Source organism: Paroedura picta, chromosome 1 (assembly GCF_049243985.1).
Source record: "Paroedura picta isolate Pp20150507F chromosome 1, Ppicta_v3.0, whole genome shotgun sequence".
Taxonomy (NCBI): Eukaryota; Metazoa; Chordata; class Lepidosauria; order Squamata; family Gekkonidae; genus Paroedura; species Paroedura picta.
Window position 1 is genome coordinate 86,488,208 of NC_135369.1, and position 72,089 is coordinate 86,560,296.

General features: G+C 42.7%; 1 pseudogene; it reads right to left on the reverse strand.

Moving 5' to 3' along the window:
* Positions 1-24,816: 24,816 nt before the first annotated feature.
* Positions 24,817-25,257, reverse strand: LOC143824069 (uncharacterized protein C8orf88 pseudogene; annotated as a pseudogene).
* Between the last annotated feature and the right edge of the window lie 46,832 nt (positions 25,258-72,089).

Genomic DNA, 72,089 nt, shown 5'->3' on the forward strand with positions numbered 1-72,089 from the left:
ATTATTTCAGAAATCATTTTCATCAAAATGTATAGTGGACCCATGCAAACCAGCTTCCCTTTTTTTACCTAACCAAAACACAACTAGTAGGTGATGGCCATACCATTAATGTGGTTAATCTCAGGCAGCGTATTTGGGGATAACATTTAATGACAGTTATTACGTTCGTAATACTTTTATGAAGAAGAATTTATTTATTATTTATCATTGTATTTATAACCTGCCACTCCCATAACTGATGGCTCGTGGCAGTTGACAAACAACAACCCACAATAAAACCCCATTAAAATCTCCATTAAAAACCCTCCAAGCAGCAGAAGCCAACCCTTCCACCTCCAAGTCTGAACAATTCCCACCTTGTCTTGGGGGGGAGGGGTGACAACATGGGGCACTGCCAATCTACTCTAATATAATTGCCCTGGCTTCACCAATAGACCTCCATTTTACAGGCACTGAAGAACTGTGAAAGTTCTGTCAGGACTTCAGCCCTCCGGGGAGTTCATTCCACCAGATCAGGACCAGAACCAAAAAGGCCTTGGCTTGAGTCAAGGCCAGGTGAACCTCCCTTGGGCCAGTGACCTCCAGCAGATTTGTACCTACTGAGCTAAATGCCCTGCAGGAGGGGGGCATAAGAGGGTATGCAGTCCTTTAGGTATGTGGGGCCCAGACTGTGGATGACCTTAAAGGAAAGTACTAAAACCTTGAACTTGATCTGGGCAACAACTGGTAACCAATGCAGCTGCCCCAGCACAGACTGGATGTGGGCAAGGTGTTCCTGTGAGGACCCTGGCAGTTGCATTTTGCACCAGCTGTAATTTCTGGGTCAAAGACAAGTAAAGGTCAGCATAGAGTGAGTTACAGAAGTCCAGCCTGGGGGTGACCTTTGCATGGATCACTGTGGCCAAGTGGTCCAAAGAAAGGTAGGGCCCTAGTAGCCTTGCTTAGCGCAGATGGAAAATGCCATACGGGCTATTCCCGTGACCTGAGCCTCCATTGACAAGTTTATTCTTATACTCTGCTTGTCACTGAGCAAAGGAATCTCAAGGCAGCTTACAATCACCTTCCCTTCCTTTCCTCAAAACAGACACCCTCTGAGGTAGGTGAGGCTGAGAGAGATCTGACAGAACTATTTGTCCAGAACAACACTATCAGTGTTGTGACAAGCCCAAGATCACCCAGCTGGCTACATGTGGAGGAGCAGGGGAACAAACCTTAGATTAGAAGTTGCCACTCTTAACCATTACACCACACTGGTTCTCTAACCATTGAAGGTTGACATTTGGGTTTTCGGCCAATATTAAACCTGCTGGTCATTTTGTATGGATCCTGGAGGTAGACCCAGCTTTGAGTTAATTCATAACAAGCCAATCCTATGTCCCATGGCTTCCAGCTACAGATTCTGATGGGGAAGAAATTGAAAGTTTTAATGCAAATGAGGAGGTAAAAATCAAAATTTAAGTTATGTTAAGGCATGCTGAAAGATCAACATGGAAATACATGGGAATACATTAACTGAAGAGGACAAAATAAAGAATAGATGAGAACAGTACTAAAGAATTATGCATAAAAGATGAAAGGATGATAGATTCTTTCCAAGAAGAATCTTTTGAAGAATCTACAGATTTAGAAAGTTAAGTGAAAGCTGCACTTAAAGCAGTTGGCAGAAACAAATCACCAGGAGTAGATGGGATATCAATAGAGTGATTTCAAGCAGAAACTGAGTCCATGAAAGAATATGCCAACAAATACGTAAAACAGAACAATGGCCCACAGACTGGAAATGCTCAATTTACATTCCAATTCAGAAAGAGAGAGAGATCAAAGACTACAGCAACTATTATACCGTTGCATTAATTTCTCACACAAGTAAAATGATGCTCAAAATCCTACAACAAAGACTGTTACCATATATAGAACAAGAAATGTGAGATGTTCTAGCTGGATTCAGAAAAGGATGAGGCACTAGAGATCATATTGCAAATGTATGTATATTGGTTACTGGAGCATATTATAGTATTCCCTGTTACTTGGCATGAGTGTGAAAGTTGTACAATGAAGAAAGTTGATTCTTTTGAAATGTGGTGTTGGGGGAGAATTTACTGATACCTTGGACTGTCCAAAAAAAAAAAAAAAGGCTGTGAGTTCTGGATCAAGCCAAGTCCAAACTCTCCCTAAAAACTAAAATGGCTAAATGGAGGCTATCATACTTTGGACACATTACAGGAAGACCAGGGTCACTGGAAAAGAGAATAAGAGACGCAACATGAGATGGATTGAATCAATCTTGGATACCGCAGTCCGCAGTTTGCAAGATCTGAGTAAGGCTGCTAATGATGAGACAGTTTGGAAGTCATTAATTCCTAGGGTTGCAATAATTCTGAAGTGACTTGATGGCACTTTACACACACACACACACACACACACACACACCATTTATTGTTTATTATTTAGTTAAATCAATCATAGAATCATAGAATCATAGAGTTGGAAGGGGCCATACAGGCCATCTAGTCCAACCCCCTGCTCAACGCAGGATCAGGCCAATGACTTAATTGATTTCCTATATAAGATACAAAGTGCAACTTAGAATAAAAAGGAAGAATATGACAAAGCAAAAATGTACAATCCTTAATAATAATAAAACAAGTGAAGTTACAAAAGACCATTAGAACATAATTCAAAAAGATACTGATAAAATCAAAATCAAGGCAGCAGAAAACATTCAGTAAGACTAAAACAGACCTGGATTGTTTTTTTGGGTTTTTTGTCCCATTTCTGATTTAAATAATTCAGCAGGGGGCATCAAGACTAATTAAATCTGTCAGGATTCTTGAGTTCAACACAAAAACGTAGCATAAATTCCTTGTTAGGAAATTTCCCTGCATGGAGGCAATGTTCCCGCAGCAGGAGTCAATCCCCTTTCCCAAGAAGCCTCTGGGTTTACTTTAGTGCCTGGGCAGCTTACACACAGAGAAACATACCAGGGGCTCTGCTGGAGATCTTATCTCCTTCTGGTTGTATATTGAGTAGGAAAGGGTTTGTATATTGAGGTTGTATATTGAGTAGGAAAGGGTTTTTTTACCGGGTTAGATGATCTCCTGGGATGATTTGTCCTAACTTCTACAGATGAATAACATGGAAGTATTAATGGGGCAGAGTATGATAAAGGGCAGCATCAAATTGTTAGGAATGTTGAGGGAATGTTGATGAGCATTGCAATGTTGTCTTTTCTTTCTACAGCTGTTGCTGTGGTAGTGACTCTACTCAGTATGTGATTATGTTTATCATTATAGTTAGATATATACTTTCTTAATTCATAAATTCAAGGTAATTTATATGGGATTTCCAGTATTTATTTATTAATTAAATTATTATATTTATATACTGCCCTCCCCTGAGGCTCAGGGCAGTTTACATAAAACTTAGTGGAATAGGGAACAGTACTGTTAACTCAGTAGTTGTAAACAGTAACAATACAGTGATTACAAATAGAACAATATGATAGGACAGTAGAACAATGGTGAGAACAGTAATTCTAACTATAACATACTGTCCTCATGGCTTGAACAATATGGCTATGATTTTCATAGGAGGGAGGCTCGGGGACCAATGGAAGGTGGTTCAGGTCAACCTCCCTTTTGTAGGCCCTGCAGAATTGTTCTAGTTCTGCAAGAGCTTTGATCTTCTCTGGGAGCTTGTTCCACCAGGTGGGGACCAGGATGGAGAAAGCTCTGTCCCCTATTTGAGGTCAAGCAAGGTTCCTTGGGGCCCAGGGATCACCAGGCAGTTGGAGGTAGGTGAGCATAAAGTTCTTTGAGGGGTGTAGGCAGAAAGGCGGTCTCTCAGGTACACTGGACCCAGATCATATAAGGCCTTAAGGGTGATTATCAGAACCTTAAGCCTGATCCAGAATTCGACTAAAAGCCAGCGCAGTTGCTGAAGAATGGGTCAAATATGGAACCTCTATGGTATTGTTGTGAGGATTCTGGCCACCACATTCTAGACCAGCTGTAATTTCCAGATCAAGGTTAAGGGTAGGCCTGCCTAGAGCGAGTTGCATAAGTCCAGTCTAAAGATGACCGTTGAGGGATCACTGTGGCTAGGTGTTCCAGGGCCAAGTAGGGCACTAGTAGTTTGGCTTGGCAAAAGTGATAGAATGGCAGCCACACTACTTTCATGACCTGAGCCTCCATTGAGAGAGCAGCATCGAGAATCACCCCCAGGTTCTTTGTGGAGTGGGTCACTGATTGCTGTACTCCATCCAAGTTGTGTAGGCACACTTCCTCACTTAGACCCTTCCTGCCCAGCCACAGGACCGCCATCTTTGAAGAAGAAGAAGAGTTGGTTCTTATATGCCGCTTTTCCCTACCCGAAGGAGGCTCAAAGCGGCTTACAGTCGCCTTCCCATTCCTCTCCCCACAACAGACAGACTGTGGGGTGGGTGAGGCTGAGAGAGCCCTGATATCACTGCTCGGTCAGAGCAGTTTTATCAGTGCCGTGGCGAGCCCAAGGTCACCCAGCTGGTTGCATGTGGGGGAGCGCAGAACCGAACCCGGAATGCCAGATTAGAAGTCCGCACTCCTAACCACTACACCAAACTGGCTCCACTTTGAAGGGTTCAGGATGACTCTGCTTGAGCCACCCGGTCACTGCTTCTAGGCAGCTGGCTAATGTTTCTGGAGGAGAATCAGGGCAGCAATCCATCAGGAGAAAGAGCTGGGTGTCATCAGTATATTGGTGACAACCCTGCCCAAACTTCCACACCAGTTGAGCAGGAGGGTGCATAAAGATGTTGAATAGGACTTGAGAAAGGGACTTCACATGCAAACTGGTGGTGGTTTAATGAACTTTCTCCTATTGTTACCCTCTGTCGGTGATTCTGGAGAAAGGAGATCAGCTGCTGAAGGGCAGTCCATCTCATTCCGGCATCAGCAAGGCAGCGAAGCTCATGGTTGACTGTGTCAAACACTGCTGAGAGGTCTAATAACACAAGCAGCACTGACATGCCCTGGTCCAATTGGCAATGGAGGTCATCTGTCAGGGCAACAACAAATTGTGAAAGCCCTAATATCACCATGGCTAACACTAGGTCCATCCAATTTCTAGAGGGTGGTAGCTTGACATGTACATTAAAGTCCCCCAGAATTAAGAATCTAGGGAACTCCCACCTCCTCTAGTAAGGCTGGCAGGGCATCTGTAGGTGCATTGGGTGCGTGGTACACCAAGCAGATGGCCACACTCTCGGTTGAGTCCCACTCAAAACGTACACGTTCAATTCCTGGGACAGACAGTGCAGGGAGAGCCCTGAAGGAGGAGTCCTCTTGGATTATGATTGCCACTCCTCCCTGTCTCAAGTTCAAGACTGATGGAGGACAAAGCAACCGGCAGAGGCTAACTCTTTAAGGACAACTCTCTTACCCTCCCTGACCCAGGTCTCCGTCACACATGCCAGATCCACATTATTTGCAAAGCAGTTTAGCAAGGTCTGTGTATTATTATTAATTGACTTGGTATTGCACAGCATCAGTGTTGGAAGCAGATTGTTCACCTTTGCCTCAACTCTAGTATCTCAAGGGATGGGATGGAGGTTGGAAGGGGTCTGATCATGCCTGTATCTTAGATCCCTTATCTTGTCCCACCTCCTCCCACTGCTGTCTTCTGGCGCTTTCGTCCAAGCACTGGCTAAACTCTGCTTAGTGTCAGCAAGATGGCTGCATCCATAGCATGGGGCCCAGGGTACAAATATGCTATATCAGCATTAGCCCAGGGGTAACACCTGCCACAGTGGGAGGGTTACCTTAAATAGTAGATATATTTGCATGCACTGTTTTGTTTTTCTACCCTCTTTCTACAATCCCAGCCCAACTGCATTATTTTGTTTTACTAGGGATTTTTGCTGTTAGAATCAAACAGTATCATAGCTTGTAATCCATTTGATAAATGAAAAGCCTTTTATTGTACTTGTAGTCTATTTGGTCCCAGAGGCAGACATGGATAAATAACAGCAACGGTAATAACAATTCCTGACCAGTGTCACAGTTGCATGGGAAAAAATGTCTGAATCTCAAGGAAGTTGCAAAACATAGTGGGGGGGGGATGTAAGCTTTGGGCTAGCGACATCAGACTAGCTCAGCACTAGTTTCTTTAAGGATAGAATAGAAGTAATCAGAAATTAATATAATGAAAAAGAAAAACAGAAGATTCTACCAGAATTTCAAAAGGATCACTACAGATCTTATATTTAAGACACAAACCAAAACCCAAATAATATTACTAAAATCCAGTTTTGTTGCATTGATTGTTGTATATATTATACTAGCCTCTTTGACATGAATATTCACCATTCTCAATGTAGCCAAATCTGTGGTTACTTAAATCTACAGACTTGAGCCATAAACAGACAAGACAGACCTGAGACCAATTGTGTACAGGAAGAAAAGGCAAGGGCCGGCGTGTGCATGGCAGTGGGGCTAATCCCCATCTACGCATGATGTTGCCACCAGCCTGGCATCCTCCAGGCCCTGGCCTGCTTCAGGGCCTCAGATGGCCCACACCAAAGGAATACTGCTTTTTCCACATTCCCTTTTTTGCCTCAGCCAGCATCATCAGCCATGCCGGGCCAGGTCCTTGCATAGAGGCTCCTCCCCTCCTAGAAAACATACTGTTCAGCTTTGCGGCACTGTGGAGCCAAATGGGGAGTTTTTAAAAACCTTCTATGAAGGTGGGCATGCAATCCCCCCCCCCCATGGAAGTAACTGCCTGCCTCCCCAAACACTGATGCATCGAAGTGCATCAAACCTTTCAGCTCAGGAGTTGTGTGTGCACAGCCACAACTCTGGGATAGACTTACTGTGCCAGTGAAAATATTCCCCCATTGGCACACAAGAAGTGTTGGGCATGCTGCCCCACTGCAAGAAACTGGTAGCAGCCCAGTGTGGCCGCCACCATACATAACAGCTCTGAGGATGTCCAAAAGGCTCCCATGCCTCTACTATTCTGTAAAATGGGCAGGAATGTTCATGGAGCATTTTTATAAAGGAAATCAGGCCGTATCATAATGGAATGGTTCAGGAGGGTGCTTTTATAAAGGGAGAAAGGTTGTAGTCCATCACAGTGTTGGTTGTGTTATTTATTATCTTGGGTTTGCTGCCTTGTCTTCTACATTTATAATCCATTACTTGCATTGTTTATAGTATGTCACAATCTAGACATTTTTTTTTGTTTGCATTTTGTTTCCTAATATTGTAATAATTCCATTGCACTGTTAATTAGATGCCTTATACTGGCTTATTTCTTTGTTTTCATCTTTTGTAATACATTTTGAGGCTCAGAGAGAATGGTGGGCTATAAATAATGAAAACAAATAATTTGTCTTGAATCTGAATAAGAATGGCAAACTATAAATTAAGTAAACAAATAAAAGGGCAGTTTTTGAAAAGAGACTTTGGGATGTAATGATTTCGGACTATATTGTACTCATGTCAAAATGAAAAATGATTTTCTTGTATATCTTAGTGTGAGCAATAAGTAATGCCATGAATTACAATCTTTCTGTTGTTTGCTTGTATATACATTCATGCCAATTTGAAAGATTTGTTTGTAGTATTTTTTACTCTACAAATTTGTCATTCAAAATAGGGTTGCTAGGCAGTGCCTGCAGGAGTTTTGTGAGGGGTGCAATATCCCAGGAGAAAAAAGAAAAAGAAGAAAAGGCCTTGTTTACTTACAGGAAGTTCTGACTATAGAGTTCTGGTGATTCCTAGAGCTACATGGAAGTTACAAAGGGTCGTTCTAAGACTCACAAGGAACTCTGTAGTCAGAAATTCCTATAAGTATATGACTTTTTAATTTTTCTTCCAGGATGCTGCCCCCGTTTAGCCCCAGTATCTGCCCACCAACCAGCTGAGCATTGGCAGGCAAGGGCCACAATTTTCTGGAGGTCTCCCACCATAAGATGGCAAATGAGAACCATAGTTTTGCATTATTTTAAAGTATTGCATTATTTTAAAGTATTAACAAGCACATATCTCTATCGAAGGGCCAGAACTTATAGAAGAGTATACATTATTGTCCATTGTATTCAATTAATTTAAAAGGATGCTATTAGTGTCACACACCTAGAGCTATGTTTTTAATATCTTTTGTTTCTGGCACTTGAGAAGGAAATCAGTAGGTCCTATTTTATCCACTTTATACTCCAAACACCTGTACTCCATTCCACTGGTTTCAACGTGGCTTACGCTCCCAAGTCATTGTTAAGGCTCACTGTTCTGTCTCATAAAGGAGAAACGCCTTAACCCCAAAGTTTTTTGAACCAAGAACCTAAAGGGTTAAAAAATACAAATATACTGCTTAATACAACAGTGACAACATGTAAAAAGCTCAAAATGCTCAAATATATGAAAATACATGCATTTATTAAAGGTAGTTAAAAATAATTTCTGGCTCAAGTGTTAGCCTCACATACTGATTAAAATAATTGACCACATGCACTTCAGCCTGATGCCCTTCATTGGTGTTCAAACATATATAACATATCATAAACAATAGCTCCAGACATAAAACAATTAAATAGTTTACAAATAAAAAGGACCCAAAAGTGGTTGTAATTTTTTTTACTGTAATATAGGATAGGAATAAAAAAGCAGAGGCCTCTTTATAAGTAACCGTTGCCCTTGTTAAATATGCATATGGTCACTCTTCAATATACTTTCTTTTCAAGTTCCAAAAATATTAATTCTCAAATATAGTAGGGAGTCCCTGCAAACACCTGCACTCCATTCTACTGGTTTCAAGTTGGCTTTTAAAATTTATCCTTGTAGCTCAACCCCTGGGCTTGTAGCTCAACCTTGTCTAGTTGGGTTTTGGTCCCCTTTTTGGTTTTGTTGTTTTGTAACTCCATTCTCCCCCTTCAAGGATCGCTGCCTTGTTGTGGCAAGGGGGCTTGCGTAGTTCAGTGAAGCTATGAGCTATGCCGTGCAGGGCCACCCAAGACGGACAGGTCATAGCTGAGAGCTCTGACAAAAGGTGATCCACTGGAGAAGGAAATGGCAAACCACTCCAGTATCTTTGCCATGAAAACTCTATGGACAGTTCCAATAGGCATAACGATATGACGCTGGAAGATGAGCCCCTCAGGTCGGAAGGTGTCCAATATGCTACTGGGGATGAGCAGACGGCTAGTACGAGTAGCACCAGAATGAATGAAGCGGCTGGGCCAAAGCCGAAAGGACGCTCAGTTGTGGAAGTAACTGGTGGCGAAAAGACAGTCCGATGCTGTAAAGATTTTTATTCCATAGGAACCTGGAACGTCAGATCCATGAATCAAGGCAAGCTGGATGTGGTTAAACAAGAAATGAGAAGACTGAACATCGACATTTTAGGAATCAGTGAACTAAAATGGACAGGAATGGGTGAATTTAATTCAGATGACCATCAGGTATACTACTGTGGACAAGAATCTCGCAGAAGAAATGGAGTAGCCTTCATAATCAATAAGAGAGTAGGAAAAGCAGTCTTGGGATACAATCCCCAAAATGACAGAATGATCTCAGTTCGAATCCAAGGCAAACCATTCAACATCACAGTGATCCAGGTCTACGCCCCAACCACTGCTGCTGAAGAGGATGAAGTTGATCAGTTCTATGAAGCCCTACAACACCTTCTAGAAGCAACGCCCAAAAATGATGTGCTTATCATCATGGGGGATTGGAATGCTAAAGTAGGAAGCCAAAAGATAACCGGGATAACAGGCAAGTTTGGCCTTGGAGTACAAAATGAAGCAGGGCACAGGCTGGTAGAATTTTGTCAAGAGAATACAATGGTCATAGCAAACACTCTTTTCCAGCAACCCAAGAGACGACTCTACACATGGACATCACCAGACGGTCAACACAGAAATCAGATTGACTATGTGCTCTGCAGCCAAAGATGGAAAAGTTCTATCCAGTCAATAAAAACAAGACCAGGAGCTGATTGTGGTTCAGATCATGAGCTTCTTGTTGCAAAATTTAGGCTTAAATTGAAGAAAGTAGGGAAAAGCACTAGGCCACTCAGGTATGAACTAAATCATATCCCCGACGAATACACAGTAGAGGTGACAAATAGATTTAAGGAATTAGATCTGATAGACAGAGTGCCTGAAGAACTATGGACGGAGGTTCGCAACATTGTACAAGAGGTAGCAACTAAAACCATCCCAAAGAAAAAGAAATGCAAGAAATCAAAATGGCTGTCTGAGGAAGCTTTACAAATAGCTAAGGAGAGAAGGGAAGTGAAAGGCAAGGGAGAAAGAGAAAGATACACCCAATTGAATGCAGAATTCCAGAGAAAAGCTAGAAGAGATAAGAATGCCTTCTTAAATGAACAGTGCAAACAAATAGAAGAAAACAATAGAATGGGGAGGACCAGAGATCTTTTCAAGAAAATTGGAGATATGAAGAGAACGTTTCATGCAAAGATGGGTATGATAAGGGACCAAAATGGTAGGGACCTCACAGAAGCAGAAGAGATCAAACAAAGGTGGCAAAATTATACAGAAGAACTATACAAGAGTGAGCTTAACATCCCTGATGACCACAATGGGGTAGTTACTGACCTGGAGCCAGACATCCTGGAATGTGAAGTCAAATGGGCCTTAGGAAGTCTGAGCAACAATAAAGCTAGTGGTAGTGACAGCATTCCAGTTGAACTATTCAAAATCTTAAAGGACGATGCAGTAAAAGTGCTACACTCGATATGCCAGCAAATTTGGAAAACTCAACAATGGCCACAGGATTGGAAAAGGTCAGTTTATATTCCAATCCCAAAGAAGGGCAATGCCAAAGAATGTTCAAACTACCGCACCATTGCACTAATTTCTCATGCTAGCAAAGTTATGCTCAAAATCCTACAAGCTAGGCTCCAGCAATATGTGGACCGAGAACTTCCAGAAGTACAGGCAGGATTTCGAAGAGGCAGAGGAACTAGAGATCAAATTGCAACATACGCTGGATCATGGAGAAAGCTAGGGAGTACCAGAAGAACGTCTACTTCTGCTTCATTGACTATGCTAAAGCCTTTGATTGTGTGGAGCACAACAAATTGTGGCAAGTTCTTAAAGAGATGGGAATACCAGAGCATCTTATTTGTCTCTTGAGAAATTTATATGCAGGTCAAGAAGCAACAGTGAGAACTGAACATGGAATCACTGACTGGTTCAAAATTGAGAAAGGAGTTCGGCAAGGCTGTATACTGTCGCCTTGCCTATTTAACTTGTATGCAGAGCACATCATGAGAAATGCGGGATTAGAGGAGTCACAAATTGGGATCAAGATTGCAGGGAGAAATATCAACAACCTCAGATATGCAGATGATACCACTCTAATGGCAGAAAGTGAAGAGGAACTAAAGAGCCTGTTGATGCGGGTGAAGGAGGAGAGTGCAAAAGTTGGCTTGAAACTCAACATCAAGAAAACAAAGATCATGGCATCCGGCCCTCTCAATTCCTTCCAAATAGATGGGGAAGAAATGGAGATAGTGACAGATTTTATTTTCCTGGGCTCCAAGATCACTGCAGATGGGGACTGCAGCAAAGAAATTAAAAGACGCTTGCTCCTGGGGAGGAAAGCTATGGCAAATCTAGACAGCATCCTAAAAAGCAGAGACATCACCCTGCCAACAAAAGTGCGTTTAGTCAAGGCTATGGTCTTCCCAGTTGCAATGTATGGCTGCGAAAGTTGGACCATAAGGAAGGCCGAGCGTCAAAGAATTGAGGCTTTTGAACTCTGGTGCTGGAGAAGACTCTTGCGAGTCCCTTGGACTGCAAGGCGAACAAACCGGTCAGTCCTCGAGGAGATCAGCCCTGACTGCTCTTTAGAAGGCCAGATCCTGAAGATGAAACTCAAATATTTTGGCCACCTCATGAGAAGGAAGGACTCCCTGGAGAAGAGCCTAATGCTGGGAGAGATCGAGGGCAAAAGAAGAAGGGGACGACAGAGAATGAGGTGGATGGATGGAGTCACTGAAGCAGTAGGTGCAAACTTAAATGGACTCCGGGGAATGGTAGAGGACAGGAAGGCCTGGAGGATCATTGTCCATGGGGTCGCGATGGGTCGGACACGACTTCGCACATAACAACAACAACAAACTCCATTCTGCCAACATTTCCTTCTAAGATATTGTAGGCTACAATAATTATAAAGGGGGGGGGGTATTTGACTGAAACTGGATGTTTAATTTCAACTTGCTTCATTAGGGCATATGTTTAAATGTACAGGTTAATAGTAATGATGACTAAAAGGCCCAAGGTACATTTGGCCAGGCCAAAGGAACATTGGGTACACATGATATTATTTCTGTTTAAACAAGGAGGAAGTGAAGGATCTGTTTGCATAATAACCCATTAACACAGGAAAACTATCAGACTTCATACAATGCCCTTGTCTTCAGGAAAGCCAACACCTTGATTGCATTTCCATGGGAACAAAGAAAACTATTTTCCATGGTGACCTGGATTCTAATAAGCACACCTGTGTGGGAGAAGAGGGTTACTGTGTTTTTCTAGCCACATATCTTTTAATGCAGCCTTAAAACTGGGAAGTCTGGAAATGTCTAAGAGCAATACTTGGAGAGTTTAGGCATGCCCATCCCCTGGTCCTATTTTCCTTTAGTAAATATTTTTGTATTGTGACCCAAAAAGCTTGCTGCAGTGCCAAGTTAATGTGTTATGTTGATACTGAGATGAAAAAAAGCCTGTAGAAGTTTGTGCTTTCGATCATTATTGTCTCACATTCCCTTTTTACTAGTTGGAGAAAATGAAGCTGACAGGCAGTGATTTAGCTCTGCTCAGAGACTACCACCATGCATTCTCGGCCAAGGTGGAGTTTGACCCTAGAACCAAGAATATCGGCTGAATGACACTAGCTTTCTTTTCCCCCCAAATGGTGGCTTTTTCATATTGACCAAGCAAAATCACATGAGTGGGGTCAGCTACAAGGAAGATGAGAATCAAGTGAAATGCAGAGACTTGCACGGCTGTTGAGAAAGCCCAGGGTTTCATGAAACCCCTGTTGAGAAAGCCTGACTTAGACAGTATCACATGCTCTGTCAGCTGAGAGAAGACCTTTATAAAGAGGCCTAATCCCAAATGTCTGAGAGATTAGCAACTGCATTAGACATAGTTTTAGAGGGTTGTTGTGTTGGTCTTCAGTACAACAGCTAGGTTCAAGTCCAGTAGCACTTTAGAGACTAACAAAGTTTTCAGGTTATGAGTTTTTGAGAGTCAAGGCTCCTTTCATCAGATCTGACAAAGGCAGCTTTCACTCTTGAAATCTTTTATCTCGCCCCAATCTTGTTGGTCTGTAAGGAGCTACCGGACCCAAGTCTAGCTGTTGCACTGGAGACAGAAACTGGAAGAGGGCTAATGTTGCAACATTGTGCTGGTGTGTTGATATCACTTCATACCACTGAAACTAAGCACAACATCAGAACAAATAAGTTAACACATGTGCATGGTCAGACTTGTCCCCTGATTTCCCTCCCTGGAAAGATAGACACTGGGGCTTGGATGAGGTAGAGTAATACATCATGTAAATATACAGAAATATAAAGAAACACATTTAAAGTGTTATAACTTACATTTCAGAAATTTTAAAACTAAAACTAATTTGCCTGTATCACCTCCTAATCAGGGGATAGAGAAAGAGAGGGGGTGTCTTCCAGTTTGGATGTGTTTTGGTAGAAAGGCCAGTGAAATTCCTGATGTTATTTTTAGGGCCTCAACCGTAGGCCCAGTAGAACAGTTCTGTTTTACAAGCCCTGTGGAACTGTCCAAGGTCCCTCAGGGCTCTGATGTCATCGGGTGGAGCATTCTACCAGGCTCTGGTTGAGGCCAATTTGATCTCTTCATTTATCCTTATGAAGTTAGGCAAATCTTAGTAAGTGACCACATGAGAGAGGAAGTACTTTTATTTATTTAATTTTATTTAAAACACTTAACTGCATTTCTACCTTGTGGAACTCAAGGCAGCCTTCAATGTAATTTTTTTATTATTATTATAAATCGTATCCATGGTTCCTCTATATATTTGTGAAACGGCTCTGTGGGAGGAGCATGTCCTGGGCTTCTGCAAGTGAATATGGGCCAATCAGTGAATACGGGCCAATCACTGAATACGGGCCAGTAGGGCCGGCCCCTACACCCACCTCTCTCACAGTGTGCCTATTATGGGGAGAAGAAGGGAAGGCAATTTTAAACTGCTGAGAGATACCTGAGGTGCCTGTGGACCATTCCCAGGTCTAATGAAGCTGTCAGCCCCACTTCCCTGATAGGATGACTGTTATGGGGAGAGGAAAGGAAGGTGATTTTAAAATGCTCAAAGAAAACTGAGGCCTGCTGGGTGACTGTGGTCCATTCCCAGTTCCCACAAACTCTCAGCTCCACTTGCCTGACATGGTGTCTGTTATAGGGAGAGGAAGGGAGAAGCAGGCAAGACAATTTTAAACTGCTTAGAGACACCTGAGGCCTGCTGGGTGACTGTGAACCATTCTCAGTTCTCACAGAGCTCTCAGCCCACTTCCCTCACTGGATAACTGTTATGGGGAGAGGAAGGGAAGGCGATTTTAAATTGCTTAGAAACAACTGAGGCCTGTTGGGTAACGGTGAGCCATTCCCAGTTCTTTCACAGCTCTCAGCCCCACTTTCCTCACAGGGTGTCTGCTACGGGGAGAGGAATGGAAGGTGATTTTAACTTGCTTAGAGACACCTGAGGCCTGCTGGGTGACTGTGGTACATTCCCAGTTCTCTCAGACCTCTCAAGCCCCACATCCCTCACAGGTTTTGTGGGGAGATGAATGGAAAAGGTGTTTGTAAACTGCTTTGTGACTCCTTTTAGCTGAAAACAGCAGGGTACAAAAATCCAGCTCTTCTTTTCTAAGGGGTAACCATGGAAGAAGCATGTGGGCACATAACATTATATCAACAGTAAAAAAAAATGGAGACAGAAGGAGCAGGGCTACAGAACTGGGAGGAATTGGTTGCCATGTAATTTTCCCCTAAGTATAGTCTCCAGTCTGATTTTCCCTTCACATATCTGAAAACATGGCTCTTGAAAACTCATCTGTTATCACTATGCCACAATTCCCAAAGGTCAGTCCTCTCCCACATTCAGCCAACATTCCAAACCACAGGTTCTTGATGCCCACGCCCTCATTTGTCACCATGCCACCACAACCCCCCCCCCCGCCCCATTCAACACACATATTCAACCTCATGCCCTTACAGACTGGACAACTCCTCCCCTTACTCTTCGCAGTGCCAAGATCTCTCTCTTAATCACTCTCTTCCTTTTTACCTACCTCTCTTTTTGCTATTTCACCCCCCTCCCTCTGCCAGTGCCCGTTGTATCTGCTACAACGGGCTTTATTCTCAGTTTATATATAAATGACAAAACTTTTTCTGGCACACATGGGAATGCACTCTTGATATAGAGCTAGGCAAAAGCTCAGAGTGGTGGCCACATCTAGTACATATTTTAGAAGGTGGGCTCCAAATCAGATACTTTTGAAAGACTAGAGCAACACCTAATAGATTTTTCTTTGCCACCCTGCAAACCTTTAGATTTTGATCTTGTACAAAAGAGCACTCCACACAATAATTTGACCACTGAGGAAGACCCCTCCAGTTCAAAGTGCATTTGATTTATTCTGTCATGTGCAGTTAGATATGTGTTGTTTTTATTATGTTTTTAATATATTGAATCAGTGCACTTTGTTTAATAAATATTTGTTAAGATTTTTTAATATTGTTGCAGCTCAACCTTTGGGTTCCTGACTTTCTGTTCATGTTGGCTTTCGGTTTCCTTTTTTAGTTTTGCACCAATTTAAAATAACAGTTGGGACTGCCAACAAATAAAATTTAAATTAGTCAAATGCAGTCCTCAATCAAAACTTTTGTGAGAAAGTTCTGTTGCATTCTTTACAAACTAAATGTACCTGCGATTATTCTTTGGAGCTTGTTGACACATACAAATGGAGGGGATTCATGGAGCTTGGCTGTCTTTGTTCAGTTGACCAGCAGAAACATCGCAGAGAGGATGTGTTAAGGAAGAAAAGCCCAACAAAGTAATTAGGCAATTGTTGGTCTCCATATCACATGCTTTGTGCCCAGAAACACAGTTGTGTCTTTGGAAGGAACTGCTGGATTTGTTAGATGTGAGCAGTGCTTCTTTGCTTCTGCAAAACAAGAACAAATAAAAATCAGCTAATAAATAAAGAACTGTCTGCATCATGCTACAGCTATGTAAAGTTGGCTGGGCTGTATTTGTGAGCTATGCTTTACCAGAGTCAGATGTGATTGTATTCTGGGAAATCCACAGTGTTCATCATGTTGCCTTCTCTAACACAAGCTTTGACCAGATCCATTGCAGACTCACTGAGGCCAGCAGGAGTTTTGTTGTTGACTTCAGTGTGATTCAGAAACAAGCCAGTGCCATCCCACAGATTTTTTACTCTGATCCTGCTTTGGTGTAAAATCTTATTACAGTGATACATTCAAGCAAAAGGACTGGGAATCATCATAGCAGTGGTAAAAAGGTCAACCTCTCCCTTTGGAAGCAGCAGGGCTAGAGAAAAAAAACTGATACATGAAATGGCTTTGACTTTACAGGCTCAAGTCCTCAGATCAGCTATGAATTTACGGTGTAGGGTGAGGGGATGTATAAAGTGCCTTCAAATCACTGCTGACTTATGGTGACCCCAGCCAGGTTCTTTCAAGGCAAGGGAGAAATAAAGGAGGTTTGCTATTGCCTTCCACTGCAGGCTTCCAACTCTTCTGAGATCTGACAAGATTGGGTTATACTATGACGCCTTCCCTACCAATGAATTGACTATGGGGTTTCTATTTCTTAGTTACCCCATGCTAAATGAAACCATATTGCAATGTATTGTCTAGTCTATGGGAAGAATACAAATGCTATATTACAAGAAACTTGTGGGGGTGCTATCACCTTCCCCCAACTTTGTTCCCTTCCTTCTCCCTCCTACCTCTCTCACAGTCTTTCTCCCCTCTGCTATCCCTTGCCTTACTCTATATCTTCCTGCCCCTCATCACTCTTTATTTTTTTTTGCCTCCCCACCTCATCACTCTTTCTCGCTCTTTCTGTCTCCCACCCCATCACCCTTGGTGTAGTGGTTAGGAGTGCAGATTTCTAATCTGGCAATCTGGGTTTAATTCCATGCTCACCCACATGCATCCAGCTGGGTGACCTTGGGGTCGCCACGGCACTGATAAAACTGTTCTGACCGAGCAGTGATATCAGGGCTCTCTCAGCCTCACCCACCCCACAGGGTGTCTGTTGTGGGGAGAGGAATGGGAAGGCGAATGTAAGCCACTCTGAGCCTCCTTTGGGTAGAGAAAAGCGGCATATAAGAACCAACTCTTCTTCTTCTTCTTCTTCGTCTTCTTCTTGTTCTTGTTGTTCTTCTTCTTCTTCCTGCCTTATCACTCTCCTAGGCTATATGATTGCCAGCTCCAGACAGGGAAATTCCTGGAGATCTGAAGGTGGAGCTGTGGGATAGTGACATTTAGGGAGGAATGCAACCTCAGCAGAGTATAATGTTATAGACTCTGTCCTCCAAAGCAGTCATTCTAGGTGATCTCTAGCCCTCATCTGAAGGATGGCAATGATAGAACCCGTGGAGGACATTTTTGGTATGGCATTATACCATACCAGTCTGATGTCTTTCTCCTGTTTCTTGATAAATGCAAGAAGTCTTTCCTTCTTTTGTGTACCCTGAAATATGGTCTGGGTCATGCCTGCAGGAGAATGAGGTGCCAATATTTTTTGTATATATATATATATATATAAAAATTATGAAGAAAGGTGCACCTCTTTTGCAGGGTATTTTTAACATGCAATTCACTGTCTGCAGTCTAAAGTGGCAGGGGTGGATTGCATGGGTGGGACAAACACATACAAGCTCCTCCTCACATAAGGGGCACTCTGCATGATGGAAGCACACAGAGATATAGATCTACTGCCACCCCTTAATACCCGTTCACACTGTGGATTTGAATGAACTTGCAGTTCATATTTTAACAAATTTTTGCTCCCAGTTCTTCATGGACCTCCTCTTATTAATTCTTGCCAACAAATGTATAGGGCAGACAAATGGCCAGAGCCCATGTCTTAGTGTGCATTAACCATACATACAAGATTATTTGCATCATATGAGAATAGTTAAGTGATCTAGCAAGTGTTATTTCTGCACCATCCAAGCCTTTTCCCTTTCAGTGGGCTTTAAACTGAAAACTTTATTAGCTAATTTGGAAACAATTAAAGATTAACATGTGATGAGACAATTGACAGATCAGAAAATTCAGCCCAGGCATCTTGTTTTGCTGAGCAGATTTACAGTTCAACTGAAGATGGGTTAGTATGTGTGTTCCAGACTCTTTCCAGTGATTCTACAAAGAGCCATCTGAACTTCACATAGTTTGGGAGAAAGGAGAACGAAATATCACCAGCTCCATATCTTACTCCTTCCTGTGTGCAGCATTCTATATGTCCCATACTGTTTTGGTGTCTTGACTTTTGCTTCATGGAATATATTTGAAAGCAATCTGTGCCCTCTCATGTTTCTATGATTACTTCTGATAAGTCTGATTCAGGAGAATGATATTGTGAGAGAGCATTCAGGCAAAATCACCTGGAAATGAGTGATAATTATGCATTGCAGAGTTTTCCTGTAAATCTAAGGGAGATAATGATGGCCTTTGGGAGAAAATTAGCCTTTTCATTCCCCTTCAAACAGTGAATTACAGTCTAATAGACCTCCTGTCTGACAATGAAGGTAGTTAGAGCATGAACAAAGAAGCTACAACATAACTTTTGGGTGTCTGATATTCAATCGGCTTCAATCTCCACATCTGACAAGCATGAAACATGTCAGAAGACACAAACATTAGCCTCTGTGATGTCATCTGAGTTGTCTGACGCTCAACCCTTCAAATATGGAGGTCCTGTGGAAGGGACCCAGGAAGCGCGCCTACCCAATCTGGATGGTAGCTCACTCCACCAGAAACAAAGGAATGATCCTTGATGCCTCCATCTCCATGGAGGCACAAGTCATGAGAGCAACATGGCAGGCCTTTTACCAGCTATGCCATACCAAGCTATTAGTGCCCTACTTGGCCCCAGAACACCTAGCCACAGTGATTCATGTGATGGTCACCTCTGGACTAGACTTCTACAACTTGTTCTATGCAGGCCTGAATCTTGATTTGGAAACTGTAACTGGTCCAGAATCATAGAATCATAGAGTTGGAAGGGGCCATACAGGCCATCTAGTCCAACCCCCAGCTCAACGCAGGATCAGCCCAAAGCATCCTAAAGCATCCAAGAAAAGTGTGTATCCAAACTTTGCTTGAAGACTGCCAGTGAGAGGGAGCTCACCACCTCCTTAGGCAGCCTATTCCACTGCTGAACTACGCTGACTGTGAATATTTTTTTTCCTGATATCTAGCCTATATCTTTGTAAAGGTAAAGGTAAAGGTATCCCCTGTGCAAGCACCAGGTCATCACCCTTGGGGTGATGCCCTCTAGCGTTTTCATGGCAGACTCAATACAGGGTGGTTTGCCAGTGCCTTCCCCAGTCATTACCTTTTACCCCCCAGCAAGCTGGGTACTCATTTTACTGACCTCGGAAGGATGGAAGGCTGAGTCAACCTTGAGCCGGCTGCTGGGATTGAACTCCCAGCCTCATGGGCAGAGTTTTCAGAGTGCATGTCTGCTGCCTTACCACTCTGCGCCACAAGAGGTTCTTCCCCACCTTTGTAGTTTAAACCCATTACTGCGCGTCCTTTCCTCTGCAGCCAACGGAAACAGCATCCTGCCCTCCTCTAAGTGACAATGTCGCAGCCAGGATGCTCACAGATACCCCATGGAGATTCCACATCCGGTCTGCACTTCAACGACTCCTCTGGCTCCCAGTTAAATTCCAGATCAGGCTTAAGGTTTTGGTAATCACCTTCAAGGCCATATGTGATCTGAGCCCAGTGTACCTGAAATAGTGTCTCTCTGCCTATACCCCCCCAAAAAAACCCTATGCTCTGCCACAGCCAACTGGCCCCAAAGAAGTATGCTGGACCTCAACCAGGGGCCAGAACTTTCTCGGTCTTGGCTCCCACCTGGTGGAACAAGCTCCTTGAACAGATCAGAGCCCTTCCTGAACTACCACAATTCCAAAGGGCCTGTAAAAGGGAGCTCCTCCACCAAGCATTTGGTTGTGGCTGGCCCATTCAACAACATCTGCTGGTCCCCCAAACACCCCCCTCTATGATCTGAGCCATGCTGACCTCCCGCAGGTTCATGTTAAAAGTTGAGAGTTGTCATACTGTGAATCTGTTATAATCTGTTACGATCAGTTTTGGAACCACTGTTATGTTTGCTGTCACTAGATTATGATGTATACTCATGACATTTTATGTAAACCGCCCTGAACCTTATGGGAGAAATTCAAGAAACTAACTAACTAACTAACTAACTAACTAACTAACTAACTAACTAACTAACTAACTAATTAACTAACAAATAAAATATATGAAAAATAATTCAGCTGAGGAAGGCAGGGCTGTAGGGAGGAAAAACAACACTAGGAAGATTTGCATTCTGTAGAAAAGCCTTCTGAGCCTCCGGGGAGGGCAGTATAGAAGTATGATAAATAAATAAATTAAATAAATAAAACCTTTTCCCTATGGATGCCATCTTCCAAGAGTTTAAGCAGATAAAATCCAAATGCAGGTCCTGGTAGATTATGCACTGGCACAAATAGGGTTATTTCCATTAAAATGATTTTACAGACACAGAAGAAGAAGAGCTGATTTTTTTGTACCCCACGCAGGCAGAAAAGGCTGGGCTGGTGCTTGTATGGAAGTGGGGATTAGTCCTGCTGTGCCTGTCCTGGGCCTGACATGCATTAGGCCCTCCATTGCCCCACAGCAAGGGAACGTGGATATTTCTGCATTCCCTGGTCTGCGAAGGGGGCCAGTGGGGCCTATCTTGATACAGGTCAGTGGGAATGGGGAAGAGCCGGGCCTTCCATGCCCAGCTTCTCCACCTGTTACGGTACCCGGAGGGGATAGAAAATGCCCACTTGGCTCCTCAGCATTTCGCAGCACCATAGGGCCAGCCAGGATATTTTTCTATTTTCATAAAGGTGAGAATACATTGTCGTGCAATCCCACCTTTGTGGAAATTAAAAACCCACCAACCCCCCTGCTGCAAAGCACAGCAGAACCTTCCTGCCCTGGCTGCCTTTGTGTAATCTGGGGTGAACCAGGTCTGTTGGGGAAAATCTTCTTTTATGGGGACATGGGAAATGGTGGGACTAATTGCCCTGTTGCATGGAACCAGCAGTGGCCTGACATGGCCCCTGCAGTGTGGAAAAGGTCTCAAAGTGGCTTACTGTCATCTTCCCTTCTTCTCCCCACAACAGACACCCTGTGAGGTAGGTGAGACTGAGGACCAAGGTCACCCAGCTGGCTGTATATGGAGGAGTAGGGAATCAAACACAGGTCTCGAGATTAGAGGCCACCACAACAAGCTGGCTCTCTTTATTTCTGTTGAAAATAGCTTTAATTCCAATGAGAATTACTGGGTACATGTTAAAGATATATCTGATTACAGTCTATCGCCCCATTATGCATGGGCCAGAATGCCCGCGCTGGCGGCAGGAGCGCTTCTGTGAAAATCACCGATAATGCTTGCTGCCACCGCCAGCACGGGCACCTCCCAGCCCAGGGCTACAGAAGGCCCATGGTAAGCGACCGTGGGATCTTCTGTAGCTTCCTGGGTAAGGCAGGGCTGCAGCGGACCGGCACTGTGTGTCATCGCCTGCACCAGGCTTGTCGGCCCGCCCAGCCCCCTACGGTGTCCTTGTAGGGACACCGCGCACCCCTGTGGGCTCCATGGAGTCCCAGAGCTGGCAGGGGCGACCCCCTCCCCCTCCCTGGGCTTGCAGAGGGGGGCTGCCCCCCCACTCCTTCCCTGGGCCGTCCAAACCTCCACCCCCGCCGCGCCGGCTTACCTTCTGACCCCAGCGTTCAGGGCGCTCGCGCTACGGTGGGGCAGCCCAGCATGCCCTGCCCCCGTGCATACATGGGGAACGGTGGGGCATCCTGGCCCACCACAATGGGACGGCACGCAGTAGCTGCCGCCGTGCATAAGAGGCCTATCGAGATTAGAGAACATAGGGGTGTGGCTAAAGATGTCGTCCTGAGAGGGTGGCAGGGCATCTGCTCTGCTATCTCTGAAGCCTGACAGGGGTCAATTGTGCAAGCAATTGGCAGAAAAGAGGAGGGGTACGCAAACCCCACCTCACCTTTCTACCCAGGAAGTTCTTGGGGCCGTCTCCAATCCTTTAGGGAGTGTATCTCCCCGGATTATAGGCTGTCAGCGTTCCAGGTCCAGAGGACGACTGCCATTTTCTACCTCGGACTTTCTTTTCTTTCTTTAATCTTAAAGTATCTGCTTCAACCCTACATGATGATTTACTACAAATGAACGCTTTGAACTGAGGGGAGGACATCGGCTGAGTTCCAAAACATCATTTACTGCAAGTATCTCTCGTTTTTTTTTTCTCCGTCTCTCTTCCTGCATCAAAGCCCTTTGTTTCCCCCCTCCTCTTACTCTGCTCTGCCTGAAGCCACCTCGTTAAGAGGCAGGCTAATTCTCCTAACTAAGCAGAAGAAGGACTCAAATCAACTCGAATTAATTGGCAAAAGCTCTTATTGTAATTGTTTTGGTTTTCGAAGATAAGAAGATAAGAGCTGTGAATGGGAAAATCTCACGAGAACTCTGTGCCTTAACTGACTTTAATACGTCACATGCCTGTGCCGGAACATTAGAGGATAAAACAGAGGACCTCTACTGGCCACTTGTAAAATTGTTTGAGGCCGGGTTTTTTAAAAGTCAAAATCATGTCTATGTTAAAAAGATTGGCTCATCTAATAGAGATACAAACCCAAGATTACAAAGTATTCTTAGATGGATTGATCAAAAATATCTCCAAGGAGATTCAAGATGGCAAGGAAGAAGTCTTCAATAGGAATGATGGATTAATAACAGTGACTGATGACAGCTTTAAACAAGGTGGAAAACCAACAGCAGAAGAGAAATCTGAAATTCATATCTTCAAGGAGATCCAAGATGCCAAGGAAGACGTCTTTAACAGGAATAATGGATCAATAACAGTGGCTGATGACAGCTCTAAACAAGGTGGAAAACCAACAGTAGAAGAGAAATCTGAAATTCTGGAGACGGAAAATGGGATGCCGGAGTTCTGCAGCCCAGATAAGGACACCCTTTTTAAAAAGACATACAGCCATCTCAAAGCAACAGTGTACAAAAATCAATCAAAAGAAATATGGATCTGCAGTGAAAGAAACCGATTTAAAGGATCTCTCTGGGGAAAAAATTGTATTGATACTGGAGTCCAGGAGGTGCAACGGCCTCAAGATTTATCGATGCATACTCTGCGGGAAAGAGTACAACTGCACTTTCTACGCCAAAGGCCTATGGGACAGAATATAATTTTACGGGAACGACAAGATGTAGCAAGCCTCGAGATGAGACCCCCTTAAGAAGACCGAAAGCTCATATTGTTTTATGTTTAATGTTATACTGTATTCTATATTTCCATTTTTATGAAAAAGGGGAAGCAGTGTCTCTTTCTCTCTTGTTTTTCTTGTCTCTTTTCTTTTGTAGGCATATAGGTAATATAATCATTAGTGCTGAAAATGTAAAATGGGGTTCTCCCCCCTTATTTTTTCTTTCTTCTATTAGTGTATTGTCCTAGGACTAAAGCCTACACTGACTTGTAGAAAATGTTTAATGTTAAGCTTTCAACTTAAATCTGAAAATATATCTGTTAGGATGGTTCTTAGAATGGGTCAAGCATAAATTGTTTTGTAGATGTATCAGAACCAAGGATAAGGAGAAGCTATAGAAGACTGAAAGCTTATATTGTTTTATGTTTAATGTTAAGCATTTAATCTAAACCTGGAAATCTTATTATTCTCTGTATTAACAACATATACTGTATTCTACATTGCTACTTTTATGAAAAAGGGGAAGCAGTGCCTTTTTTCTCTCTTGTTTCTTTTTCTTAGTAGGCATATAGGTAATATAATCGTTAGCGTTGGAAATATAAAATGGGGCTTTCCCCCCTTATTATTTTTTTTTATTATTGGTGTATTGTTATAGGGCCAAAGCCCATATTGATCTGTAGAAAATGCAAAGCTCTCAACTTATACCTTTCAGGATGGCTCTTAGAATGGGTCAAGTATAAATGGTTTGTAGATGTATCTGTATTAAGGATAAGGAGAAATTATGAAATCCTTTTGTAATTTTTTTTCTTTGTACATCTTTAAGGCAAAGCCCTACTTTCCTCTCCCTTCATCAGGGTATTGATACAGGGCCAAAACTCATACTGTGCTATAAGAAATGTTTAATGTTAAGCATCTAACTCAAACCTAGAAATATCTGCTAGGATAGCTCTTAGATTGTATAACTTTTCTTTTGTATATCTAAACAGGCCTTTTTTTTTTTTTTTTTTAATGTAGTGGAAATGCGGACGGCTCTTAGACTCATGGCTCTTAGAGTTTTGGGCAAAAGTTTATATCACTGTGGAGTCAATGTGGGGTCGTATATTCTCAAATGATGATTATATTTCTATCTTTATGAAAATAAAAAAAATCATTATAAAAAAAAAAAAAAAAAGAGATTAGAGAACATATTCCCGTAATCTTCAGTAACGAAAAAGACAGATTCTTCCTCTTCAGATAGACCTATCATCTCCTGCAGTAGGTTGTAAGTAGGTTGTAAGAACAGCAGGGTGATCAGGAGGTAATTCTAGTTTCTTTTGAGCAACTGAAACCCATGAAAGCTTCAAAAGGAAATCTCTACTAGATGTTATTCTTTCTTTGGATAATTCAGGTTTTTGTTGTTCTGAATGATGAATCAGACTTTCATTTAAGACTCGCATACCATTCAATTTACACATCCAGCCGATTTTGTTACACAGATACATAGGAGCACTGGATGAAAACTGACCCTGGAAGCTGAATGCAGCTATTGATACTAGGGAACAGATGTGTGGGCAGAAAGGTCTTGCTGGCTGGAGAGTCTTGCCAATCACTCTTTTTGTTTCCATTTCATAAACAATTTGAGATCCATACAGCACCATAGGATTCGTTTCAGGGAACATACCACCTGCCATCATCTCCTTCACACTCCAAAAGTAAATCAGAAATCCTGCAGTAAATCAGTAAAATCCTGCATCCTTGGGACATGGTAAGTGTCCTGAAGACATGGCACAAGTGACTATGTATTGCAGCAGGAATGAGACATAATTCAGGCCATTGTAGCAGTCCAAACCTCCACATTTGTAGGCTACTACCACCAAGGGACATCTAACAGGGCCTAGTTTATAGCAGTGAACAAATGACATGTTGACTTGCAGAGGCTGCTAGAAGGGACAGTGTTGGTGAAGGTGCAAATTGGGTCCTCCTAATTTACATCCAGACTCAAAAAAATGTCCAGTGAGCACCCTTAGGAGCAGCATACTGGGCGGGCAGCATGCACTGCTGCATGAGTTGGGCAAGGTGGGAAGCACATCAGAGACTCAGGAGTGACTTTCATGAATGAGAGGGTTTCCAGATTGGACAGAGAGCCCATTTCATGCATTGCCCCACTACCTCTGTGCTTTGCAGAACCAGACCTCACTCTCATTTGGTTAGAATAATTTAGGGCCAAACTACATCCTATGTGGAAGATTTTCTTTAGCACCACATAGGTGTGTCTTTGTATGATTTGGGCTGGCACTGAGGGAAAGGAAATTTCTCCCTTTCCACTTGTGTCATCTCCCCAGTAGAAATGCCTTACCCACCCCACAGCTACAGCAGAGAGAGACAATCAAATATATTTACAGATACTCATCTTTTCTCCTGCTAGGTCTACTGGCTGTTCTGGGGGTGCATGCACTTTCCTTCAACCAGCACTGTAGCCCCTCCCACATGTTAATCATAAAGAAAATACTGGGAGAGATTCTGTTACAAAGTTCCCATCTAAATGTAGTTTGGTCCCTTAACTGTCTGTGTTATGACGTTTCTTCATGGAACTAATTCTTTCAATCGAGTCTTCCCTTTCTAAGTCTGTTTTTCACACCAATGGCTGCGCTGCTTCTGTCCGGTTTCTTTTAAATGACGGTCATTAATCTCCAGACTAGAATCCTGTCTGTTGCTTTTGGGTAATCAAAATATTCTAAATCCACTAAATTCCCCTTATCTGTCATGGCAGGAGTATCTTCAAAGGATCCCAGCAGGGTAGTTAAGCATGACATGACCTGCCTATGCCTTAATGTGTGCTGGCCCTGCCTTTAATCAAATTGGGCTTTCCCAGATATTCTCCCACCCTGACCCTTAAAATCCTCTCACAGATGTCCAGCCCACTGGCCTACACTTTCAAGCCCCTCTTTTTCTCCTTTCAAAACAACAAAGCCACCTTTTCTGCTGCTCAACTTCCAGACTTTGCACATACAGGAATCACTATATGTTACTTCTTGATGCTAGAGTATGTTTACCCCTGAGCAAATGATTAATGAACAAAGAGATACAATGGCTTCCATTGGACTGTTATATGGTTAGCTGGTATAATGTGAGCATTTGCTTTATAAGAGGCAGAATGGAGAAGAGAAAGCAAATGTATGCTGGAGGCTGGGATGGTTTGCAGGCTGGGCACAATCATATGACCGTTCCATCATTTGCCAAACTCTGCATGACTCCATGCAACTCTCAAGTACAGTACTTGGTTAAGTAATGGAAAACCTAAAGATTACAGGGAACATAACTAGCACTGCCATGGAAAATAGTATTCCGGTGGAGATGTTCTTCCTGTGTAACTCATAGACAGTTTACGCACTGGAGGTTTCATGCTGGGCTGCAGGCTGGAGTTTTGGTCTTGGCAGGTTGCTCCACCTCTTCCTGTACCCACATGGGGGAGCATTTGGCCCAGTGCACCTCATCCATCCCCGATTTGTGCTCCTGCACGGGAGCTGGGGCAGTGAAGTTCCCAGTGTGTAAACTGTCATAGAGTTGTTTGCCTTAAACAAAACACTGTGATGTCATTTTGTTTGACAACTTTCACCAGCAGCCAATGAGGTGCATGTTGGGGTAGGGAAATTCACAGGATTAGAGCATCAAAATATGGGGTAGGGAATACAAATAGAGGGAAGATCTTAACATAACACTGTCATTTTTCATTGTAACCCCAAAACATTTAGTTCGTTTGTCACTGTTCTCTCCATTACAATAAATCAAGAGTGAAACAGGTTGGTTAATTATACAGGAATAACCCAAAAAGTCATCAAGAACCAGACACAACACACAACACTCTCCTCATCTATGTTTTACAGATAGCCCTAAATATCAATCCATTGAATACTTATCCAGGATTGCTGGAAAGTACCAATCCTGAGCCTTAGCCAAAGTACCAATCCTGGGCCTTAGGAGGTCTGAGCAACAATAAATCTAGTGGAGGTGACAGCATTCCAAGTGAACTATTCAAAATCTTAAAAGACAATGCAGTAAAAGTGCTACACTCAATATGCCAGCAAATTTGGAAAACTCAGCAGTGGCCACAGGATTGGAAAAGATCAGTATACATTCCAATCCCAAAGAAGGGCAATGCCAAAGAATGTTCAAACTACCACACCATTGCACTCATTTCTCCTGCTAGCAAAGTTATGCTCAAAATCTTACAAGCTAGGCTCCAGCAATATGTGGACCGAGAACTTCCAGAAGTACAGGTAGGATTTCAAAGAGGCAGAGGAACTAGAGATCAAATTGCCAACATACGCTGGATCATGGAGAAAGCTAGGGAGTTCCAGAAAAACATCTATTTCTGCTTCATTGACTATGCTAAAGCCTTTGATTGTGTGGAGCACAACAAATTATGGCAAGTTCTTAAAGAGATGGGAATACCAGAGCATCTTATCTGTCTCTTGAGAAACCTATATGCAGGTCAAGAAGCAACAGTGAGAACCGGGCATGGAATCACTGACTGGTTCAAAATTGAGAAAGGAGTTCAGCAAGGCTGTATACTGTCGCCTTGCCTATTTAACTTGTATGCAGAGCACATCATGAGAAAGGCAGGGTTAGATGAGTCACAAATTGGGATCAAGATTGCAGGGAGAAATATCAACAACCTCAGATATGCAGATGATACCACTCTAATGGCAGAAAGTGAAGAGGAACTAAAGAGCCTGTTGATGCGGGTGAAGGAGGAGAGTGCAAAGGTTGGCTTGAAACTCAACATCAAGAAAACAAAGATCATGGCATCCGGCCCTCTCAATTCCTGGCAAATGGATGGGGAAGAAATTGAGGCAGTGACAGATTTTGTTTTCCTTTGCTCCAAGATCACTGCAGATAGGGACTGTAGCAAAGAAATTAAAAGATTTTTCAGTTATGTGAGGAGCAAACGTAAAGGAGGCAATAGGCCCACTGTTGGGTGCGGATGGACAAACTCTAACGGAAGATGCAGAGAAAGCAGAAAGGCTTAGTGCCTATTTTACATCTGTTTTTTCCCACAGGTCAAAGTGTTTAGGCACATCTAGAGATGGCCATAGCCAAAGGACAGTGTCTGGGTGGCAGGTTAACATGGATAGAGAGGTTGTCGAGAGGCATTTAGCTGCACTGGATGAGTTCAAATCCCCTGGTCTGGATGAAATGCACCCGAGAGTACTCAAAGAACTTTCCAGAGAACTTGCACAGCCCTTGTCCATCATCTTCGGAACCTCTTTAAGGACTGGAGATGTCCCGGAGGACTGGAAGAGAGCAAATGTTATTCCGATCTTCAAAAAAGGGAGGAAGGATGACCCGGGAAACTACAGACCAGTGAGTCTGACCTCTGTTGTGGGGAAGATAATGGAGCAGATATTAAAGGGAGCGATTTGCAAACATCTGGAGGACAATTTGGTGATCCAAGGAAGTCAGCATGGATTTGTCTCCAACAGGTCCTGCCAGACCAACCTGGTTTCCTTTTTTGACCAAGTAACAGGTTTGCTGGATCGGGGAAATTCGGTTGATGTCATTTACTTGGATTTTAGTAAAGCTTTTGACAAGGTTCCCCATGATGTTCTGATGGATAAATTGAAGGACTGCAATCTGGATTTTCAGATAGTCAGGTGGATAGGGAATTGGTTAGAGAACCGCACTCAAAGAGTTGTTGTCAATGGTGTTTCATCAGACTGGAGAGAGGTGAGTAGCGGGGTACCTCAGGGCTCGGTGCTTGGCCCGGTACTTTTTAACATATTGATTAATGATCTAGATGAGGGGGTGGAGGGACTACTCATCAAGTTTGCAGATGACACCAAATTGGGAGGACTGGCAAATACTCCGGAAGATGGAGACAGAGTTCAACGAGATCTGAACACAATGGAAAAATGGGCAAATGAGAACAAGATGCAATTTAATAAAGATAAGTGTAAAGTTCTGCATCTGGGTCAGAAAAATGAAAAGCATGCCTACTGGATGGGGGATACGCTTCTAGGTAACACTGTGTGTGAACGAGACCTTGGAGTACTTGTGGATTGTAAACTAAACATGAGCAGGCAGTGTGATGCAGCGGTAAAAAAGGCAAATGCCATTTTGGGCTGTATCAACAGAGGCATCACATCAAAATCACAAGATGTCATAGTCCCATTGTATACGGCACTGGTCAGACCACACTTGGAGTACTGTGTGCAGTTCTGGAGGCCTCACTTCAAGAAGGACGTAGATAAAATTGAAAGGGTACAGAGGAGAGCGACGAAGATGATCTGGGGCCAAGGGACCAAGCCCTATGAAGATAGGTTGAGGGACTTGGGAATGTTCAGCCTGGAGAAAAGGAGGTTGAGAGGGGACATGATAGCCCTCTTTAAGTATTTGAAAGGTTGTCACTTGGAGGAGGGCAGGATGCTGTTTCTGTTGGCTGCAGAGGAGAGGACACACAGTAATGGGTTTAAACTTCAAGTACAACGATATAGGCTAGATATCAGGAAAAAGTTTTTCACAGTCAGAGTAGTTCAGCAGTGGAATAGGCTGCCTAAGGAGGTGGTGAGCTCCCCCTCACTGGCAGTCTTCAAGCAAAGGTTGGATACACACTTTTCTTGGATGCTTTAGGATGCTTAGGGCTAATCCTGCGTTGAGCAGGGGGTTGGTCTAGATGGCCTGTATGGACCCTTCCAACTCTATGATTCTATGATTCTATGAAAAGATGCTTGATCCTGGGGAGGAAAGTTATGGCAAATCTAGACAGCATCCTGAAAAGCAGAGACATCACTTTGCCAACAGAAGTGTGTCTAGTCAAGGCTATGGTCTTCCCAGTTGCAATGTATGGCTGTGAAAGTTGGACCATAAGGAAGGCTGAGTGTCACACAATTGAGGCTTTTGAACTCTGGTGCTGGAGAAGACTCTTGCGAGTCCCTTGGACTGCAAGGTGTACAAACCGGACAGTTGTAGAGGAGAACAGCCCTGACTGCTCTTTAGAAGGCCAGATCCTGAAGATGAAACTCAAATACTTTGGCCACCTCATGAGAAGGAAGGACTCCCTGGAGAAGGGCCTAATGCTGGGAGCGATTGAGGGCAAAAGAAGAAGGGGACAACAGAGAATGAGGTGGCTGGATGGAGTCACTGAAGCAGTAGGTGCAAACTTAAATGGACTCCGGGGAATGGTAGAATACAGGAAGGCCTGGAGGATCATTGTCCATGGGGTCACGATGGGTCGGGCATGACTTTGCACCTAACAACAACCAATCCTGAACACTTAAACCAAAATCTTTAAGTAGTACAGTTTAGAGGGATAGTATACAGAACTATTTCTTCCTGCCTACAATTCAGTAACATTGCAATAATCTCAGTTTATCACAAATAAGTTATCAATGATTTAAATGGCTGTTTAGAAAGTCAAATATGCCACTTTTGGCCTAGATTCAAGTGTTAAACTTCCCCGTAAAATACACATATTTCCAATTCTTTTGCTTCAGTTTCTTGCTCTATGGTGGGCCGACTGTGATATAACCACTTAATTCTTAACTGAAGTGAGAGCACTGTGAGTGAGGGAGTGATGGTAAAATATTTATGAATTCTGGATAAATGCAAGTAAATACATAGCTGTCTGTTTGACTCATGTTTATTCATTATGGTAATAGGGAATTTAGCATGAATTTCTACAGGGAAAGCTGCACAGTCAATATTAATATCTAGACTTATGTTCAGGATGCAAATGTCACCTTACACTGATAGACTTAGAGAGGGAAGACAAGGAATGGAGCAGTGCAGAAGTGCAAGCAGGCCTGCATTTGGGAGCAACTTGGGAATCCTCCAGGATGTTTCCCTCTTTATCCCTCTTCTCTCTGGGTTATTCTGCTCCTGTGCTTTGGAGTTCTGCAGTTTGTATCAAGAAAGAATAATAGCAGAATCTGTTACGAGTACACTCCCCAACCTACTTTGCGATGCAGCAAGCTGAACAATTCTGTGGACAGGGAGACTGGGTTTGATTCCCTGTTCCTCCCCCACATGCCATCAGCTGGGTGACCTTGGGCCAGTCACAGCACTGATAAAGCTGTTCTGACCGAGCAGTAACATCAGGGCTCTCTCAGCCTCATCTATCTCACAGCATGTCCGAGGTGCGAAGAGAAAAGGGAAAGTGATTGTAAGCCACTTTGAGATGCCTTTGGGTAGAGAAAAGCAGCATACAATAACCAACTCTTCTTCTTCTTCTGGGCTGCAGCCTACCAGTTACAAAGGTGCCCTTGTTTGATAGCAGTTTTACACCAGATGAATACCTCAATGGATTTGTTGGCTGAGAAAAGCTTCCTTTGAAGCAGCATAGAAGATGCAACTTCAACAGATCCATTTAAAGCTAAACATGTGGCAAGCAAGGGTGTTAATTTATGAGCAAAGAAATGCCCCTTTCAATGCATCTTCAGATCATGCACAACACGTCACATGGTAGAATATTCGGGGGGCAAGGACTATGGAAATAGATATTGCATTACATCACTTCCTGTTTGGTACCTGGCATCACACTATGTTCTAAGAATTTCTCAGATCTGTGTGTTTTTCCAATACAGATTTGGGAAATCAGTAGAGAGAGAGAGTGAAATCAGAATATCACTTCCAGGTATGAAACTGGAACTGATGTTGCATTCTCATGCAGTGCTGATTTTTCACCTTAATTTGCTCCCAGAGCTCCATTGAGCAGCAGTGGGAACTTCCTCATCAGAGGCTGCCCATCATAGGGATTTAACTGATACCCCTGTCTTTTAATTAGGAATTATTTTTAATTCAACTCTCTTTCAAAGTTGAGCACTACATTATACATGTTCCCAAGCTTACCCCCAAGATCAAGTTGATAGACTTCATCTGGGAGTTTTGTGCTTCTCAGGCATGTGTAGTTCCAAATCAGTTCAGGACCATAGTATGTAAAAAGAGAGTATTAAGCCATTCTCCTGACTTGGAATAGCCTCAGTGAACTGTTATTTGCCTTGTTGGGAATTTAAAATGTAGCCAATCAGTATGTATGACCTTTCCTCAGCTGGTGAAATGGCAGCCTCCCAGGGCCATTTCAGGTTGGGAAATAGTGTGTAGAAGAGGGTTAAGCCGATGTACTCTGTCTGCTGCAGTCCCGGTTTGTATTGAATCTGAACAAGCCTGGGAAAGCAAAGAACTTCCACCCATGTCTGTCAACCTGACTTGGGGATGGACTCAGGAAAGTATAACATGTAGTGAAGACAGGACAACATTACTGAAGGCTGGCACTCTTCATTATCTGGTCTTGACACTTGGAAAGTTTGAATGTAACCAGACTGTAACCAGACATCATTCTTGGTTTAAAATCATGTATGCATTAAAATTGATACAGGGGTAGTCAACCTGTGGCCCTCCAGATGTCCATGGACTACAATTCCCAGGAGCCCCTGCCAGCAAATTCTGGCAGGGGCTCCTGGGAATTGTAGTCCATGAACATCTGGAGGACCACAGGTTGACTACCCCTGGATTAGCACAAGCAATAGCTAATTTGTTGACTCTAAGCATGGTGCCATCATTATCATTGTCGACACATCCTGCAATCCCAAGAACAAGTCAGCAAAGAGTGCTCCAAGTCTTCCCATTCTCTTCCTGTTTAATAAGGCAGGATCTTTTTGGTGTTATTAGATGACCAACCTGACTAGAAGAAGAAGAAGAAGAAGAAGAAGAAGAAGAAGAAGAAGAAGAAGAAGAAGAAGAAGAAGAAGAAGAAGAAGAAGAAGAAGAAGAAGAAGAGTTGGTTCTTATATGCCGCTTTTCCCTACCCAAAGGAGGCTCAAAGCGGCTTACAGTCACCTTCCCATTCCTCTCCCCACAACAGACACCCTGTGGGGTGGGTGAGGCTGAGAGAGCGCTGATATCACTGCCCGGTCAGAACAGTTTTATCAGTGCCATGGCGAGCCCAAGGTCACCCAGCTGGTTGCATGTGGGGGAGCGCAGAATTGAACCTGGCATGCCAGATTAGAAGTCCGCACTCCTAACCACTACACCAAACTAGAAGCACCAAATGGTTGCTGACGTTATATAATGTTTCATTTGGCGTGAAGAAAACATATAACTTTCAGGCTCATGTATTTTTAGGCAGTTTTGCATGTCATGTTTATTTTAACAAATGTAATCAAAGCAATTTTGTTTCTGGAAACAAATCCAGGAATTATTCAAAATACAGTATGAAGGTATCCTACTGAAGCCAAGAAGCTTTGGCGGTTTGAGCTTCCTAGTTGGGAGACTGTCTGGGAGCCTGTTGGCCAAACAGAGCTCTTTGCAGGTGGAGCAGAGTTTAACTGCAGTACAAAAACTGAATGTGCAATCCAGAGCAGAATTAACCTTTCTCAATCCATTGACTTCAACTGTACTACAAATACAGTATATAACTAAACTTAGAATTGCACTGTGGATAAATCAGATGCTATCAGGCCTTACTGAAAACCATCAAATGAGTAGTGAATCAAATTTATTTGGCTTGTAATGGGTGGCAATTCCAAGCCTAAACACTGTGCTCCTATGGGAAGATAGTCCTGAGCCACCTGCCTTTGACCTTGCTACTGCAATCCTTTTGTGCAAGTGCAGCCTATGGAAGTTTAAAAGTTTGGCATGAAAATGAATGCATTTTTATATGTTATGCAGAACAAAAGGTCTTACAAGATGGAATTGTTCCACCAGGGCTATGGTTAAGGCCTAAAAAAAATAGAAATGTGTTGGCCTCCCTGGTAAAAAAAAAAAAAGCCCCAAAATCCCAAATTATACCCAGCTAGGGTTGGTATAACCCTCCCTCTCTAGAGAACTAGGCACTGTTTGATTTAAATTTAATTTTAAGAATTTAAAATCTGTTTAATTTATTAATCTGATATTTTTTTAAGTATTTGTATATTTGATCTATGTTGTGTATTCTCTTTTTATCTCCACAGTTATGATGGTTTTTCATTTAGTCTGAGGAAGAGTGCGTGCACTCGAAAGCTCACACCATGGATAAATCTTTGTTGGTCTTAAAGGCGCCACTGGACTCTGATTTTGTTGTGCTACTTCAGACCAACACGGCTACCCACTTGAATCTCTCTTTTTATGTGTAATTTTACTCGTGATGTAATGTGCTCTAAAATCCTAGAGGTAGGGTGAAGAAGAAATGCCACAAATAAATAGATTCCTAAGATACCCTTTGCCAAAGGACTCAGAAAGAAAGGAAAAGCTGGGGGCTCTTCCTGTAATGAGAAGGGCTATTCAGCAACAGGAAACAAACATCTTTCTCATCACCTATCAGGGTCACAAGATGACAGCAGCAATGAGAAGTGAATGACTTTGCCTTGTGTGTGATGTTCATGGGAGGGAAGAGGAGGCCTGATAGGCAGCTTGCTCAGAAAACAAACAACTTCCTGGTGAAAACGATTGTTTTCCTTGTCTCCTGTCCTATTGCCTTACTCAGACCTCAGACTTCTCACTTTGCTTCCTGTAACTATGTGAAGGAAAGAAGCATCTGTAACAACAATTTGAAATGTAACACATTTCATCCTTTGTTCATTGGTGCCTTCCTTTATCACAAGTTTAGTATTTGGTGGTGTCAAAAATAACAAAACATCAGAAACAAGCACCATCATAGTAAATCAACCCCAGACAGCATTTAAGAACACATTTTGTCAACAGAAAAAGGAGAAGGTTACATATATGTGTGTGTGTGTGTGTATGTGTAAATAAAATAGGAAAATGCAAAAATGCAAATTAATTATAAATACATTAAATAAATTACATAGTACAACATTAAATATAATAAGAAATACATTAAGAAATCTCAATCTCAATATAGATCAATGTTCAATCTCTTAAGAATATTTAAGTGCTGTCCTTTCAACATTTTAATCCCCTCACACACTCTTACCGAATATTCTCTTTCTTCAGGAAGTATGCAAAAAAATGTCATGCAGTTGCTGCATTGAGAGTGACAATGCCACTACATTTGTAGCAGCAGTGACTAGGACTGCCGTTTGCTTGTTGAGGGTAAGAGATCTCCTACTCCCAGCAAGTCTTGCCTACTTGGCACTCCAGCAGCTGGCAGGAGTAACTAAAAAAAGAAAAAGAAATGGCTCTCAGTAACAACATGACATCACTTCGGAGAAATCCCAGGAGTTACATCACACCACTCAATAAATTGTGAGAAATTCTAGCATTTTGGGTAGTTCAGAGAATTGATGGCACTTCCAGGGATAAATTTTCAGTCTTCTTGAGGAATCACTGAACATGCTATGGCTCTTCCATAGAGTTTCCAGCAATTCCTACAGAGTTGCGACATCACTTCCTGTATTCCCTGGAAGTGATATCATGCCAGCACTAATAACTTGCCCCTCCAAGTCTCCTACTAAATGCCTGGCCAGACCTAGCACCCCTAGCAGTGATAGAGAAACAGAGAATTGCCTTCAGGCTTCAAGAAAGCCCAGAAGTGGCTACCCATTTGAACCCAGAAGTGGTGCAATTGTGAAACCCTTAGACGCCAAGTGAGGGCTGGTATAAAAATTGAACGAACAAATAAATAAATATAGTTGGAAAGCATATCGGTATACACACCTACTCAGGTCCTCTTGCCTTCCCATCCCCTCCAGGCCCATCATTTTGGGAGGGGGAACAGGTCAATATGACCATATATGGCCATATCACCAGATGTTTAACACATTTTAAAAAATATATAAAAATTAATTAACTCTCCCCATTCAGGAAACCCTTCCAGGGCTATCAAGAAATCCCAGGGTTTCATGAAACCCTGGCTGAGAAAGCCTGCTATACAGTCTGAGAGTGACATACCTGTAGGACTGCCTTTTGTACTACACCCCCCCCAAGGCCATTAAGATCATCTGACCAAAACCTATAAAAGATTTCTGGCCCACAGGAGGTGAGGCTGACCTCAGCCAGGGCCAGGGCCTTTTAGGCCTGATAGAAAACTCTGCTGAGAGAGATCAGGGCCCTGCAGAATCTTAACTAGTTCTGCAGGGCCTGAAAAACAAAGCTATTCCAGGCTTATGGCTGAGGTCCTGAAAGGCCATCAGAAAGTGCTGGCCTCACTACTGGGAACTGAGGGAAGATCTGCCCTCCAAACATTTGACCTCTCCCCAAATCTAAATTAGTTGAGTGCTATTATAATATAAAATGTTTTATTGACTGTTTATATGACTTCGTATTGTTATTGATTGTTATTACATATTGTTACCTGCCTTGAGTGTCTATGAAATGTGGGTTATAAAAATAAGGATTTATTTATTTACAAACCACATGGAAAATTAGGAAGAATCAAGGTTATTGCTTTAATAATTGGACTATCACTGCCTTATTGATCCATAATTGAACAGTCCCACAACTCTATATAGTTTAAGCCTCAGGTGGATATGGATGTTTTTATAGTATTTATGAAATTATCTTTTATGAAAGAATAATAGAATCCTGCAGTGCATTCCTATGCAGAGTTACTCCTGTCTAATTCCATTGCCATAGACTTGTGTCACTCTGCTCAAGATTATGTTCTGAAATCTCTTGTGAAAGAAATCCATAGTTTTGTGAGGTCAAGAAAACAGCTTCAATGTGAAAATCTATATGGCATAACCTTTACTGGGAGGGATATTTAAGAACAATGTTTTAAGGTACTAAAGCACAGCAAAACCATTCATAGTTTATATCCTAAGGACAGTCTACTTGGTCATTTTCAAGTCCTATCACTTGAGCAAGCAGTGCAGTAAATAAGAAGCTGGCAAATATGATTCTACTAATGAATCTATGCCATAATATGCTTGAAAGATAAATTTGAAATTTGCTGCTCACTGGGCCCATTATACCGTGGAATATGAGATCACATACATCTACTAAGAAACAACAAACCATTCCCTCTTCCTCCAAAGCAAGTGGGAGGAGACCAGGTGGCAAAAGCCTGGCCTCAGATGCAAGTGGTTCCTCTGCAGGCAATGTGCTCAATGGACTTAAATATCTAGGCCTTTCCATTTTTACCCATGGAAGGTCTGTCTATACACTAACACTTTTACCCTATCTGTGCAGGACTGATCCATCCACTGAGAGGAATGGAGAACCCCTTGCAGAAAGGATATCTGTATGGAGTCACTGGAGCTCTAGCACTGACAGGGAACTGCAAAATCAAGATATATACATACATATGTACGTACGTACTAGCTACACCATTTACAAGTTACAACACTGGAAATGGATTTTGACTAATAATTTGAGAACATATGAGAATGGGATTAGCCTAATTGCTAAACAGAAATGCTTAGAACAATTTTTCAGTTTTCTGTGCCATGACTACTTTTTGGGCTGAACCATAGCTATTGAGAAACATATTTGAATGCAAGCAGTTAACAGCGCTTTGACAACCACACAACGAATGAGAGCCAGCTGCCCAGATAAGGCAATTATAATATTTACTGCTAGTGATAAACAAAAAGGAATCTGAACAAAGATACAGCATTTCTTCAGTCCATCCAAAGGGTAATTGGTGGAGGGGGGGGATGCACTCTTTCTTCTGGCTTGTTAGACAGGTATAAATTATGTACCACTACCCGTTTAACCTTTGAAACCTCTTATTCTTCCTCTTAAAAAATATCCCATCATTTGCTAATTGCTTAAATGAAAAGGGTGTGATACTGCTTAGAAGTACCATTTACTAAATGTCAGATTGATAATCAGAAAGCTGGTCAGATTCCACACTGACAAACATAGAATCTACTAAATATTTCAGGAAATTAATAGCTATGTTAGAATGAGAATTTTTTCATACTATATGAAATCCAGGGGGGGGGGGAATCTACAAACTATATTATTTTTAGTGATAGAAGGTATGGACTGTATTCCATGATACCATCACTAAATTCCTGAGATCATTTATACTGATTCTTGCCATGCAAAGATAGGTAACAGGATGGTCTTAGCAGTACTGCAATATTGTGATTAGAGAGTGAAGAAAGTGATCAGGGATTCTCTAGGGGTTAGTTATACTAGCTGTTATTGTATTTTTAACTCTCCTGCTGGGAGAACATATCACAGCTATTTATTTTATTTATTTACTGTATTATATTTCCATACAGCCCTCCTTTATAGCTAAGGGCAGTTTACAATGGAACTATATTACTTTGGGGCAGCAGCCACTGATATACTGGGGTCATAGGATCAGCCTGCCAGGATTTTTAAATATAGATATATAAATGATGATAATGAAGAAGAAGAAGAGGAGGAGGAGTTGGGGCATTTCTGCACATTGTTAAAAATAGTATTATTCCAGCTGAGTGGCATAACGCTACATGTAATCGGGCCTCCTGCCCCTCCTCACTTTTTTTCTGTCTCGCTCTTCTCTGCTGCCATTTTGTGTTTCTCCCCTCCACAACTGCTGCTGGAAATGACAGAAGAGATCAATGCGATGTATACGCGACTCTCTTCCGCCTGTCAATCAAGCCAGGCAGCCAATCCCCTTTCTCCATGCTTTAAAGTGCTGGCGATGCCTGCTAATTTTTTAAAAATCAATAGTTCTCAGTTGAAACGCCTATGCATCTAATCAAAGATGCATAGTGCTTCTTTATTGCCACTACTTATGAAATCACAAGTCTTGTTTCTTTTAAAAATAAATCTCATTCCTGATTGGGAGGGAGCTTAGAGAGGCATGGGGGGAATTTTATTTTTTTGCCTTGGCCTGCACAATTGAATGCCTATTTGTTGCTCCAGGCAGTTCACTTAAAAAAAATTGCCATCCCCGGGAGAAGGGAGAGGGAGGCGGGTGCGAAGGTTGGACATTGGAGGTGGAGATAGCCCTTCTTCGTCTCCCTACATTTTTTTGGCTGGTGGCCTGCTGATTGCTCTCTGGTAGGTAGTGCTACATATGTTGGTGCATCCACTTTTTGGAATTCACCAACTAGTGCTTTAAAATGGAGGATGTAGCTGGTTGTTTACTGCTCAGATGTTGCATATTGGCGACTTCATGTGGAGGGGCCGTAATATAACGACAATGAAAGGTAATCATCTCACTATTTTTAAAGTGTGCGGAAATCCCCTCAGTTCTTGTATGCCGCCTTTATCTACCTGAAGGAGTCTTAAAGTGGCTTACAATTGCCTTCCCTTTCCTCTCCCCACAACAGACACCCTGTGAGGTGGGTGAGGCTGAGAGAGCCCTGATATCACTGCTCGGTCAGAACATCTTTATCAGTGCTGTGGCAAGGCCAAGGTCACCCAGCTGGCTGCATGTAGGTGAGCGCAGAATCAAACCCGGCTCGCCAAATTAGAAGTCCGCACTCCTAACCACTACACCAGGCTGGCGATAGATAGATACAGTTTATCATATTTGACCTATAATACTACTTGAGAAGCCCAGAATAGCCCAACCTCACCAGGAATACTAGGGTTGCTCCACAGAGGCAGAAAATGACAAACCAAACATCTCTTGTCTTGAAAACCGTATGGGGTCACTATAGGTCAGCTGTGACTTTTCTCTCCTTTCCTCATAGTCCTGAATGGCTTGTGAAAGGAAGATTTTGCTTGTTACAAAACAGTAGCATTTAACTAAATTTATTCCCCAACCGAAACTTTTGTACACATATCATACTGAGTTATGTTTTCTAGATCTTGCACATGTGTTGGTCTTATAAGGCTTTAGACATTTTAAGGCTTCCTTATTTACTACAGTTGAGAGGATATTTCCACATATCAAAAAGGATGTTTGTGACATTCTCCTGGACAGCAGTGAATAATACAGGAGAGCTATTAATTAGTTAATTAACACCTGAAGAATATGGTCACATCTAGAAATGGTAGTAGGCAAGGTATAGTCTCTGACTGGTGGGTTGACATGGACAGTGAGGTTGCTGAGAGGCACCCGGCTGTTCTGGATGAGTTCAAATCCCTGGGATGGAAGGTATGCATTCAAGAGTGCTCAAAGAACTTTCTGGAGTGCTTGCAGAACCTTTGTCCATCATCTTTCAGACCATTTGAAGGACTGGAGTTGTGCCAGAATGTTGAAGGAGAGCAAAGGCTATCCCAGTCTTCAAAAAAGGGAGGAGAGATGAACCACGAAGCTACAGGCCAGTAAGTCTGACCTCAGTTTCAGGAAAGATAAAGCTGATATTAAATGGGGCAATCTGCAAACATCTGAATTTGGTGATCTGAGAAAATCAGCACAGACTTGTCTCCAACAAGTCCTGCCAGATCAACCTGCTTTACTTCTTTGACAGAGTGACTGGCTTACTAGATCATAGAAACTCAGTTGACCAGGGCCAAGTTCTTTTTGGTCCTGGCCCCAACCTGGTGGAATGAGCTCCCAGAGGAGCTGCAGGCCCTGCAGAAGCTTTCAGCGGGGGCCTGCAAAATGGAGCTCTTCCGCCAGGTCTATGGTTAAGTCAACAAGGAGGGCCATTTCGCACGGGGATCTTTGTTGCAAATTGGTCACTGAATGAAAAATCGCCATTTAAAATAGTGGAATTCGTCGTTTTGCATACCTGGCTTTGTAGTGGAATCAGTTGCGTTTTTTAGCGTTTCCCACAGGCTTCCGGTCTCGGCAGAAATCGCTAGAAAGGAAGCGCTATTGCCAAGCTCGTCCCGCCCCTGGCCGTCAAGCAGCCAATGGGCAGCCGTTAGCATGCTCCCAAACAGCCCCTTTCCCTTTAAGAAAGGTTTTTTAAAAAAAAAAACACACCCATTGTAACGAATCTGAGTAGATTCGTTGCAATGGAGAGACCCATCCAGCTGCCTGGGGTGTTTGAGCTGTAGTTTGATTGTTTGATCGTTAACACGCTGGCTCCGTTTGATTGATCGTTAACACGCTGGCTCCGAGTGAGAAAAAAAAAATCCCCCCCCTCTCACGGCCCGATTTTCGGCTGAATGGAATGTGTGAAACTGAAGGTCACTTAGTGACTGAAGGGGAGGGACTGAAGCCGGGGAAGCCTCTGTTTGAGCTGTCATTTGATCGTGGCCATGCTGCCTCCGAGTGGAAAAAAAAAATCCCCCCTCCCCCCCCCACGGGCGCGATTTTCAGCCGAAACAGTGTGAAAAATAAAGGGAAAATACATCAGCAAACGGGCTTCTGCGGGCTTCTTGTGCTTAGTGACTAAACTGCTCTGAGGAGGGACTGCAGCCTGGGAAGCCTCACTGGCTAAACCGAGGCTCGCCGGTGCGTTGATCTCCACTCGCTCGGGGGAAAAAAAATGGCGATCGCTTCGCCGGAAGTTTGGAGGACAGGCTCAGGAGGAGGGACTTTGAAGAACCCACAACAATGGTAACGCACAGGTCTTTATCGCTATTGTTGCAGATTGGTTGCAGGAGTGTATCGCTATCCGGAGGGTGAATCCACTTTTCTGGATTCCCCTGAAAGCGCCACAACGAAGCGCTTTTTGCTGATTGGTTTCAGGATTGCTGCAGATTGTCTACGACGTCGTGGGTTATGGAAAATTAGTAGCGTTTCCAATTAGCAACCATTGTGCTATTTTGAAGCCGTGCGAAATGGCCCGGAAGATCAGCCCCCCCATGGGAGTGGCGGTAGCGAAGTCTATTATCACCCTCTTGCACCTTCCCCTCTAGATGAAGAAGATTTGGGGTTTTAGGTGCAGGAGGAGTTTTTTTCACTGCAGCATCTTTGTTTTATGGGGTTGTATTGTACGTATTTTGCTTTTCTATATCGGTTTTAATTGATTGTACTGGGGTTTTTATCTGAGTGTTGTAACCTGCCTTGAGCCTTAGGGGGGAAGCAGGTAATAATGATGATGATGATGATGATGATGATGATGATGATGATGATGATGATGATTTGGATTTCAGTAAGATTGTTTCCCCATGATGTTCTGATGGGTAAATGAGGACCACAACCTGGATTTCTTCTGGATGGTTAAGTGGATAGGAACACCCCAGAAGATAGAGATAGAGTTCAACAAGGTCTGCACATGCTGGAAAAGTGGACAAATGAGAACAATATGCAATTCAATAAGGATAAATCCAGACTTTATTATTATTATTATTATTATTATTATTATTATTATTATTATTATTATTATTATTATTATTATTATTATTATTATTTAATTTTTAGCTCGCCACTCCCACGAAGGAGTGTCCATAAAAACCCCATCTGGGTTCTACATCTGGGCCACAAAAATGAGAAGCATGCATACTGAATGAGAGAGACACTTCTGGGAAGCAGTGTGGGTCAATGAGATCTTGTGGTACTTGTGGACTGTAAGGTAAATGTGAGCAGATAGTGTGATGCAGTGTAATAGGCTGTGGCAACTGAAGCATATCATCAAAACTACAAGATGTCATAGCCCTGCTGTATACCACATTGTTATACTGCATCTGGAGTACTGTGGGCAGTTCTGGAGGCCTCACTTCAAAAAGGACATGGAAAAAAATTGAGACGATTTAGATAAGAGCATCAAGGATGATCTGGGGCCTGAGGACCAAGCCCTGTGAGGAAAGGCTGAGAGACCCAGGAATGTCCAGCCTGGAGAAGAGGCAGTTGAGAAGGGACATAATTGGCTTTCTTTAAGTATTTGAAAGGTTTAGTGGTCCCCAACCTTTTTATCACCGGGGACCACTCAACACAGGGGACTGCTCACCGGGGACCACTCAACACCACGCCCGGTGGTGGGGTGGTCTACTCTCAACCACTGCCCTAGCACTCTCTGATCGCTATGGTAATGTTTAAACATCCCTTCAAAATAAGATACAGACACGCCACAACAATGAAGTGTGTTGTAAAGGGCTGGGGGGGATGAAGTAAAAGGCCGGGGGGGGGGAGAAGGCGTCCTTCGGGGGCCACCTCCAATTAGTTGAAGGACCACATGTGGTCCGCGGCCCACAGGTTGGGGATCGCTAACTTGGAGGACGGCAGGGAGAGGAAAGGACCCACAGTAATGGCTTTAAACTACATGTAGAACAGTTTTGGCTAGATAGCAGGTTGGGGGTATTTACAGAGTTGTTCAGCCTTGAAAGCTGCCTAAGGAGGTAGTAAGCTCTCCCTCACAGGTGGTCTTTAACTAGCAGCTGGACAGCTACTTATCAAGGATGTTTTGGGCTGATCCTGCATTGAGCAGGGGGTTGGACTTGATGGCCTGTACGGTCCCTTCCAACTCTATGGTTCTATGATTAATATAAACAGCTTTTATTCTACATAAGAAAACAAATGATCTGCTCATGCTCACAGGCACTTTGCTAATTCAAAGTAAATGGTGTAGTAAAGTAAATGGGAAGTAAATGGTGTAGTAAAGCTTGGAAATAATTTGTTGGTAAGCCTAAATGAACAATGAGCTGGTTTTGACGAAGCCACTGGGCTGAATCTGGGCATTTCAGAGGTCTTAACTGCTATTGTAACTAAGCTTCTGTGGGATTTGGGGGCTGTTGCTGCTTCATATGTGCTGTTCAGACTGTAGAATGCTATGTCAGATGGCTCAGAGCCAAAGTCAACATGCTCTATAAACTCTTGTAATGCTTAGATTGCTACATATAAGCTATCAGATAGAACTGCCATGTTTCAGTCAGCTCTGTACTCTAAAAATATGATGCTTATTTTGTAGCTTGTACATAAACGGGGTAAACAAAAAAACATACAAGTACTGATCTGCATATTTAATAATTGAATATCAGAGTTCCTATTTGTCTCCTTTGCATTTACTAGGGTTTTGTGTGACAGTTTTCCTTTGCAATCATGAACTGTTATGAGTTTTAATCTGTAGTAAATCTTTCATCTTCTCATCACTACTTCAGAATAGTAATGGCAGAACTAATATTTGCTTCTCTGATACATAATCCAACGAAGGCTGTTCTCAGGCTCTCACTATAAATAATAAAATTTATAATTTGAATGAAATATTTAAATTGTAAGTCCAATGCAGTAATTACTAGTAGATCCTGTCTTCCCCCATTCTCTCAGCCGTGACTAATCTCATAGTCCATGGGTATTTTCACACATTAGGAATTCAATGCTATTTTGACCATACTTTAGAGAAGATGGTTTTTAAAATGTGGTATAATCAGGAGTTACTGTTTTCCCTCTTGCCTTATACCATATGGTCTAGCAAGTTTGCTTAAGTCATGCTGAATAACCTTTACTTTCCTACTGTCTTGGTGATCACGTATTTCTAAATGCTAAGAACAAAGTAAAATGATGAAATGATCCAAAAATCAGCTGAGATGCACTGCTGAGCTGCATGAAGGAATCACATCTATGTTGAATTCAACTTTCTAGGAAACAATTAAAGGCTTTTTCAGATTCTGTGCTTCAGTGGAGAGACTTTTAATTTAGTCCAGGGTATTCATTTTAACCAGAATTTGAAAAACATCATCAGAAGTCATTAGGAGGCAAATGTGTATGTGTATGTGTGTGTGTGTGTTCTCCTCCGGCTGTAGCTCAGAGGAAACCAGCTGAGCTTGTATAATGCTGGTTGACTGGTTGTTAATAAAGTCAATGGTGGTTTATCCATGAAGCACATGCTACAGGCCCTACACTTCCCTGGGCCCCATATGGTGCCTCCCCCCTTCCATGGATAAGAGCCATAGCCTCTCTCCTCCCCTCTTTTCCTCTTTAAGAATACTCAGGGCCTTTACGCACGGGGATCAAGTACAGAGCCTTGGCCCTTTCCCCTCTTTTGCTGCACATACTCAGTCTGACATTAAGTCATGTAACTTCTTCCTTTGCAACACTGCAAAAAATACCCCTTCCTCCCCAACCCCATAGCAAAAACTTTGGTTCATGTTCTAATAATCTTGTCCCTACTGTGGCCTCTCTGCTTTTCCATTGCCATGTTGTGGACTTCTCACTGCACTCCAGCATTTTGCCACCCAAACCTTTCTCATTGTTCTGCTAATGTTATACACTTTTACATCTCCTCACTGGTTTCTTATCTGTTCCTAGATCCAACCCAAATTCCTCATCCTTATCTTCAAAGCCCTCCATGTACTGTTCTCGCTTATCTCTGTGCTCTCATATCCTGACATATCATGGCTCACAACCTTTGATCCTCTAACAACACCTCTTTCTCTTTCTGCAAAGCCCTCCTCAAAATCTACCTTTTCTGTGAAGGCTTTGGCATGCCCCTTCGCCCATCTTCCCTACAAAAACTAAGGCCAAACACATAGAACAGGAACAAATATATATTCTTCCACTTTTTATCCCCACTATCACTTCCTTCCCCTTCTCCTATTACTTGCTTAGGCCAAAATTTATATTGTAAGTTCCTTGGGACAGGTGAATCACTCAACTGAAGCAAAACAAAAAGGTAGTAGAAAGTGGGGTACAAAACCCCCCAGCTCTCACACTGATGCTACTATATAAATAAATAGTCATCATGAAGCCAGCTCTTTCCTGTTTCAGAGCAGACTGTTAAGTGTAAAAAAAGAAGTATGAAACCCTTTTTAAAAAGATAAACATTTAAATCAGATAACTGCATACACTTGAAAATGAAAAATAAAACACAGTAGACCACTCAGTTAAAACAAGTTTTTTGTCATCTTTTGGCAACCCTGTAGAGTTTCCTAACTAGCTACTTTGGTATTCTTTGATGGTCTCCCATTTAAATACTAACCAAGCCCAACCATGTTTTGTAGCTAAGATCTGATGAGATCTGGCTAAAGTGGGCTATCCAGGTCATGGCAAGAAAACATTATTTGTATTTAACTCAGGGCCAGTTGTGCTCATTAAGAAGATCATCCCACACCTGTTCAGGTACACGGCTCCTGATAGCATTCACTTTCATTAGTACTACAATATGGAAAGATGGGGTATTCCCCCCCCCAGTAGCAGGGATTACATATTCCAAAACAAATATTCATTTGCTAGGGGCAAGCACAGGATCGTGGTGTGTTTTTATGTAGAACATGGCTGAAGAGACTTATACAAAGCCCTGAAATATGACTTCACACAAAAACCTCCTAATATTTTACCTCTTTTTAAAATTGCCCTCTTCTTCCCAGCTGCCATTCTTGCAGCCTTGAGGTGAAAGGAAAGAGGCTAATTATGCATTACTGCAATTCAATTTTTACCTGCTCTGAAGTAAATTGAAGGGCTTCTGTTATGGTTATCTATTCTTAAAATTGCACTTCAAAAATATGAACTTCCTTCCCCTCCACACTACAATGAGATTAATGATCAACTGGGACTTTAAAATTAGTCTCCTAGATTTCCTATCCATTTTGCAGTTTTCTTTCCTCTGACTCTGAAAAAAAGGGACTCAAATGTTCACAGACGAGAGATAGAACAGAGGCCTTGGCAGCTCCTGCCTGTCTCAGGTTTCTTTTCCTCTTTAATGGTTCACACACACCCCTCACAATGTCTGTCTCTGATTTTCAGGGCATGACCTTGCTTTTACATCAAACATTCCCCTCATCCTGCTGTTGTCTGGCTAGATTACTGAAGTTAAAGCTGATCTTTCATTAAAACTTTTGGGCTTTATTATTTTCCTAAACTATAACCCATCTAAAACATAAAGCCCTGTTCATCCTTTCCAAAAACTCCCAGGCTTTGATTCTTTGTCTATGACTGAGCTATCAGACAGCTGCAAGGTACGATGGCAAGGAGAATGCAACTCAGAGAATGGATGTCTAGTTTAGATATACCAAAGGAACTGCAGCATATTAATAGTTGTTCTGAACTGTCCCTTTTGTTCCTAAACTAGCAACCATTCTACTTCCTGAAAAACTGCCTGATTTGTAATGGTTGTGTTAGCTGTCAGACCCCTCCTCTCTTTGAGGGGAATTTTGCCTGCAAACACCCTTTGTCAACATCTCCTGCACCTCAGTGTTATATTACTCTGCAACTGTAACTCTATGCTGGAAATGTACAAATGTCAGAGTCACCCAAAGGCTGACCAGCAATAGCTGCACTCATGCAGAAGACAGGAAAATGTGCTCTCCAGCCAGATGCCATGCTTTCCAGGAGCTGCCTAGATGACACCATTATGGACTCAACTGCTCATTATGTATACAACTGCTGGCTTTTCTCTCCCCTCTATAGATAACAATACCCATTTGCAGGTCAATGACATACCTGAGAATATATACCAATCCTATCACCCTTTAAGTGCTTCTTCCTTCCCACCACACCTATGGAATTCTATGAGTTATGATTAATAACCCACCATGCCTAGCCTATTTCCTGTCCTCTAATCCCAGGGTCATTGCATTTTGCCTCAGTTCAGGTGATACCATCATGTCTGTGTTTCTTTTCCTGGAAAACCCATCAAAGGTCCACTCAAGACCATCACAAATATTAAGGCTGTCCTGGGAAACCTCTAGTTCCTTGCCCCATGTTTTGCCCACACTGGACAAGAACACCACTCACCTTCTAGGTTTCTTTATTATACACATGCAATCTCATCAAGCCCATTGTTCTAGGAGCTACAGCACCCAGCCTTATTTGAGGCACATGCCAGAACCCCTCTGTCTATGTATATCCTCTGGATATCTCGCATACACCTGAAGTACTGGTCATTTTCTGTTTCTCTGGACTTCGATATGTCATGAAGGTAGATATACTTTGCTTTTTCCCCTTATGGTTCCCTATTGTACCATCTCACCTGTGTTTCTCCTCTTGTGTGTATGCTTAGTTTAATGTATGTGCAAGTGTGCTAGTTTTGTTTTTAATTTGTTTTTCAATAAAAATCATTTTCATTTTATTTCAAACTGGTCTCTATGTGAGTTTCCAAGGGAAGGACACTGGTATATCCAAGTAGACATCCTGTAGTTACCGGCTTCTAACTAAATCTTCTAGATTATTCTAATTCCCCCATCTAAATTCAGAAAACATTCTAATTTGGGTGACAGTTGGAGTAACAATCATGTCTTCATCTTGTCAACTAGAGTTGCCAAATTGGGTTGGGCAGTTCCTGGATATTTGGGATCCAACCGCTTCATGTCTACCCATTGATAAACTTGTACTGTCACGCTCACAAAAGAAAAAAGAAAATTTTTAGGGCCCACTAGAATTTATTACATTTTGCCTAAAACAGAAAATAAAATGTTGAAATATTTAAAGTTATATCAAAAACATTTTAATATTGATATTATAATTTTGGGAGGAGGCCACAAAGAAGAAAGTACTTCAGGTCCTTCAAAGTCATAATGTGGCCCTGCTTGGAATTACAGTGTATCTCCAGACTACAGTGATCATTTCTCCTGGAGAGCGACAATGGATGATTTTGAGGCTGGTCTCTTTGACATTATACCCCACTGAGGTTATACCCCCCTTCCTATGATCTACCTCCAAATCTCCAGGAGTGCTCTAACCAGGATTTGGCAACTACCCCCATCCCCTGTCAGTGGCTGAGGAAGACTAGGGGGCTTTTTGCACGGCTTCAAAATAGCACAATGGTTGCTAATTGAAAACGCTACTGATTTGGAATAACGCACAACGTCGTAGACAATCTGCAACACTCCTGAAACCGATCAGCAAAAAGCGCTTCGTTGTAGCGCTTTCAGGGGAATCCCAAAAAGTGGATTCACCCTCCGGAAAGCGATACACTCCTGCAACCAATCTGCAACACTAGCGATAAAGACCTGTGCGTTAACATTGTTGCGGTTTCTTCAAAGTCCCTCCTCCTGAGCCTGTCCTCCAAACTTCCGGCGAAGCGATCGCCATTTTTTTTCTCCGAGCGAGCGGGGATAAATGCACCAGCGAGCCTCTTTCTGTTTAGAGGCTTCCCTGGCTTCAGTCCTTCACCTTTAGTCACTAAGCACAAACCACATAAAAGCCCGTTTGCTGAAATAAAGTCCCTTTATTTTTTACACATTAATTCAGCCGAAAATCGGGCCCGTGAGGGGGGGGGGGGATTTTTTTTTTTATCACTCGAGGCAGCGTGGCAACGATCATACGATCAAACGACAGCTCACATTAGGCAGCTGGATGGGTCTCTCCGTTGCAACGAATCTACCCAGATTCGTTGCTATGGGTCTGTTTTTTTTTTTTTTTAACTTTCTTAAAGGGAAAGGGGCTGTTTGGGAGCATGCTAACGGCTGCCCATTGGCTGCTTGACGGCCAGGGGCGGGACGAGCTTGGCAATAGCGCTTCCTTTCTAGCGATTTCTGCCGAGACCGGAAGCCTGTGGGAAACGCTAAAAAACGCAACTGATTCCACTACAAAGGCAGGTATGCATAACGACGAATTCCACTATTTTAAATGGCAATTTTTCATTCCGCAAACAATTTGCAACAAAGATCCCCGTGCGTAAAGGCCCTAGGCATCCCTAATTTCTAGTAACAAAAATCTGAAGGTGTTGTGCAAAATAAACAGTCCATATGTTCCTTGCCAAGGATGTTTCAGAAGAGTAGGGTAAATGTGAACAAAGAGGACTGAATCCCATGAGATAGCAGCACAGGCAACATTCCTAGGTATGAGGCTATTTCAACCATGGCAGCCTACTTGGAATGAGAGCAAAATTGCATGAGAAGAGGGAACAGAGAGTTAATAAAGTATGGAATGTACCAATTAAAAAAAAAGAATAGATAGTAGTCCAAGAAATGTTTTAAAAGGATGTAATTCTTGAGGATGTGGAAACCCAGGTACAGCTATCAAGTACCCTGAAGTTGGGCAAGTCGGCCCAGCTTTTCTAACAGACCTCTAATAAAACTAAGAACATTGCTCTGCCCTCCTAGAGGAAGGGAAATCAAATGCTAAGTGAAGCACAAAGAATTTTTGCACATTCCCATCCACTCTCTCTGCAGAAGTTCCACATACTTTTGGATTTACTGCTAACACTGTATGAGACCAGGGCCCAGATGATTCACTCCTACTCTAGGGATTTCAGGTACCCCGGAAGAGGTTGTGGCATCTCAGAGCGAAATATGAGTAAAGTTTTGGGTAAGCCTCTCATCCAGATATAACCCTCGGCCATGAGAAGTAACAGAAGTATTTGTTCTGTAGCAAGGTGCCATGTTTTTACTAGCCAGTATTTTTATGTTATTTTATTTCTCTTTAAAGTTTTATTTCACAAAATGCATATCCTGCCTTTCTGCTCTCACAAGGGCTGCCAAGGCATGAAGTGTAGGTCAATTTTGTTCAAGGCACAAATTAAAAGCCACTATTCAAACAACAGAAATGCATACCTATGTGGAAAGATGGCCTAAGCATTGCAGTATGAATAATAAAACAGATGGGTGATGACAAAATAACCTCTAAAGGAAAATACTTTTGAGCAAAATTGTAACTCAAGAAAAACAACACAATCTTATTTCAGCAGAATGATTTTCATGTAAACTACTCTTAGAGAATGAAACCCACCACAGGATATGTTCCCGTAAGTTGCTCTTTCTCTCCTTCCCCCTTTAGACCTTTGCACGCTGTCCCAGCCCCTGGCTAATTGGATACATCTGACATATCGGCTTCTTTGAAAGTTCTCCAAGAAACCATTGCAAGGAGCCTATTTGCTTCATACCAAATCTACAGAGTGAAAGTTTTACCAGCTGGAAACTCCTGAACCAAAGCTGTTCTTTTGACAAAAAGCAAACAAATAGATTGGATCCAGACCAAGGTGGCTTTCAACTTTCCTGTTAACGTATCACACTCATTACATGGGTGGGGGGAGAGGTAATGCAGGCACTACTTGTTGAACTTCAGTAGTTTATTTGAAGGGAGAATCAAAGGATCTAAGACAAGCTTTTAACCTTATTATCTTAAGTCTTCAGCTGTACTTTATACTTAGCTTCAGAATGCTGAATGCCAGTGCTTTTTCTGAAATTGCTCTGTAATCCGAATGCAAAGTCCCATCTGCTGGACCAGTAGCAAGGCATTTTGGGGCAATACAGGGGGCAACAAACCTGCAGTCTTGAGAACAATACTGCTGGGCCACTATGCTACTCACCCCTAGTTTCAGCTCATGTAAAGGTAAAGGTAAAGGTATCCCCTGTGCAAGCACCGAGTCATGTCTGACCCTTGGGGTGATGCTCTCTAGCGTTTTCATGGCAGACTCAATACGGGGTGGTTTGCCAGTGCCTTCCCCAGTCATTACCGTTTACCCCCCAGCAAGCTGGGTACTCATTTTACCGACCTCGGAAGGATGGAAGGCTGAGTCAACCTTGAGCCGGCTGCTGGGATCGAACACCCAGCGTCATGGGCAAAGCTTTCAGATGGCTGCCTTACCACTCTGCGCCGCAAGAGGCTCTTTCAGCTCATGTAAATTACATTAAATATTACCGGCTCAATGCCACTCCTTGTGGGATCCCACTGCTTACCTCTCTCCATTATGAGGACTGTCCTTTGAGTCCTACTCTTTCCTGTCATTTAACCATTTTTAAATCCATTAGAGAACCTATGACAGTTTTCTCCCATGACTGCTAAGTTTACGCAGGAATCTTTGGTAAGAGACCTACTCAAAAACCTTTTGAAAGTCTACTGGGTCACCATTGTCTACATGCAAGTTCACTTTCTCCAAACACTCCAAAAGGTTAGTGAGGCAGGACTTCCCCTGTTTAAGAATCCATGCTCACTTTCCATCAGCAGATTTTGCCCCTCTATGTGCCTAACAATTCTGACACTGATTACAATTTCTTCTAATTTATCTGGCACAGATGCTAGGCTGACTGGCCTTTAATTTCCTGGTTCCCCTTTGCATTGTGTTTTAAAAACTGGTGTAACATTTGCTACTCTCCAGTCTTCTGGAACAGCAGTTGAATTTAGTGATAAGTTACACATATGAATTGGTAGATCAACTATCTCACATCAGAGTTCCATAAGAACAAGCCATCCTGGGAGTGGTTATTGTCAGCTGTATGCCATCAGGACCAGGAGACTTAATGGTTTTTAATTTCCCCAGTAGGTCTAGAACAGCATCTTGTTTACCTAAATTTGGCTAAGTTCTTCAGACTCCCTTTCTGAGAATAGGAGCTGTGGCACGGGTATATGCCCCACACTTTCCACAGTGAACACAGAATCAAAAAAGTCATTGAGACCGTTTCTACATTGGAGGTTCTGCACCAGGCTGCAGGCTGAAATTTGAGCTAGGGCAGGTTGCAAAGCCACCTGAGGCAATTAAAAGAATTTAAAAACATAGTATTGCGTTGGTATGCAATACCACATCCCTTAAAATAAAAAACAAAACAGGCTCATGCTGGCCCACAGGGCAGCAGAACCTTGCCATCCTGGCTCCCATGTAGGACCACAGCTCCAGGGTGGATGAGGTGCAATGGGCCAAATGCTCCCCCGTGCAGGAGTGGGAAGATGTGGGGCAATCTGCTCTGGATCAAACATCAGGCAGCAGCCCGGCATGGAGCCTCCCGTGTGGTAAAGGTCTGTCAGATTTCTTTTTACTATTTACCTCCTTCTTGTAATGTTCTCTTTTAATATCAAATATTATAGATTTTGACTTAGGGGTCAGCCAAGAGAACTCATCCTTGCCGCAGTAAGCCCTCATTTCCTGGTCTTCCAGCTCATGCCTGCCCCTCTGGGCTGAGGTGATCCTGGTGGGGTGATCCTCACATTTGGGTGATCCCAGGCCATCAGTCAGACCATTACTGTTTCTGGTGGCCTTCATGGCCAATCCACCCCTGTATCTTCTCTCCATTTCATATCATCTTCACAACAAAGTTGAAAAATAAGTTGTGCTAGATAGACTTGTAGATAGTGACTAATCCCAGAGCAGTCAGCGAGCTCCATGGCTGAGCTCAAGCCTCCTAATAATTATGCCACACTGGGACCTAGAAGCAAGGTCCAGGCACAGGGAAGGAAATTCTGGGGAGCACAACTCTGAGTACAACTCTGTTCCCATTAAACAGGCCATTTCTGTCACAAAACAGATCTTTTTTCATCACTCAAACTAGAATTATGTGACAGGAGATATTCATGCTTCCAAAGATAAGATGATTCAGCTATGCTCAGAAAGAACGGATGTTTTTACTTCCAACTTTACTGACAATAACAATAACACCTGGTGAATTGTTCGAAAAGGTGCAGATTGCTTTTGGCATCCTCTGTGCTGATTCTCATCTAATTTTATATAGTTGCTTCACGTATGTTTGAGACAATCTTCTTGTACAAGTGCTGATCAGCAGCCCACTCACAGTATGGACAAATTCTATTATAGTTGAGCAGATGTGTGTGTCTGTGTGTGGGGGGAGGGGGTTCAATTTCACATTGGAAGGAAGTTTTATCTTACCAGTGTTTATTTAAGCCAAAGACAAATTTGATTTTATCTGTTATTGAAAGGATAAAACTGTTTATTAATATTTTCCAGTTTATTAATATTTTCCAGTTTATTAATATTTTCCAGTTTCATAAAGGCCAGGCTGCCTCATTACACAGGCAAATAACAAACAAGTGAACGTTTAGTACTTCTGATATAATCCACACAGGAGCCAGTTTATTGTATTTAAGGATTAGATACGGATGCTGCCTCCGGTCGAGCTCACAGCTCAGCAATATCAGCTGCTGGCCAAAAGGCCCCTGAGATGAGCGGGATCTTATTGTGAAGCCCATTTTGGCAGATAAACTCATAGAGGAGGGGAATGCATATGACGACATCTGAGAATGAAAGGAAAGGAACAAATTTAAGCTCTCGTCACACACACATATTTTGAGAAATGCACCATATACATGATTGGCCTAAACTACACCACCCCCCACCTGCCCCAGCACCCTAAATCTCATTTAGAGTGAGGCCAGACTCTCCCCAAGGCATTGTGCTCTCCTACATGAAAGGATGGCATTGCTTGAAGTAAACACCTGCTTCCACTTTGGATCTAGTCCAGACAAGCAGACAGCCTAATCCAATGGTCCAGAAGACTGAGATGATGTAACCATGAAATAGGATAAAGGAAACTAAAAGAAAGGGATCCTCCCTCCACTCATGTAAAGAACAAATGCTTCAGGGAGCTTTCAGTTTTCTGTTTATTGATCCAAAGTATGTTGCACATATTAAGGAGTCTCTTCATACAGGGATCACTTTACTGTTGGTTTCTTAAGAATATTTCAGTATACAGATTGTTTCAGAGGGTCCATTGGTTGGTCTGCAGCAGAACCACTGGATACAAGTCCAGTAATACCTTAGCAACCTTCAAGGTTTACAGGGTATGAGATTTTGAGAGTCAAAACTATCTAGCTGTTCAGTATATGGTGTAAATTTAAGCCAGGGGCAGTCAAACTACGGCCCTCCAGATGTCCATGGACTACAATTCCCACGAGCCCCTGCCAGCATTCGCTGGCAGGGGCTCGTGGGAATTGTAGTCCATGAACATCTGGAGGGCCGCAGTTTGACTACCCCTGATTTAAGCCATCTTGGGGTAGTGGTTAAGGGTGGTGTCTTCTCATCTGGCAAGCCAGATTTGATTTCACGTTCCCCCACATGCAGCCAGCTGGGTGACCTTGGGCCTGCCACAGCACTGATAAAGCTGTTCTGACTAAGCAGCAATATCAGGGCTCTCTCAGCCTCACCCACCTCGCAGGGTGCCTGTTGTGGGGAGAGGAAAGGGCGGGTGATTGTAATTTGCTTTGAGACTCCTGGTAAAGAAAACGGCATATAAAAAACAACTCTTCTTCTATATGTTAGGCCAGGATCTCTCCATGTGTACGATCCCAAGAGGGATCCCAAAAAGCTCTCCAACATGGGAAGAGTATAAACAATCATGGAACTCCATCTGGAGTTACTTTGTCTACAGAAATATTACATAGGGAGAAAGCGTGGTATATGAGTTGGTGTGCTGGAATAGGATTTAGAGACCAAGATCCAAATCCCTACTCTGCCAGGCAAGCTTGCTTTGGGGGCAATTGGAAAGAAAAGTGCTAATTGCTTTGGGTGTAATTGGGAAGAAAAGTGGAGCATAAATATGTAAACTAATATGCTAAAGCAGCACATAAAGGTAAGGGCATGCTGGCATCACACAATAATGGCAGCACTTCTGGTGGCCACAGAGGCAGCACTCCCAGTGGCATTTAAGGGAAAGGTTGCAGGGGGTGCAGGAAGCTGTGAGTCCAGGTGGAGGGAGGGCTTGCATGCAAGTAGGGGAACATAGGCCTGGGTGGCAGGTGAGTGGGTAGACAGGAAGGGAAGCACAAGCAACAGGTCCAGTAGTAGGCCAAAGAAGAAATGGTGGCCCCAGGCCCTCTCTGCTCTGAGCCCTCTTAAACCTAGAACTAGCCCTGGTTTTAATTCAAGGGAGCATTAAGCACTCAGTACTTCACAGGCAAATCAATGTGGCCAGCTGTCTTTGCCTTCGAGTTCACACTCTGATGTTTTCCCATGCAACAGGATACAGCAACCCTAATTTTCTGAAAGAGCTGGAATTCCTTGATGCAGCTCAAACAGAAGCATGCAGAACTGCAGGCTGTGTTTGTGACCAGAGGAATTAAGCAACTTGTGGAATGGACCAGCTATCATGGGCACACACAAAAGTAAGCTTTAAATGCATTAGAGTCTGTTTTGGCCTGTTGAGAGAAAGAAGAAGAAGAAGAAGAAGAAGAAGAAGAAGAAGAAGAAGAAGAAGAAGAAGAAGAAGAAGAAGAAGAAGAAGAAGAAGAAGAAGAAGAAGAAGAAGAAGAAGAAGAAGAAGAAGAAGAAGAAGAAGAGTTGGTTCTTATATGCCGCTTTTCCCTACCCGAAGGAGGCTCAAAGCGGCTTACAGTCGCCTTCCCATTCCTCTCCCCACAACAGACACCCTGTGGGGTGGGTGAGGCTGAGAGAGCCCTGATATCAGTCAGAACAGCTTTATCAGTGCTCTGGCGAGCCCAAGGTCACCCAGCTGGTTGCATGTGGGGGAGTGCAGAATCGAACCCGGCATGCCAGATTAGAAGTCCGAACTCCTAACCACTACACCAAACTGGCTCTCTAGAGAGAGCACTAGATTCTTACAGCTTCCAGGATGATGGATCCTGTGACATAAGAACAAAAGAAGAGTTGAGTTAGATCAGACCAAAGGCACATCAAGTCCAACGTTTTGTTCATACAGTGACCAAACAGCATCTCTGGACAGGATGCTTGCTAGAAGCATGCACTGAGAAAGATAACACCAAAGGCTGAAAGTTCTCTGTGCTCCTTGCTTCCAATGATCTGATTGGAACTATGAATGCCATTGACCCAAAAACCAGTGGAATCAAAGAACAATATGATGATGAGCAATATGATGATGCTCATGCTGCTGCTAGCTTGGTAAGCACCAAACTTGAAAACAGCATAGATTTTTTGTCCTGTAGGGTAGTTTCAGTCCACTATTAAAAAATGGATTGTTAATACTCTTCCAGGATACAACTGTGCATTCCAGGATACAACTGTTAATACTCTTCCAGGATACAACCTTTGCACCAATGCTCCCTAGCAACTGCTAGAAAAAGGCATACTCTAGTATTGGAGGAAGTAGATATACATCATGACTAGTAGCCATTGATATCCCCATCCAATATCAATTTTCCAGTAGGGCGTAGTGGTTCAGAGTGTTGGACAAGGCACTGGGTGACCCAGGTTTGAATTCCCACTTATGCCATGGAAGCTTGTTGGGTGACCTTGGGCCAGTCGCACTCTCTCACCCTAACCTACTTCACAGGATTGTTGTGAGGATAAAATGGAGGAGAGGAGAATAATGTAAGCTGTTTGGGGTCCTCACTGGGGAGGAAAAAAACAGAACAGAAAATAAATAAGTACTTTTGGTCACTCCACTTTTAAAACCTTCCAAACTGATGGCCATCATCTCATCCTGTGGCAGCAGCTTCTACAAATTAACACTGTACAGTGTGAAGAAATACTTCATTGTTTCTGTCCTAAATTTCCCACCCTGCAGTTTCAGTGGAGGACTCCAGTTTCTAGTATTATGGGATATGAAGGACAAGTCATGATGATGCTTGATGTCAAGGCAGTTTGATTGTCCACACGACAGTGAGAATGCTGGATCTAACTCAAGCAACTCTGGTTGGTTAATTTAAATGTCCTCCTTGGCATTGTGCCTCCATCAGCTAAAAACATTTGAACAAGAAGGAACGGCTAAGCATCACTTCCTTATCTCATGTGTTTATTTACGAAGCAATATTCTGATACGGGAAATGGATGTTCTTCATTAAATAGGCATTTTCTCCCTTTTTCATAGAAACATCTTTACCAGTTGAAATAGACCTGAATTGGGACTGGCTCAAGCCCCAGCTGTTCTGGGAAAATGAGTAATTATGGGTTGCTTGGCTGGTCTCCAGAAAGATTTTACCCTTGGATCACCATGTTCTATTATTCTGCCTACTTGAAATGTTGTCATGTTGTAAATATAGTGTTTGAATTTGAAAATCTTTGTACAAATGATACAGTTTCAAGTCATCCTGACAAAAGAATGAAACCCATTTCCCAGCATGACCCATCTTGCAGAGGGATTGTTTGGATAAAATGACATGGAAACACATACTGAAGCCTGACAATGGTATGGAGTAAGAGGAGAATCCTTAGTGTACATTTATTATTTGAAAAAGCAATATTCTTCTCCTTATGGTAATGAAGTTTTTAAAAAATGTAGGCAGTTTTCAATTGTAGGAACTTCTCTGATCAGAATGGCCACAGATTCCTTCATCACAGCCTCTTTTCAGGTTTTTTCTTTTACATATAGCTGTGCTGTGCATCAATGGTCTGTACCTTTCCACATGCAATATATGCATACTTGTATTATTTTGGCTTGGATCGACCAGTAATTTCTGCTAGTGGAAAGGATTTCTATCAACAGACCATGACTTCTTTGCCTTCCTGATACAGCCCTAAATGTGGTTCCTCGGAGGAATTATATGGCAGGAGGGGGCGGGGCGGGATAGGAAAAATCATCTTCCCTACCATTCTCAGGAAGCTCTGATGGATTCAAGTCACCATTGCATCATTGGTGTGGGCTGCACACAGTGTGGTGTTTGTAAATGAAAAATGTGGATTTAGTAGCATGCTGTGAGATGTGATGGGGTGGGCATATGCTGATGTTAGTAAAGGGGATTCAAGGCCAAACCAGGCTTTGGATTGTAGTGGTCCAAGTATGTGCCCCTGAGTATGAACAGTGTATTTTTTGTGCAAAATTTCATTTGATGATACTGAAGATACTGTAACCCAGTCTTTATAATTTATGCTTTTATTCAAAACTTTGTTATACCACCCCAATTCCAAAATCTTCTCTCGTCAGTTCACAAAATAAAGCAAGATAAACATATTTAAACATGCAGTTAAATCAAAAGAACATAACAGAAGCCATGTTGGATCAAGCCAATGGCCCATCCAGTCCAACACACTGTGTGACCAAAATCCAGGTGCCATCAGGAGGTTCACCAGTGGGTCCAGAAGCCTTCAACTGTTGCCCCCCAAGCACAAAGAATAAAGAGCATTTCTGCCACAGACTTAGAGCATTTCCACATGAGGAATATATTATTAGATAGCCTCCGAATGCTGGTGGTTTTCAAGCCCTCTCCTTATAACATCGCCAACATATTGAGTTTGTCCAGCAGACAGGTCAAGATTCGGCTATTTTAAAAGCGCAGTGCGGTAAATCCAGGAAAGTGGATTTACCACCCTCTATCACATGTATCAGTGGTGAGCAAGCAGCAAGCAAGCAGCGATAAGATCTTATGGAGGGGAAAATGCATTATAGTCTCTTGAACGTTGTCCTGCCCTCGTACCCACACTCACCTCTCCATTTCCTGCCCACCGTTTCCAAGCATCCACACCAAGGAAGGCAGATTCCTACTCCTGCAGTACTTCAACCACCATCTGTAAGATCCTAATTAACCACTGCCGTCACTGCCGCCATGGCCACCTTGCTGGCTAGGCCGCCAAACCCCCGTCCCTTCTTCTCCATCCCTGCTGGTCTGCCCACCTGCCACTCAGCCCTTCCCTTCCTCACTCGCCTTGGCCTGAGCCGCCACCTCACAGGGAAGTGTCTGCAGAAGGGAAGGTAGTACATTCCCCATCGGGGCAAGCGAGTGTGTGTGCGTGTGTGCAGAGGAGGTAGTGTCAGTGCAGTGGTGGCTAGTGCGGTATGGTGGCAGCACCCACACTTAAGAAGTGCTCAGGGAGGTAGGGGCAGGAGGCCAAAGCAAGGGTGCCACTGCCATGCCACCGCCTCCCCCGCACACGCGCACCCACAAAGCAAAAGATGGCTGGAGGTAGTTGGCCATTGCAAAGATAAATGGCTGTTTTATCTTGCTGCAATACTCCAACTACTGCTTTGCAGGATCTGGCTAAGCTGGGTACAAGGAAAGGGAGAGAACAAGGCTAGATCAGAGGAGCCAAAATAATTTGTTAGAAGGGCTGGATCTGACATAAATGCAATATTGTTGGGCCAGACCATGCGTGCCATAAAATGTAACACCTGGTGCTGGAGATATAAACTTTATAAAGGTGACTACAGATGCTGAATGACAACAGCAGGTTTAATTGAATGTGGTGTGATATGCAGAGAGGTAGAAGGCATGGAGATATCAGCACTGGTAATGAGGCCGAGGTCTCAATTTCATCCAGGAGGATACAGTTCAGGAGGAAAGAATAAACAGACAAGTCTGACATTAGAAACCACAGCATTTAAAAACCAGTGGGGGAACATTTTAATCTTCCAGGATGTTCAGTTGCTGACCTAAGAGTAGCAGTTCTCTTACAAAGGAATTTCAAAGGGAGATTAGAGAGCCTGCTGAATTCCAACTGATAATACTCACAACAGTGTGCCCTTCTAGATCAGGATTTCTCAGCCAGGGTTTCCTGGGGCTTCCTGGGGATTCTTGGTGCCCCTGGAAGGGTTTCCAGAAGGAGTGGGAGTTCAACATTTTTAAAATAGTTTTAAAATGTGTTAAATATTTATTGGTGACAGGACCATATATGGTCAGGTTGACCACCACCCCCTTCCAAAATGGCCAATGATGGGCCTGGAGGGGCCCCAGGTGGGTTGTATACACAGCTGTGTTTGCCCACCATATTCTGCTTGATCACACCATTTCTGGGGCTTCTCGAAGTCGCAATAGTAAAAAAAGTTGAGAAAGGCTTTCCTAGACTTATAATAGTAATAATAATAATAAATTATTTATAACCTGGCCTTTACCAAAGGCTCAGGTTGGGTAACAACCTAAATAATAAACAATAATAATTCAGTTCAAACATGAAAATTATCAAGAGTTTACAGTTAATTTAAAAACAGTTGTTCTAAAGCCACCTCTTCTCTTCTGATGAGAGGGGGGATGTAAACCTGGGTGATAAGAGGGATGATGTTCTGAGCAGACTGTTGTTTTGGGCAGGGAGGCCAGACTTCCAGTATTATCGCTGGTCTCAACTACAGGCTTGGCGGAACAGCTCTGTCTTGCTGGACTTTGGAACTGTCCTTTATCACCAGGGAGATGGCAACCTATCCTTGGAAATGAAGCATGTATTACCACCCAAGGCCATTAACATTGGCTCCTGTTCAAGATCAGATACAGGAGTTGACCCAAATACTTGGAAGCGCTATTCTGAGAAATTACATGCGCCATCCATTGGGGTGGGGGGGGGTGAAGCTCAGTGCAAAAAGCTAACATTCTACAGGCTTTTTCATTAAACTAGAAATTCCTACTAGTAAGCAAGACTCAAACAGCTTGAGATGTCAGATCCCTGCCTTAGCAAGCAGTAGAACTGCTGAAATAGATAAATAATCCATAGTGAAATCATATTTTTTTGCAATTTGGAGATGCAAGCTGCTTTGAAGTGCATTGGAGAGTTCCTGTGATCCTGACAGCTGTTATTTTCCCAAGAACGACAGTCATAAAATGCATAAAGAGGTTAGTAAGTGGAACCTGTGTTAGACAGATACTCATTTGCCTACCTGCCAGGGATGCAAGATAAACAGCTGTTGGAAAGCAGGATAGGGATATGAAGATAAGTGGGAGGTATGTGTGCTAGATTGATTGGAGGGAGTCTGGGGGTGCACCTTCTCATGCGGGATGAGTCCCCCAATCTGGATTGGTAGAGGCAGCAAGGATTAAGAGGTTGAAACACTCGTTAGTCTTTGTTCAAATGGATTTGTCCAAAAATCTGGGAGCTGGACTCTTCTTCAGAGAGCAGAAGGGAGTCTAGAGGTGGATTTTAACTTAGAGTGGTTGGACAACAAAGAGGAGCATGCTTTACATGTCCACACACACACAACACATATGTAAGCACACACAGACCCAGGACAGGTTTATGACAATATTTACTTCAATAAAATGTGATTTATATTGTCTCATGTGCACATTTTAAGAAGAAGAGTTGGTTCTTATATGCCGCTTTACTCTCCCCGAAGTAGTTTCAAAGCAGTTTACAATCACCTTCCTTTTCCTCTCCCACAACAGACACCCTGTGAGGTGGGTGAGGCTGAGAGAGCCCTGATATCACTGCTTGGTCAGAACAGCTTTATCAGTGCCGTAGCGAGCCCAAGGTCACCCAGCTGGCTGCATGTGGGGGAGTGTGGAATCAAACCTGGCTCGTCAGATTAGAACCTGCCTTTACGCCAAGCTAGTTCTTGCATAAAATTCAAGCTTTTTGAATCTGTGTTGTTGTTAGGTGCGAAGTCGTGTCCGACCCATCGCGACCCTATGGACAATGATCCTCTAGGACTTCCTGTAAAGGTATCTCTGTAAAGGTATTTAAATATTTTGGCTTTAATTTTAACAATCATAGGGTCCTAACCATGCTTCATATGAGGTAAGTTACACTGAAGCAATTTTGGCTATAAAAGTACCAGACTGCAATGTTAATTGTTATAAAATTGCATTTTTACATTGAAGTACTATGGAGGTATACAGTTACTGGTGGACCCCAGGTTCTTCCAGGGAGGCTTCTTCAAGTTTGTAGCTCTTCCACTGGAACTTCAAACTTTGTTCAGTGGAGTAGTAGGATAGAAGTACAATCCCCTCCACTACAAGAAAAATCCAATTCACACTGTAAAGTTCAAGTAACCTTGTGAATACAGTTCAATTTACATGATCAGGAAAAGGTCGTGGTCTGATCTTCCCAGCCTTTCATTCCTGGTTGGTTCCCAGAAGCCCAACATTTCAAAATGTAGACATAGGATAACATGTTTTAATGCTTACCCATTGCATGAGGAGCTTTCTGTGCACCAGGCTCATGTTTTAGTCCCCCAGTGGGAATACAGGCAACTATCCCAGGAGAAAGACAGCATTTCTTACCTGTGAAGCATATCCCTGGGGAAAAACAGTATTTTCAAATCTGTGCTTTGAAAATCTAGTTTGTCCCCAAAAATGCACTGCCTGCACAGAGGATAATGAATTAGATGTGAACAGCTGAGTCCCTCTAGGGAACTGTAAAACTTGACACACATAGGAGGAACAAAATAGTTGTAGTATTATTATTTATTTATTTATTTATTTATTTATCTATCTATCCATCCATCCATCCATCCATCCATCCATCCATCCATCCATCCATCCATCCATTCATTCATTCATTCATTGAATTTTTATCCCGCCACTCCCGGACCAGCTGGCTAGTAGTGGTTTGCAGCATAAAAATAAAAACATTAACCCCATAAGACAGCAAACTATGCCTACTGGCCGACAATGCAACATACTAAGTATAAAAATAGACACAAATCAACAATAAAATGACAAGATGATGACACTAAGAGCTATAAATCCAAGGGCGATGGTTGGCCCCAAGGGGGTTCCAGATTGCGTGAAGATGGGGAAGAACTTGTTCTCATAGCCCTGTATTTAGCCCAGCCTCAACCAAAAGCCTGGGGGAAGAGCTCCGTTTTACAGGCCCTGCAGAACTCAGAAAGCTCTGACAGGGTCCTTAGTTCATCCAGGAGCTCAATCCAAACTTAATCCAATCATGGGTCTTAATCCAATCATGGCCAGCCTTTTTAAAAAGCTTTACAAAAAACATTTCTGTTATACTAGGAGATTTTTAATGGAATACAGTTCCATTTAAGTAGAGTTCTTCAAATGCTGATACTTTGGTGTGTTTGCCATACTTCTTTATATATCAAGAGGGACTGTAACCCCATGTGATATCTTCTGTTAACTGGTATTGGAAGTGAGGAACCTAAAAGAGAAAAATAAAATAAATAAAAGAGAGAAAAAGAAGAAATGAGAAGTTCAATCCTAGATTGAAATTTCCACTGAAGGTCATTTTGCTTTTGATCTTTTGTTATTCAGCTATCCTTCATTTGCATTGTTTCTGGCTTGTTCCAGAAAAACCAGTGGTTATTTTTTGTGCTTGATCTTACTGCTGGGGGTGGGGGGGAGCCTACTATATTCCACATTCTGCATTATTACAGAATGTCACTTTTGGCAGTGTCCTATGTTCTGAGCACAAATAGCTTTTCTTTTCTTCAGGGCATGTAATATCTCTGGAATGTAGTAAAAAGAAGGTACAATAAGACTACCAAGAGGAATAATATTTTTCTGTATGCCTATGTCTACAGGCCTTTGTCAACATCCCAATGAAATTATCCCCATTCCTAGAAACATTTTATTAATTTATTTTGGTCTTTCATTCTTTCAAGTATTGTTCAACTTTCCCTTTGGCTTTCAGGGAAACCTGCAGGCTCCATGATATTCCCAACCATCAAGAGTGCATAACTTTGAAATCTTGTAGGGCAACTCTCAACCCCATCAGTTCCTTTCATGACATTTAATGCCATTGTTGGTGGTGTTGCAGAAACATAGCTGTGGTGTAATGTTTGCAAAGATGTAAGGGTAGGAAAATGCTTGAGAAATTACTGGTAACTATTAGCAATAATGCAATCCTCTTTACAAGAGAATGAAGCTGCATTCCGACATAACAAACTAATTTGTTTGTGATTTGAATAGAGTGGCTAAATCAGGGCTGGGAAATACCTTAATATTTTGGTGGTAGAGCCTGAGGAGTTCAGGGCATGGGAAGGGGAGGGACCTCCGCAGGGTATAATGCCATGGAGTCTACCCCCAAAGCCACCATTTTCTCCAGGTGAGCTGATCTTGATTGTCTGGAGATAAACTATAATAGTGGAAGATCTCCAGGTACCATCTGGAGGCCAGCAACCCTAGATATGAAAGCCTGAAATCCTGAGGCTCACACCCTTCCTCCCTTCTCCTGTTATGCCTGGAGCCAAAATGAAAGACTTCCTGGTTTACAAGTCTTGGAACGTGACATTGGAATACAGGCAGTTGAACAAACTGAGGGTTGTTTCCTTCTTATAAAGCAGGATTCTAAACCATGATTTATAATCCTGGTCTGTGTGCGTACATGAAACACCCTAATATGTTAGAGCACACAGATGTCAGCACAAATTGTGGCTGCACAGAAGTCTAAGACCGTTTCCACACTGGGAACTTCACTGCGCTGCCTCCATTGTGGGAGCACAGCACTGGGACAGATGAGGTGCACCAGTCCAAAGGCTTTCCATTGTGGGAGCAGGAAGAGCCTGTTGCCTGGAACAAAGCCTCCAGTGTGAAATGGTCTACATGAGGAAATCTTCCATTTTGGCTCTGTGCACAAGATGTAGAGGAAGAAATTGTAGTTATTTTTCATGACATCTGAATACCCCCCGTGTTTTCTAGCATTAAGTTGACAGCATGTGCTGGCTGGAATGGATTAATCATGAGTTATTTCCCATATGACATTTGGGAGGATTTTGAGTCTTGAATATATTTGTTGTGAATGTAACTGCAGAGAGAACAATACTGAAGCAATGTAGCTTCTTAAAAAATGACATAGGAACGGGTCATTCAAAAACCCACTCACAAAAATGGCCCAAGAATCAAGTCTGTAGCTACAGTCTATCTTGGAGGGTTGAAGTGCTAAGGAATCAGACTCATGCTGAGCATTTCACTGTAATACTCGTGGGCAGGAGAACATGCAAAACTTTTGCTGAATTGATCTGTCAAGGGATCTTACTGATTGGCTCCAACAAATATTTATATTTTTATATATATATAAACGCCACGGGACGTTTATATATATATAAAGATAGCTGGACAGAGAAAGAGACTACATAAGCAACATGCAGTCGGCACTGGGTAAGTTTAGAGGTTTGTTCAGTTTTGCCACTGATTTCTAAAAGTGCTCCCAAGAGAGAGTGAGTTTCTTGGCAATCCAGCATGCCCGTTAAACGAAGAAATAATGCTGTTTCTGCCAAAATACACACAAAGGGCTTGGACTTAAACAATGCTGCATCAGCAGCTCATAATCGAGTGAATGTGGGCTTGATTGTTTATTGAAAGGAACAAAACAGGCAATGCAACCCAATGGAATAACTAGCAGATCATTCAGTGGGGAGAATTGGATTTTTCTCTTGGACAGTAAATCTTTCAGTGAAACATAAAACTGATTGCTTTCCTCCATAAGGAAAATAAAGGAAAAATCAGGTAAAATGGCAAAGAAATAAGGGGGTGGAATGCAGCAGGGGAAATGCTGTGATGGTTAACAGGTAAGAGCTCTCTCTCTTTCTCTCTCTCTCTTCCTTTCTCTGTCTGACTATAACATCAAGAGACCCTCCACTGCTTGAGATGTCAACATTTTGAGAGCCATAAGAATAAGCACTGTGAGCTTCTCAGCAGCCTTGATATTTTGGACCTCCCTTCCAAGGAACGTCCACTGTGTCCCCATTTAGAACTTGCTCCAAACCACTTTAGTTTGCTCATACTTTCAGTTGGTTTCCTTTGACTCTTAGGCCCATTATGCACGGCCGCCGAAACGGCGAATTTGGGTCACATCGAAAAAGCGGAGGGGGAAGACGCGACGCATACCGGTTATACACGGGGCGGGGCGCGACGGCGGCAAAACCCAGAGTAACCGATTATGCACGCGCCGATCCGGGCGCCGCTTCTGGTTGCGCCCCGCTCACCCGGAAGCTGCGCTTTCTTCCGTGTTTCACTGACGCGGCTTTTTCGGCGGCATGCACCGAAGCTGCAGCCGGTTGCAGCCGGCTCCGTGCGTTATCCGTGATTTTAGTCGCCGCCATTCCAGCCCGAATGTGCGCTAAAACCCCCGTGCATAATGGGTCCTAGTGATGCCTAGCATGTTACTCTGAGAGACAGTGTGATGTGAAAGCTAGAGTTTGGGACTTGTGAATGGGAATCCCAAGCTCAAATCTTCCTCTATTCTTCCCCAATTAACCGGGCCATTGTTGGGTGGCTTTAGCCTAGTCCAGGGACAGCCAAACTGTACCTCTCCATATGTCTATGGACTAAAGCCCATGCCAGTATGTGCTGGCAGGGGCTCATGGTGACTGTAGTACATGGACATCCGGAGAGCAACAGTTTGGCCATCCCTTGTCTAGTCTATCTTCTCAAAAGATTGCGAGGGTACAGCTGAATGTCTATGCCCGTTAACCTATCCAGGGACCACTGAGTCAGTGCAATTTACTTCCTAGTGAAAAGTTTATAATATTATGCATGGAGTGGAACAATGGATATACATGCTCTCCCTCTCCAAATTGCATCAAATGGGCCTATTATGCACGGCCGCTGAAACAGCGGCATGGAGAACGCGGAGGAGGAAGAAGCAAAGCAAACTGCTTATGTACGGGATGGAACACAACGACGGCAAAACCCAGAGTATCCGATTATGCACACGGCTACTCCGGAGCCGCTTCTGGTTGCACCCTGGTCCCAGGAAGCCCCACTTTCTACCGCATCTCGCTAATGCGGCTTTTTCGGCGGCATACGTTGACTCTGCGCCTAGTTGCTACCTGCAGTGTGCATAATTGGTGATTTTAGCCGCCACCATTCCACCCCGAATGTGGACCTTCCACTCCGTGGGCCATGAAGTCAATGTGCAATGGATTAAGGAAAGAGAAAGGGTAGTACTATTTCATCCAGAGAGTGGTTACAGTTTGGGAATCACGGCTGGTGGATGTAGTTATAGCTATCAATTTAGATAGCTTTAGAAAAGGATTAGACATATTCATGGAGGATCAATTCCTTCACAATTACTAGCCGTAGCAATGAAAGGGAATGTCCACATTGAAAGACAGAAAGCTTTTAAGTGCCTGTGCCAGGAGGCCATATAAAGAAAAAGCTTTAACCCTTGTGTCCTGTTTGACAGTCCACTGGGTAGCTGGTTGACAGGGTGCTGTATATGACCTCTTGTCTGATGCAACAAGCCTCAAGACTATTTTAAGACTATTGTTACCCGCCACAAGCCCGTAGGGAGTGGCGGGAAATAAATCGAATAATAATAATAATAATAATAATAATAATAATAATAATAATAATAATAAAAGATCATTCTTGAGCTCTGAAGATTCTATATATTGGAGAAATGTCAATTAGAAGTGGTATCTAAAATATTTCGTTTGCAAACTTAATTGGATTGCTTGAAGTTTTTAACTTAACATTTCCCCAGCTTTTCTTTTCTTCCCCTACCATATTTGTCCACTAAGTTAGATAAAAAATGGTTGGGGGTGCGATGACATGGAGGCACAGGGACAGGAGATGGGGGTGTTGGGATGTCTCAGCTTTCTCTATTAGCACTAATCTGAAAATGTAAATGACTACACAGGTAGCACTTAACCTTTATCACACTGAGGAGATACTGTTTTCAAATTAAATCTGAAGATATAATGAAAATATAATTCGGGTACAGCTCATTATATTAGTATGTGATGAAACTGTGTAAAAATTAAATCCTATTAATTGGAGATAATAATAAATGGAGAAGAAAATGGCACTGAAACTTCCACTGGAGAAGGAAATGGCAAACCACTCCAGTATCTTTTCCATGAAAACTCTATGGACAGTTCCAATAGGCATAACGATATGACGCCGGAAGATGAGCCCCTCAGGTCGGGAGGTGTCCAATATGCTACTGGGGATGAGCAGACGGCTAGTACGAGTAGCGCCAGAATGAATGAAGCGACTGGGCCAAAGCCGAAAGGACGCTCAGTTGTGGAAGTAACTGGTGGCGAAAAGACAGTCCGATGCTGTAAAGATTTTTATTCCATAGGAACCTGGAATGTCAGATCCATGAATCAAGGCAAGCTGGACGTGGTTAAACAAGAGATGACAAGACTGAACATCGACATTTTAGGAATCAGTGAACTAAAATGGACAGGAATGGGTGAATTTAATTCAGATGACCATCAGGTATACTACTGTGGACAAGAATCTTGCAGAAAAAATGGAGTAGCCTTCATAATCAATAAGAGAATAGGAAAAGCAGTCTTGGGATACAATCCCCAAAATGATAGAATGATCTCAGTTCGAATCCAAGGCAAACCATTCAACATCACAGTGATCCAGGTCTATGCCCCAACCACTGCTGCTGAAGAGGATGAAGTTGACCAGTTCTATGAAGCCCTACAACACCTTCTAGAAGCAATGCCAAAAAATGATCTGCTTATCATCATGGGGGATTGGAATGCTAAAGTAGGAAGCCAAAAGATAACCGGGATAAAAGGCAAGTTTGGCCTTGGAGTACAAAATGAAGCAGGGCACAGGCTGGTAGAATTTTGTCAAGAGAATACAATGGTCATAGCAAACACTCTTTTCCAACAACCCAAGAGACGACTCTACACATGAACATCACCAGACGGTCAACACAGAAATCAGATTGACTATGTGCTCTGCAGCCAAAGATGGAGAAGTTCTATACAGTCAGTAAAAACAAGACCAGGAGCTAATTGTGGTTCAGATCATCAGCTTCTTGTTGCAAAATTTAGGCTTAAATTGAAGAAAGTAGGGAAAAGCACTAGGCCACTCAGGTATGAACTAAATCATATCCCCGACGAATATACAGTAGAGGTGACAAATAGATTTAAGGAATTAGATCTGATAGACAGAGTGCCTGAAGAATTATGGACGTAAGTTTGCAACATTGTACAAGAGGTAGCAACTGAAATCATCCCAAAGAAAAAGAAATGCAAGAAATCAAAATGGCTGTCTGAGGAAGCTTTACAAATAGCTAAGGAGAGAAGTGAAGTGAAAGGCAAGGGAGAAAGAGAAAGATACACCCAACTGAATGCAGAATTCCAGAGAAAAACTAGAAGAGATAAGAATGTCTTCTTAAATGAACAGTACAAACAAATAGAAGAAAACAATAGAATGGGGAGGACCAGAGATCTTTTCAAGAAAATTGGAGATATGAAGAGAACGTTTCATGCAAAGATGGGTATGATAAGGGACCAAAATGGTAGGGACCTCACAGAAGCAGAAGAGATTTTTAAAAGGTGGCAAAATTATACAGAAGAACTATACAAGAGCGAGTGTAACATCCCTGATAACCACAATGGGGTAGTTACTGATCTGGAGCCAGACATCCTGGAATGTGAAGTCAAATGGGCTTAGGAGGTCTGAGCAACAATAAAGCTAGTGGTGGTGACAGCATTCCAGTTGAACTATTCAAAATCTTAAAAGTGCTACACTCAATATGCCAGCAAATTTGGAAAACTCAACAATGGCCACAGGATTGGAAAAGGTCAGTTTACATTCCAATCCCAAAGAAGGGCAATGCCAAAGAATGTTCAAACTACCGTACCATTGCACTCATTTCTCATGCTAGCAAAGTTATGCTCAAAATCCTACAAGCTAGGCTCCAGCAATATGTGGACCGAGAACTTCCAGAAGTACAGGCAGGATTTCAAAGAGGCAGAGGAACTAGAGATCAAATTGCCAATATACGCTGGATCAGGGAGAAAGCTAGGGAGTTCCAGAAGAACATCTACTTCTGCTTCTGCTTCATTGACTATGCTAAAGCCTTTGATTGTGTGGAGCACAACAAATTGTGGCAAGTTCTTAAAGAGATGGGAATACCAGAGCATCTTGCTTTAGGATGCTTAGGGCTGATCCTTAGATGCTTAGGGCTGATCCTGCGTTGAGCAGGGGGTTGGACTAGATGGCCTGTATGGCCCTTCCAACTCTATGATTCTATGATTCTATCTTATTTGTCTCTTGAGAAACCTATATGCAGGTCAAGAAGCAACAGTGAGAACTGAACATGGACTGCAAGGCGAACAAACCGGTCAGTCCTAGAGGAGATCAGCCCTGCCTGCTCCTTAGAAGGCCAGATCCTGAAGATGAAACTCAAATACTTTGGCCACCTCATGAGAAGGAAGGACTCCCTGGACAAGAGCCTAATGCTGGGAGCGATTGAGGGCAAAAGAAGAAGGGGACAACAGAGAATGAGGTGGCTGGATGGAGTCACTGAAGCAGTCGGTGCAAACTTAAATGGACTCCGGGGAATGGTAGAGGACAGGAAGGCCTGGAAGATCAGTGTCCATGGGGTCACGATGGGTCAGACACGACTTCGCACCTAAATAACAACAAAATAATAAATGTAAAGGAAATTGCAGACTATCTTCTACCAGCTACAATTCGTGCACAGTTCTTTTTTTTAAATGTAAAAGCCAAAGATATGGAAATCATTGTGAGCCTGCCTGTTAACTTTTGCTTTCATAAAGATTGCTTATGAAAGGAAATTCAAAGACCTTATTTTGGATTTTAAATTTAAGCCAAGAATATTTTGAATTAGTTAAATTTAATGAATATGATTTAAATAAACAAGATATTTTTGCAACTCCTGTCAATGAAAGTGGTAGATTATAGAAGCAAGAATATTATTTCTTTAGATTTCTTCTTTCCTCCAGTCATTTATTTTGTATATTTTGGTAAAATTAATAAATGCATCAGAACAAGAGTTGTAAACTGTGACTTCTGCAAGCAGAGCCAAGTTGTAGAGGATATATCTACATAGAAAATTAAGGGAAACAGGCCACAGATAGGGGAGATTTTGGCTTTCCAGAGTGAGTGTTTATGAATTATGATGATGGAGAGGTACAATTCCTCACAGAATCTTGGTTTGCTTGACCATCCATCTGAATAAGCCCCTTGGCTCACCACTACAGATTTCACACCTTGAAATAATTGATTCTTCCTAATTTGGCTCTATTCAGGTTGGAACATAACCTGATTCTGATCAGACCTTTAACCTTTTTTATTACTAGAACATTAAAATCAAAAGAGAAGAAGGAAGATCTCCAGTTGATTAGATGCACAATACATGAGCAAACAAATTTTTGGCTTGCAAAGAATATACTAGAAACTTCAGACTGCATGCAAGCAAACTGGAGCAGTTGCTTAGTTCAAATATTGGATTCTGCACCCTTCCTGTAAATATTCCACTGGAGTGTGAATTAAGTTCCCTTCATTTTATTATCACCTATTTCTCTCTAATATGAAGCAAGACTTCACGCTGAACAAAATTTAAGTCCACCTTTAAGACCAACAAAGATTTATTCAAGGTGTGAGCTTTCATGTGCATGCACACTTCCTCACACTGTCATTTCATTCTCCTTAGGATTCTCCTTTGCCCCCGAGGAGGTAGTATATAAATATAAGAAAGAAAGAAAGAAAGAAAGAAAGAAAGAAAGAAAGAAAGAAAGAAAGAAAGAAAGAAAGAAAGAAAGAAAGAAAGAAAGAAAGAAAGAAAGACATTCAGGCAAGGTAGTTCAAAAAACAGGTCTCATAGAGCTTTGAGTCTTGTTCCAAGTCCTGGACAGCCAATTGCCAGGAGTGGGGGCAGATTTCTGGTGTAGCCCCAGTCAGGGCTTCCATCCCAGTCTACTCGTTCCCTATTTGGGGGACTACTGCAGTTTCTTTGCCCTCAGTTCTTTA